Source organism: Symphalangus syndactylus, chromosome 13 (genome assembly GCF_028878055.3).
Source record: "Symphalangus syndactylus isolate Jambi chromosome 13, NHGRI_mSymSyn1-v2.1_pri, whole genome shotgun sequence".
Taxonomy (NCBI): Eukaryota; Metazoa; Chordata; class Mammalia; order Primates; family Hylobatidae; genus Symphalangus; species Symphalangus syndactylus.
In genome coordinates, this window is record NC_072435.2 from 75,399,033 (window position 1) to 75,471,121 (window position 72,089).

At 37.5% G+C, this 72,089-nt stretch overlaps 1 pseudogene; it reads left to right on the forward strand.

The window, feature by feature from the left end:
• Window positions 1-718: 718 nt before the first annotated feature.
• LOC129460828 (large ribosomal subunit protein uL30-like) lies at window positions 719-1,432 on the forward strand (annotated as a pseudogene).
• Window positions 1,433-72,089: the final 70,657 nt, after the last annotated feature.

Here is a 72,089-nt window from a genome sequence, read left to right on the forward strand (position 1 = left end):
TCTAGAATAATTTTAAAGGCACATTAAAGGTAATGACTTCAAAGACAATAAATTCTTGCCTCTGGTTTATATTCAGGCTCTGTAGTTATAGATGAGAGACAAGGTTTTAGTAGTTAAAGGTAGGGAATGGATAGAAGTTCTGGCTACTAAGTTGATATACAACTGTAAAGTAGGACCTACTGGATCCAGATTTGATATATAGCAACAACTGAAAGAGATTCATTATTTTACACTCAGATCTTTATAAGAAAAATATAATGGATTAAAAACAGATGCAACTACACTGAAGAACAGATTATCTACAGTTTATATAGACTAAGAGTGGTATAGTACAGTGATTGTGAACATGGACCCTGAAGTCATAGAGCTTGAGCTAGAAACTGGGTTTTATCACTTACTGATCTTTTCACCTTAAGGAAATTGCTTTACCTCTTTGAATTTCTGTTTCTTTATCTGCAAAAACTGGGAATAATAATAGTAGCCACCCAATAGGGTTATTTTCAGGATTCAAAGTTTGAATGAATGAATTTACCTGAAATATTTTAGTAAGTCCTCAATAAAATTTACTTACAGTAATATTATTATCATCATTATTATGTGATAGTCTATGTATTCACAGGATTAACTTCCAACCCTTCCTACTGGAATATTGGCAAAATCCTTATGGAGGTGTCAATAAGTGAAATGTATTGATTTTGCCTCTTTTCCGGCTAGAACCATGGAGTGTGTCGAAGAGAAAAATAAGGTTCCTGCTGTGCCAGAAACCTTTAAGAAAAAGTGTAGGAATTTTGCAGAGCTGAAGATCAAGCGCCTGAGAAAGAAGTTTGCCCAAAAGATGCTTTGAAAGGCAAGGAGAAAGCTTATCTATGAAAAAGTGAAGCATTATCACAAGGAATACAGGCAGATGTACAGAACTGAAATTTGAATGGCTCAGATGGTAAGAAAAGCTGGCAGCTTCTATGCACCTGCAGAACCCAAATTGGCATTGGTCATCAGGGTCAGAGGTATCAATGGTGTGGGCCCAAAGGTCCAAAAGGTGTTGCAGCTTCTTCACCTTCATCAAATCTTCAATGGAACCTTTGTGAAGATCAACAAAGCTTCAGTTAACATGCTGAGGATTGTAGAGCCATATATTGCGTGGGGGTACCCAAATCCGAAGTCAGTAAATGAACTAATCTACAAGCGTGATTATGGCAAAATCGATAAGAAGTAAGTTTCTTTGACAGATAACACTTTGATTGCTGGATCTCTTGGTAAATATGGCATTATTTGCATGGTGGATCTGATTCATGAGACCTATAATAACTTCCTGTGTCCCTTCAAATTATCCTCTCCACAATGTGGAATGAAGAAAAAGACCACCCATTTTGTAAAAGGTGGAGATGCTGGCAACAGGGAGGACCAGATCAACAGGCTTATTAGAATGAACTAAGGTGTCTTCCATGATTATTTTTCTAATCTGGTCAGTTAATAAGCAGTACATGCTCTCAGATTAAAAAAAAGAAGTGTATGATTTTTTTGTCTTTCCTTTTTAAATGTATTCCACTGATTCTTTGGCATTTGCTGACTCTCCTCTATGTTCTGTGCAAATTCACCTTCCATTCTTGTTTGTGTCTGAGTGGTTACTTTCCATTGTCAGGAGTATCTCCACCTCCTTCCCACCCACAGAGGATTATCAGTATTTCCATCAGAACTTGCTTAGATTCCATCCTTTCAATTGTAATCAGCATCAATTGTACGTTTGCAGCTTTCTTCCCATTTAGGATTGTCAGAATTTGTGCAGTTGCTGAAACTTAGACAGTTGGAGTTTATTCATTCACCAGTATTTATTGAACTCCTCATATGTGCCAGGTAATGTGCCAGGTGCTAAAGTACAGGGTTCCTGCTCTCATGGAGCTTTCAGAGTAGACAGGCTCTGTAAAATGCCTGTTACTGTTGTTCTCTCCCCAGGGATGGCTGAGGTGCATTTCTCCTTGCCCAGCCTCCTTGTTCTGCAAGTTCTCTGACATGTTAATGACATGGGAGAAAGTTTCATACTCTGCTTTAGCATAGAGGTGAGAGCAAAGAGATGCCCATTATCTCCCTTACTGCACAGAACTCATTCACTCCATAATTCTTGTTGTTGTGTTGCAACATTGCCTCTTGGCTCCAGCGGCACTTGTGAAGGATGAAGCCTTCTCGTTTTTGCCATTTGTTGCACATTTGTGTGTGTGTGTGTGTGTGTGTGTGTATGAGAGATGCACTAGGAGACTTGGCTTCTCTAAGAGCATTTATATTGATTTATAAAATGAATTATATTGAAATATATGGACTTGATATTGAAATATATGGACTTTGTATACTAGAGAGTTTATTTGTGAACCAGATAAACTGGGGTTACAACCCTGAGTCTTCAGCTTGTTAGCCATGTGTCTTTAATCAGTATTATTCTATAAAGTTCTCAGACTACTATTTTCTCCTCTATAAAAGAGACAAATACCTCTCACTTTGGATGACTGTTATAAGAAAAGAGAAAATGATTGTAAAGTCCCTGGTGTAGTGCCTCAAATTTAGCACTGAATAAAATGAAAGCTCGTATATTGCCTTATGCAATTGATCCTATTATTTGTGTTCTATGCTGTAACTAGATGTGTTTTATGCTATAAAAGTCTATCAATATTTATTGATTATATGCCATAAAATTTCTGGACATGATTCAGAGATTAAGAGAAAATATCCAGATGGCATTATCTTTTGGGGCAGGGAAATCCACGGAGGAAAAGAAAAAAAATACGAAGAAGATAAGAGAGTAAGAAAGATCATAATCAGGGATTTTTTTTGGTTGTAAGACATAAAGTCCCATCAATCTAGCTTAAACCAAGATGAGTTTATTAAAAAGACTCTCAGCTATTAAAAAGGATTTAGGGTCAGAAAATGTATATGTACTTCATGAAAAAATGGAAAGTTGTCAACAATTAGGGAGTATTTGTTCTCTGTTATGTTCTTGTTCTTGTTTTTGTTTTTACTTGTCACATGGCCTCATGTTTCTAATGGTTTCCGAATGTTTGTTACTTTATTTTCTTCTGTCTGAAGTCTGATTCTTTCTGCTTCCTCATCAGCATGATTACACCCAAATGACCACCCTAGTTCCTGACATGTCAGTATCTTTTTAGCTTTTGTTGACTCTCAGTACTGCGATTCTTAGTTCAAGTTCTCAAGTGAGTGGATCTGATGGGACCAGTAAAAAGGGCACATGTCTACCTGCAATCCAATCAGCTTATAGCCAAGCAGGAAGGAGGTCATGTGATGAACAACTGGGACTGTAGAGTGAAGAGGCAGCTCTCAGACAAGAGGGCATGAGCTGGGCAGGCACCCTAAAATTTGTTGATGACAAACAAGCCAAATACCTAGGATGGCTTTAATTGAGAGTATGGCTGCTGAGGAACAGTTTGGAAAAATACCTTATGGCAAAGATCATGTGTGTGTTTGTGTGTGCATGTGTGCAATGGGTAACGGGGGTGGAGAATCGGGCGAGAGAGAACAGAATGTACTTTATAGAAACAAGGCCTAAACAGGAAGGAAACTAATCTTCCAGATACCAAAAATGGATCTAAGAACAGTAGCTTCTCCTAGGGCTGGAAGATGGAAATCGTTTGGACTATCCAGAAAACTGGATCCTGGAGAAGGACAGGATCTATAAGAAAAGCCTTCTGATTCAAGGTGTGTGTGTGTGTGTGTGTGTGTGTGTGTGTATGTGTGTGTGTGTGTGTGTGTGTGAGAGAGAGAGAGAGACAGGGCTCTTAGTAACAATTTCTTGGTGCAGCTTTAGCTTGCACGTGTACGTAGAGTGGGCTTCCTGTACCTTCAAGAGGCCCAGATCATTCCAGCCCTTCAAACTTTTGTGTAAAGTAAACAATAAAATGAGAGTAAACAATAAAAAAGAGAAAGTTAATAGAAATAAATGACAGAAGAGAGATATTAACTGTTTGGTACATTACACTTAGACTAAATTAAGAGCTGGGAAACTACATCAGATATATTAACCTTTTAAAAACTTCCATCCAGAAATTCCCATCCAGTATGGTCAGTTAGCTGTGTCATTGGGTAGTGTGTTTGTGTTGGCCAGAAATGGAACGGGGAGAAAGAGTTACTACCTGAAAAGAATTGGAACAGAATGTTTGGGTCCAGGGATTCCTTTTTTTTTTTTTCCTGAAAAAAATTGTTTTTACTTTTTTACTCTTGGTTGGGTGGTAACAAAGAGTGCACTCAAGCTCTAACAAGAAATGAGTTGTGTCGAATCTAGCACATGTTTCCAAGCAGAATTTAAAAATATGTAGAGTTGTAAGAAAATGTTAGCGATTATTTTTGGGGAATACGATTGAAGTAACTTGAGGAAGGAGTAGGAAGAGGGATGCTACTTTTTATTTTATACTGCTTTGTAGTACCTGACTAAAAAAAAAAAATTAAAAAGTATATGTTAACTTTATAAGAAAACACAAATATCGTCTAAGTTAAAAATTCACAAAAATACGTAAATACTAATAATACCTAATCTTTCTGGCTTGGTTGGGGAGTTAGGTTTTTGTGTAAATATTTAAAAAAATATCTGAAGCTATTGTAACTATTTTAAGTGAAAATCTCTCTAAGGTACCTACTACTCTCTTGCTTTCTTAGAAAGAAAATGTATTGATGATTCAGGAATATGATGATCAAAGTGTGGAGAAACTCAGAAAAAAGGCTACAAACTTCAGTATCTTGAATTTTATGTAAATATCTAATCTAAAATAGTAAAACAGCATAATGCACAATTAAGACATCAGTTAGTCTTTTAAGAGTACAGTGTGCATGGTTCCAGGATTCTGGAATAAGGATATGGAAACAATGAAAAAATAAAAGTTAAGTAATAATGACCCCATCAAAGCCAAACTGTTCTTAAGTATTTTAATATTGAATTGAGAAAAGGATAATACCGTTTTATTGCTATTATAATCATGGCACTATTTTTTAAAATGACTAGAAACCAAATCAAATCCAATATGTTGCCTAGCAACTATGAGACACAAATACTTTACTTTGTTTCTTAAGCTGACATTAAAACACTACCAAAGATTCCTAAAAATACCTGCCTTAGAGTTCAGTTCTCAGCTAATCTCTTTAGTTCTCAAACATGGTTTTTTCCCCCATTAGAACATCTGACATTAAAATTCCTAATATTCACTTTAGCAAGTATATCAGTAATTCATCAACTTTTTCTTCTTTTTAAATCTTAGACTGTGCCTGCTATTTAAATTACTTGTAATATTAGCACTTTAAAATGAGAAATCAAATGCCTAAAACATAAATAACTTAGCAAGATTTTTCTCTTGGCTTAGAGCATAATTGTAAGAGAGATGGTGTATAGCTGAAAAGTTTTGGTGCTCAGCTGTGTGCTGAAGAAAGTATTTCCAAGTCTTTTACAAGTGAATTCCCACTAACTGGGCCCTCATCCTACAGAAACATGGTTTGTGGGGGAGGAGGAGGGAGTCTGTTTATAGCTCCATCACTCATGCTGTGTCATCAGAGCTGGATTATAAAAAGTTATGTCTTCTAGATCAGAGCCTTGCCTAAATAGGAAGTCTAGAAATCACCTAAACAAAGAGATGGCTATGCAACTCCCTGAAGGGGAGTTAGTTTACACTCCTGCTATGAGAACTATCAGCAAGTCACTGTTTTTTGGAAATGCATTTTAAAAAACATTCAATATTTTAATAATAATGAATTATGTTTAGTCTCATTTATGTGGAGAAAAATGAAGGCAAATCAGGTGCAGAAGATGTAATGTGAAGAGAGATATAAGTACTACTTGTTTAAATTCAGAGAAATAATTATGATGCTTGCAAGTATTTACTGAGCATTTATTATGGGCTAAACACTAGGTAACTGCCTTACATTTAATCCTTATAACACCATATAAACTGGTAGCTAGTGCTGCTCATCTTAAATATGAAGAATTAATGGAGAGAAAGTTTAGGTATCTTGCTCAAGGTACACAAGGAAAGCGGCAGAGCTAGTTTCAAACCTGAGCCTATCCTGGTTCCAAAGTTCTTGTTCTTGACCAGGAAAGTGCAGTTAAGGACCCCTTTATTGTTCAGTATCAGCTAAAACCGGCCTATATTAAAAATTTTTATTCTGTTTTGAAGTTTGTTAAGATTATCAGATAATCAAAAGGTTAACAAACTTACTGGCAACTAGACCATTTGTTTTTGCTTAATTTAATCAAGTTTTAAAAATTCATAATCAACCTGTCTTATAATAGTTTCATCTTATGCATATGGGCTTTATACCAATTCATCTTATTTTCCTCCTGTGCTTTATATAATTTTATTCTCCTAGAGCTTAGTTCAGAGCATAAATATAAATGCTCAACAAAAATGTGTTGGATGAGTGAATGCAGTTTACATGTAGATCTTAGTGTGATTAATTTCAGTAGTTGAGCCTTTCAGTATGTATTGACTTTGTCAAGGTCTGGATGAGGTGTCCACACTAAGAGCACCATGAATCACAGTAATAGTTAATGCATCTATAGTGCTTCATAAGTGTCAGACTCTGTTTTAAGTGCTTCACATACATTAGCTCATCTAATCCTCTCAATAACCTTAATGAGATAGGCGCTAGTATCTCAATTTTATAGATGAGAAACCTGAGGCAGAGACAGGTTAAGGAATTGGCCAAGATCATATAGATTGTAAATTGCACAGCCAGGATTTGAACCTAGGTTCTCGTGGCTCCAGAGATTTACCATCTATAGCTTACAGCTTTGATAGGGTCAAAAAGAGAAGAATTGAATTGTACCAAGTTGTCTGGGAAGCATCAAGTTGTCTTTCCCTTCCCTTTCCCTTCATCTAACCTCATATCCCATTCCCTGCCTCACCCCAATCCCTTCTCTCACTTCCAAAGCGAAATACACCTAGAGTTACTGTCTTAGTTAGTTTGGGCTGCCGGAACAAGTTATTAGGTTGGTGCAAAGGTCATTGTAGTTTTTGTAATAATTAGTTGGTGCAAAAGTAATTTGCAATAACTTTTGCACCAACCTAAATACTATAGACTGAGTGACTTATAAACAACAGAAATGTATTTCTCATCATTCTGGAGCTGGAAGTCAGAGATCAGGGTGCCAGCATGTCTGGGTTCTGGTGAGAACCAGCTTGCTGGTTCCAGACTGTTGTATCCTCAAATAGCAGAAAGAGGGCAAAAGAGCTCCCTGGAGTCCTTTCATAAGGGCACTAATACTGTTCGTGAGGCTTCTAACCTCATGACTTAATTACCCTCAAAGGCCTCACCTCCTAATACCATCACACAGGGAGTTAGGACCTTAACATACGAATTTTGGGGGGATATAAACATTTACTCCATTGTAACAACCAAATTATTTGTTAAATAGACAGGTCACTTTGGACAGTACAAGGCAATGTCAATTGGATGGAACACCAGAACAACAGGCATAAACCCAGATGCCCTGGAAACTGGAATTTAGGATCACCGTATATATGCTTTGGATTTGTTTTGTCCTTTTCTTTAGTGTTTGCAGTTGTATGGAGTAAGCACATTGAAATGGATGAACCAAATTTGATTTTATCAGCCCCTATGCAAGGATATTAAGCTGTGTCTAATATTTACAATTAAAAAAAGCTGTAATGTATAACCTTGTGCTTTCATATTCCACACATGTGTGGTAACCTTTGCTAGGTAAAAAGTATGCATATTTATCGCTTTGGTAGACATTGCTAAATCACACTCCAAAAGGGTTTTACCAGTACCTACTCCGTTCAACGTGAGTGAGAGTGCCCATTCCCAATAGACTTGCCAACAGAGTATGCAATAAAAGTTTTAGATCTTTATCTTCCTGATAGGTGAAAAGTGATATTTCAATGTGAAGTTTATTTGCATTTCTCATTTTAATTTCCTTTTCTATAAACTGTCTATTTGTAGTGTTTTCTACTTTTTTTTTCTATTCAGTGGATGGCTTTACCATTTATTTATTTGAGCCCTTAATATATCCCTTGTGTGATACCTCAAACTCTTGGGCTGAGGTGATCCTCCTACCCCAGCCTGCTGGGTAGCTGGGACTACAGGCATGTGCCACCACACCCAGCTAATTTTTTGTATTTTTTGTAGAGATGGGGCTTCACCATATTGCCCAGGCTGGTCTTGAACTCCTGGGCTCAAGTGATCTGTCTGCCTCAGCCTCCCAAAGCGCTGGGATTACAGGTGTGAGCCACTGTTTCTGGCCATTTTTAGTTTCTTATGGTTATGTTTACTTGTTCTATTATGCTTCTGTATTTTGCGTCACGTGTACAAAGTATCTTAGACTGTTAGATTACACTTTTAAAAAATCCACGATGGTTTCTTCTGTAACTTTTTAATTTTATTTCTTACATTTTTATAATTGATCCATCAAAATTCATTAAGTGTAAAGATGGCACAGATAGAATAAACTTGTTCTTTAGATGACTGCCCAGTTTCCCAACACCGTTTATAAATCTATTTTCTCCTAAAAATTTCTAATGCCATTTTATTGTAGACTAAATACTGTTAGGTATTTACATCTAATTGTCGGCTTCCATAGTGTTCCATTGATTTCTCTGTTTAGTCAAGTGCAGGTACAGATTGTTTCAATTATTATAGCTTTATTATATATTTTAAATACCTAATAAGTCTAGTCTCTCCACTTTATACCTCTTTTCCAGAATTCTTCTGTTTTGTATGTTCATTTTATATAAAAACTTTGGAATAAGCTTGCTCAGTTGAAAAAAAATTCTCTAGTTATTTTAACAATATCAAGTTAATTGTATAAATTATGATGGAGAAAATTGGTATTCTTGTTATAACTGTACCTTCCTATCCAAGAACATGGTATGCCTTTCCACCTTTCTAAGTCTTCTGTGGTTCCCTTTCTCAGTGTTTTAAAAAATGTCTTCCACAGAAAGATAAATACTACATGTTCTCACTTACAAGTGGGAGCTAAATAATGTGTACACATGCAAGTAGAGTGTGGAATGCTAGATGGTGGAGACTCTGGGGTGGGATGAGAGTGGGGTGGATGATGAGAAATGGGTAAAATGCATGTTACTCCAGTGATGGATATGCTAAATGCCCTGACTTCAACACTGTGCAGTATGTCAGTGTAATGAAATTATGCTTTCACTCCATACATTTATATAAATAAAAATAAATCTTTAAAAAATAAATCTTCATATAAATTTTGCAAATTTTGTTACATTTATTCCTTGGAATTTTTGTCAGATTTTTTTCATTATACTTCCTAATGTGTGGATACGTAAAATTTTTTTTTAATTGGCTTACAAATACACACACACATATATCCCAAACCCCAAACCATACATAAAATAAGTAAATTCTCTCTCTCCATAAAACCTAAAACTATTAAGGTTTTATATTCTATCTATCTATCTGTCTGTCTATCTATCTATCTATTATCTATCTATCTATCTATCTATCTATCTATCTATCTATCTATCTATCTATGCTTGTACATAGCATACAGACCACCTGTTATTCTTTGGAGTTTAATATTCTGATAAACAAGAATATATAAGAAGCAAAAATATGAAAATCATTACACATATATTAGTTTTTATATACTTCTTTAAGCTATCCCAGGGCCTTCCTTCCATTTACAGTTAGGCTGTGAATTGTTTCCAATTCATTAGGAAAAATGCTCTTTCAGCCAGCTGGTAAAGTCAAGAGCATGCCAATTTAAATTTATTTTCTTCCCTTTTGTTTCTATCTCCTGTTCCTCAGGAGTATCAACGTATGTCAGTGACATCAGCTGGTACATCCTAACTTCTTTCAGAAAAGAAAGAAAAAAAAACTGAAAAATGCACTGTTCAAACTCCTTTGGCTCCTTGGTCCCAGAGGAAAATTTGGGGAATCATTTCTCTCTGTGATACAATCTTGTTGGATGCAGACCATGTTTGCTCAACTTAAGAAAGGGGACACATCTTCCCTTTTTAAAAACAAATGTGTTTGATCTCACAGGATTCCATAGTCATTATAGTGAAAGAGAAACAGAACCTTGTGTTGAGACCACACGACTCCCTTCTTATCCACAGTTATTCTGCTTACTGACACCGTTTTGCCATTCTCTTTGGTTGTCTCTTCTGGGCTCACGCTGCTGAGCGAAGATTTTTTCTTTTGCCTTTCTTGGTGACTGTACTAACATTGCTACCAGAGGAGAGGTGTTGACACATAACTGACATCCCCAAGGCCCAGCCTGCAGGAGACTGTGACTCTCACACCTATCTTTCTTTCTTTCTTTTTCTTTTTTTGCTGAGACTGGTCTTGTTTGATTTCCACCCCAAATGTGATTTTTAGAACATCTGAGGAAAATCTTTTCAGAAAGTGAAACAAAATGAAAAAAAAAAAAAGAGATTATGTCCTCACCATCCAAAATCTTTGTTATGATTTTGTTCCTGAAGATAATTTTAGAAAATCATTTCTGTATCATGGGAACACACATTTGCCCCTGGTTCTTGACAGCTCAAAGTGTTCAAGATGGGGACTTCTCTAAACAAGTGGCTTAATGTGAAGATGATTTTGAATGTTTGGAAATTCCATGCTCGATGTGTGGAGGAGAAAGTGTCACTATGTTAGGAGGTGAATATTTCCACTTGGACTAAATGCACACCAATGTCTTTCAAAGGAAATATTAACTGTACAATAGTTGGAAATGCAATTAGGATGTGATTTTTCTAGTCAAATAGTGCCATAAGGGAGCTCTGGAAGTCAGACAGACCTGGTTGGAAACTCTGGCTTCACAACACAGAAGGGTCATGAGCTTAGGTTTAATCCTTAATCTAGACCTCATCTTCTTTAATCATTAATGGTATTTGTGTGTGTGTGTGAGTGTGTGTGTGTGTGTGTGTGTGTGTGTAAATGCTAACTTTAACTTGGTTGAATTAGCTAAGATACATAGAAACACCTAACAAAGTAGTTAAAAAATAGTAGACATTATTTTAAGTTTTAAAAATGGCCATGGTAAGAACGTAACATAAACATTAAAAAACCTGAAGGCTGGGTGCGGTGGCTCAATCTTGTAATCCCAGCAGTTTGGGAGGCTGAGGCGCCCACTTTGGGGGCGGATCTTGAGGTCAAGACATCGAGACCATCCTGACCAACATGGTGAAAGCCAGTCTCTACTAAAAATACAAAAATTAGCTGGCCATGGTGGTGCGCGCCTGTAGTCCCAGCTACTCGGGAGCCTGAGGCAGGAGAATCGCTTGAACCCGGGAGGCAGAGGTTGCAGTGGGCCAAGATCATGCCACTGCGCTCCAGCATGGCGACAGAGCGAGACTCAGTCTCAAAAAGAAAAAAAAATCTGGAATATATTAAGTACTATCACAAAGTCAGAACTCAATGGACATTTAATTCAGCTCATGTAGCTGAATTAAATGTCCACTGTTAGTATAATACATCGCCAAGGCTCAGCTTTTAGGAGACTATTGCTCTCACATCTATCTTTCTTTTTTTTCTGGCTGAGGCTGGCTGTATTTGATTCTACAGTGAGCTGCTAGTATTATGAAGACAAAACAGTGTGGGGGCCATCACCTTGGGAGCAATTGGGAACCACAGGGGAAGAATCCCAAACAATGGCAGGCTCCCTAAAACTACTGCTGCCATAGACCAAACATTTTTACATTTATAGTGTGGCAAGGAAAGTTGGCTGGACTTTTTTCAATGGGAATTTACTAAGTGTATGTACAGAAATACCTAGAAAATATATGAATTCAATCTCCATTCCCAAGAAAATTACTGTCTCATTGAGTTACTCAGTGAGGGAACTCAAAATATCAATAAATAAAGCAAAGAAACCCAGCCTTGTACTGAACTGAATTATGTACTGAATTTCAAAATGTGCTTCCAATGTAAAGGGTGCCAAAACCAAATAGAGAGTCCCTGTTCAGATATTGTGGAGCTCTATTGCTTCTATTTGCCTGAGATCACCATCCCCCTTCTCTCTTTGCTTTTTTTTTGGGGGGGGGGTGGGGGAACAGCTTTTCTCAAATTACAATAGTGTGGTTTTAGAAGGTACTATCAATCATTGTTTCCTGACTTGTTCTTTATACACTCCGCAAGCTTGTCCCCATCCAGTGATAGACAAGAGACCTGGGTTATACTAGCAGATTACCTTACTGCACACAGGGATTGGTCATAAAATGAGGGAATGACTCAAGTTAGGCCAAACAGTGTACTTTCCTGGGTATTATTGAGCTAGAATCAGGGAAAATTTTTTTTCTCTTGTTGGTGGTGAAGCTAGTAAGATGTGAGTCTGGGGATGATGATAGACATAGTTTCAGCTTTATGAACAAATCTGTAAGAATGATGTCAATGGACAGAGAGAAGCAGAGATGGCAGAGAGAAACAGAGAGAGAGAGAAGTGAGGCTATGGTTCCAGTTGTTGCTGACATTGAGTTTTGAGTTGGGTTCCTGTCATTCTCAGTCAGAGTTCGCAGTTAAGTGGTTCCATTGTGTACGGCGTTGCCTACTTCATTTTCCTATTTTGCTCATCAGGATTATGGCTGCAAGTCCCATAGAGTCTGAGTCATGCTGCTCATGTAATAATCTCCAAAGGAATCCCTTTACATCAGACCACGAAAGGCTTAGTTGAAAAGAACCAAAATAAGGATACTAATAGAATTTATATAATTGACTATATAATCTCCTTTTTTATATTTAGAAGGATAGTCCTAGTTTCAACACGTACTGGATTTATGACTTGGGGTAAGTGACCTAATCTTTTTACACTTCTTTGCATAGCTGTAAAATGGGTATAATGTATACATATGCCTTACCTGAGAATAGTGTAGTGTAGGATAATGGTTGAGAACATAGTATCTGGGAGAAAGACTTCCTAGAGTCAAGTCCTCCTTCTACCATTTACTTGTTTTTGATTTGTTGTGAACTTGAGCAAGACACTTTGTCTTTAGATTCCTTAGTTTCTTTATCTGTAAAATGGTGATATTGTGGGCTACATGTTTATGTCTTCCCAAGTTTCATATTTTAAAATCCTAACCCCCAGTGGGATGGTATTAGGAGGTGGGGCCTTTGGGTGTTAATTAGGTTTAGATGAGGTCATGAGAATGGCGCCTCAGTAATAGGATTAGTATCCTTATAAGAGAAAGAGACTAAAGCTCAGTCTTTAGGCCACATGAGGATACGTGGAGAACACGGCTGTCTACAAACCGAGAAGGGTGCCCTCATTAGACACTGAGTTGGCTGATGCCTTCACAGTCTCCAAAACTGAGCAACAAATGTTTGATGTTAAAACCAGCCAGCCTGTGGCATTCTGTTATAGCTACCTGAACTAAGATAGGCAATAACAATATTTACCTTATAAAGTTGTTTACACATTTAGTGAGTTAATGTATTTAAAGCTGTTCACATAACAAGTGCAATGTATATATAATGTTAATGATTCTTATAATTACATTATTCAATTGTAACAGAGATTAACTAGAAGCCTTATCACAATGCCTTCTTCACTGTAAGCACTCTGTCTAGCTCTACATTGGCAGTTAGCATATCACTCCGATTAATTTTAATAAGGTAACACTTTTGCTGTGTTATACTTGTACTAAAACACCTTCAGTAGCTGCCTATCACCTGTAGATAATCATATTCCTTAGGCCATCTCTATCCTAATCATTCTAGTTTATTTTCCAGGATTGCCTCACATGACCACATCACTTAGTTAAACAATTTTCTCATCATTCATTATCTGTCAAGAACTGTGAACTGTCTGAGATTTTACCTCATTTATAAGCTAAAAAATTAGCCTTCTGCAGTTTCGGGTTGCTGGCATTAGACACAGAATTCCTGAGTCATTACTCATGGTGCAGCAATCAGTATGAAACTTCATTTTTGCACTGGTTACCTTTGCTTTCCGAGTCCCATGGAGGGGGATACTAACGGGCCCAAGTGGTTGTATGCAGTGAGTTTGTGTGATAGCTGGGAACCTACAAGCTTAGAGTGTCTGACATTCTTTGCTAGTAAACCAAAATACAATAGTGGTAGTTTCATAATGCTTAGTTGCAATGTAGAATCTGAAACCATATTTGTTACTGTGATGGATTAAAATCCATTGGTCTATATTGAATTTTGAATGAAACTTTTACCCATATATGATTTTGTAACCAAATGCACTGGTCATCTAGAAAATATTGGTCCCCCAAGTTATGCAGAACTTCCAAATGTTGACACATTTCAATATATAATACAAAAAAATCATATTTGTTAAGATTTCCAATATTCTAATTTTTCTAATATCCGAATTAGTATGAATATTATCCTTTTCTAACATTCTCTGAAAAAATGGCTACTTCTACTTACAATTCAAATACCTACACAATTGCTTTTCTTTGAGACAAGGACTGTTTCAGTATATCAGAAGAGCTTTATGTGTACTTTCTATTTCATCTCACAGAATATTTAAAAGATATGTACTCGAGTCAATATTTTGAAAAATTGATATATTTTACTACTTCATCAAAGATATTCTTTAGTGAATCTGGCTTCTTAGAATTTAAACTGGGAGTGTATGGTAGTGAAGAATAAAATTCTAGTATAGTTTGCTTCCACTACTCTATTCATGCTAAGTTGTCAGCAGTTTTATCACCTATTGTTTTTTGCACCATTAGTGCAAAGGTCAACACGGTAAAAAAGCCAAATAATATCTTAGTATTGTTATGAAAATAATTTTGATCTTGTAAACTCGTGAAAGGGTCTCAAAAATTCTTAGACATCCTTGGATCATACTTTGAGAACTGCAGGATTAAGGAGACCTGTTAGGAGGCTGTTATAAGAGGATATTGATAAGGAACTGAACATATAATGTAGAGCATGAAAGAAAAGGAATTTGATAAATTGAGTACTGTCTTAGTCTGTTTGGGCTGCTATAACAAAATCCCATAAGCTAGATAGCTTACAAACAGCAGAAATTTATGCCTCACAGTTGTGGAGGCTGAGAGGTCCACGATCAAGACATGAGTCTATTCAGTGTCTGGTGAGGACATGTTTCCTGGTGCATAGAGGGCCCCTTCATGCTACGTCCTCACATGGTAGGAGGGCAAGACAGCTCTTTGGAGTCTCTTCTGTAAAGGCATGAATCCCGTTAATGAGGATTCACTCTCATGACTTAATCACCTTCCAGAAGGCCTCACTATTTTTTTGATTAATTAATCAGTATTAATGAACAAAATATTAATGACATCCCCTTCCCCATCCCTGTGGATCAAGGCAAGAAGGGCCATTCACTGACACAGATACCAGGAGCTGGAAAGCTGCAGCAGTTTTGAGCAGAAGGCCTCACTTTCTAATACCATTTCCTTGGGGTTAAGATTTCAACACAAGAATTTTGGGACGACACGACTATTCAGACTAGAAAGCACATTGTTTCTAAGTTATGTGTGGAAAGTTCAGGTACAGATGTCTAGCAGCCATTATAAAATATGAGATTGAATATAGAGAATTACAACTTAATGATCTGCATTGGGGAGGCATCCACACACAGGTGACAGATTGAAGACATGGGAGTATGCACAGCATACTGGTCTAGGTCATGGTCTGTCTTGGTTTAAACTCTAGTTATGCCACCTTCTTAACCAATTTGTGACTTGGTTTCCTCATCTAGAAAATGGGTAAAATAATAGTATCCACCTCAAAGAGTTGTTACAAGGATTAAATGAGTTAATATCTGTAATGTGGTTATAACAGATCTTGGCACATAGTAATCTATATATCTATCTAGATCTAAATGTAATTGTACTATATAAATGAAATACAAAAATGGGAATAAATGGAGATTTCTCTGGGAGAATACTAAGGGAGAAGAGAAGAGGGCTGACAATTGGAGCAACGAATGTTTAAGAGAAAAGCAAAAGAAAAGAAGCCAGTGGAGGAGACAGAGTGATGAGGGAGGCGGGGAAAAGCTCCAGAGTAGTGTCCTGGCAGCCTAGGAGAAGTTTGCCACATTGCAGACTTCAGGCAGGAATGTAAACTTTGAGATGGCGGGTGCTGCATTTGCTTTGTTCTCTGCTGAATCCTCTGGACTTAGCACAGTGCCTGATATATAGCAGGTATCCAGTAAATATTTGGCAAATGAAAATGCCAAAGAGAAGTTGGAAAGATAAGGGCCTGAATATGTTTATTTATATTTAACAAAAATAGGTCAGTTGGGGACTTAGGCCTCCCTATATAGTGCCATACTAACATCAGAACTTGATGTTAAAATATTCTTAGATGGAGTTTCGCTTTTGTTGCCCAGGCTGGAGTGCAATGGCGTGATTTCAGTTCACAGCAACCTCTGCCTCCCCGGTTCAAGCGATTCTCCTGCCTCAGCCTCCCAAGTAGCCGGGATTACAGGCATGCGCCACCACGCCTGGCTATTTATTTATTTATTTATTTATTATGATGGAGTTTCTCCATGTTGGTCAGGCTGGTCTCGAACTCCCGACCTCAGGTGATCCGCCCACCTCAGCCTCCCAAAGTGCTGAGATTACAGGCATGAGCCACTGCGCCCAGCACTAGAATATTCGTAATTTATGAGTTAACCCTTATAGCTATTGCCTGTTATTACCATGGTTTCATTATAATTTCGTGCAACTGGCCCCAAAGTCTCTTTTTTTAAAATAACCGCTTTCTGCCTATGATCACAGGCATATTTTTAGCCTTTTTCTAAATGCCAAAATTAGTCATTAGATAGAAGAATTGGTCATCAACCAGGCCACTGGATGACTCAAGATTCCGTCATTTGACCTCATATTGAAAATATGAAGACCAAACAGAGTTTGACAAGCAATACTGCAGCAGTGTTTTCTGCTTTCCATTATTACTGTACAGGAAAACAGTCAGATTTAAAATACTGATTTTTCTTTTATTTGAGTATGTGGCAGGCAGTACATTGCACTTTACTACGAGTGAACTTGTTGTAAAAATCTCCACATGAGGAGGTAGACAGAATCCCTCCACTGCGTTTCTGGGCTCCTTAGACTAATGGATTCCATTGAATTGGTCTCAGATTAAATTTCTCTAAATATTACATTATTTTTTCTACTTCCTTGCTCAAAAAGTTTCTATGGAATACATATTCAAGCCTCTTTAATCTGGCCAAACTCCTTTTTTTCTGAATTCCCTCTGTGTAAACTCTGCACTACAGTTGCACTAGTCCACTTTCTTTTCTCAAACACTTGGTTCTCCACTTGTGTATCTTTTGTTAGATTTATTTCTAGATATCATATAGTATTAAAATATTTTCTCTGTTGTATTATCCAATGGATTATGACTGGTGCTTAGGACTATGTCCCCAACTTTTGTATGCAGCTCTTTTACCCACGAATCTGTGGATTATTTTTAGATTCTAAAAGCTGAATATAGAAGCTATTGAATTTTTTGTGTGGACAAACCATATTTTTCACAAATAATGATAGTTAGGTCTCTTCTAATTTATTATACCAAAAAATTTTATTGGCTTGCATTTACTATAACCTACACTAAAATGTTCAATAGAAGTAGCAGTAGTTGGCAACCTTGTCTTTTTCTCGACATGTAAAGGAATGCTTCTCAAATTTCATCATTAAGCTACTCGGTTAATAATGACATATATGTGAGTCAGCATGTTAAATGGTTAAGAGCTACAACTCTGGACCAATCTGGCTGGGTTTAAATTCCAGCTCTGCTACTTAGCTGTGGTGTTACATTGGATAAATTAACTCTGGCTTGGTTTCCTTATGTGTAATATAGGGAATGACAGCATCTAAATCATAGAATTACTGTAAAGATTCGATGAGATAATACTTATAAGGTGCTTAAAGCTATCTGGCACATAGCAGCATGGTATAAGTTTTTCTTACATAAATATATTGAGGTAATCATTTGAAATCTCTCATTTAATATACTACTTTAATTGATATTATTTTATTGAAGTCTTTAAATTCTTGGGGTCAGCCATACAGAATTATGAGTTTAAAAAATACGTGGTTCATTTCTAGTCAATATTGTACTGAAGGTTCTAGTCAGGAAAATTAAGCAAGAAAAAGAAATAAAAGGCACACAGATCAGAAAGGAAGAGGTAAAACTATATGCACAGATGACATGATATTGTATACAGAAATAATGAAAAATCCACAAAAACTATCAGAGCTAATAAGCACATTCAGCAAGGTTGCAGAGTACAAGATTCGTATGCAAAAATCAATTGTATTTCTATACTCCAGCAATAAACATTCAAAAAGGAAGTTAGCAAAATAATTCCATTGATAGTAACATCAAGAAGAATAATATACTTAGGAATAAAGGGAACAAAAGAAGTGCAAGACTTATAAACTAAAAATGATAAAGCATTTTTAAAGAAACTAAGGAATAGCTAAGTAAATGGAAAGGTATCTCTTGCTTGTGGCTTGGAAGACTTCATGTAAAGATAAACATACTCCCCAAATTGATCTGTAGCAACAAAATCACTATCAAAATTCTATCTGCTTTTTTTTTTAAAGAAATCAACAAACTGATTCTAAAATTTGTATGTAAATGCAAGGGTCTCAGAGTAGCCAAATTGGTCTTAAAAAAGAACAAAGTTGGAGGACTCACACTTTCCTTCTTTTTAAAAATTTACCTCAAGAAGGTAGACACACACTTTCTGATTTCAAAAATTACTACAAAGCTACAGTAATCAAGGCATTGTGGCACTGGTACAAGGACAGACATATGATCAATAGAATAGAATATAGAGTCCAGAAATAAACCCTTACATTTAAGATCAGTTTATTTTTGACAGAAGTGCCAAGATAACTTGATTAAGAATAGTCTTTTCAACAAATGCTGCTGTGACAACTGGATATCCACATGTAAAAGAATGACACTGGAATTGAGTCACAACATATACAAATATTAACTCTAAAATGGGTCAACAACCTAAATACAAGAGCTAAAACCTTCAAACTCTAGGAAAAAAACCATAGGAGTAAGTCTTTGTGAACTTGGATGAGGCAATTTCTTAGATATGACACCAAAAGCATACAAGCACCAAAAGAAAAAGAATTGGATTGTATCAAATTAAAAACTTTTGAGCTTCAGAGGACATTATCAAGAAACTGATAAGACAAACCACAGAGTGGGAGAAAATATTTGTAAATCATATATTTGATAATCCAGAATAATGAAGAACCCTTGTAAATCAACAATAAAAATAAATAATCCAATTTAAAAATGGGCAAGGGATTTGAATAGACATTTCTCTAAAGAAGATATACTAAGGGCCAATAAGCACATGAAAAGATGCTCAAAATCATTCCCTAGTGAGAGAAATGCAAATCAAGACCACAATGAGATATCACTTCACATTCATTAGGATGGCTCTAGTAAAAAAGATAGGCAGTAACAAATGTTAATGAGAATGTAGAGAAATTTGAACCCTTATTCATTTCTAGTAGGAAGATAAAATGGTGTAGCCCTCTTGTAAATGAGTTTGGCAGTTTTTTTAAAAAATTGCATACAGGGTTTCCATATGATCCAACAATTTCACTCCTAGATATCTATCCAAGAAAATTAAAATTATTTTCTACACAAAAACTTGTACATTAATGTTCATAGCAGCATTATTCATAATAGCCCCAAAGTGAAAACAACCCAAATGTTCATTGATTGATAAATGAATAAACAAAATGTAGTGTATCCCTACAATGGAATATCATTCAGCAACAAAAAGAAATGAAGGACCGATGCTTGCTACAATGTGGGTGAACCTTGTAAATGTGATTCTAAATGAAAGAAGCCAGTCACAAAAGGTCACGTATGATTTCACGTCTATTAAATGTCCAGAATAGGCAAATCCATGAAGACAGAAAGTAGATCAATGGTTTCTAGGGGCTGGGAGTAGGGACTGGGAGGGATATGGGATTTCCATAGGTCTAATGGATATGGGATTTCCTATTGGGGTGACAAAAACGTTCTGGAAGTTGCAATGGTTGTATAATTTTGTTACTATACTAAAAACCACTGAAAGGTATGCTTAAGGGTGAATTTTAAGATGTGTGAATTACATCTCCCCCAAAATGTTAAAACATTGGTGAATTTAGCTTTCTACTATATCCTATTTTATTTAGAATATTTACATAAGTGTTTATGAGTGAGATTGTTCTTTACTTTTCTATTCTCAAATATTTAGTTTTAGGATCTGGACCCAAGGAATCTGACTTCTCTCTTACTGTTATTTCTCAACTGTCCAGGTCTAATTCCACCTGGGCACTAATTCCTATGTCCTCTTGCCGATGTAAGTCATAACTTCAATGAATTCTGCCTCTCTTTCCTCTGTCATCATTTTCCCCCTCTCTATTTGGTAATCCCAATGAGCTTTCAAAAATAGTACAATACCTCTTATTGTGAAGGAACCCTCCCTCAAGCCCACATTCTCCTCCAGCTACCGCCACATTTCTCTATGATAGCAAAACTTATTGAAAAATTTACAGTCAGCAGCTCACTTTTTTTTCTCTCCATTCTCTCTTGGATCCACTTTAATTAGGCTTTTTTCCTCATCTACCTGTTAAAGCTACCAGTTACTTCCATGCAATTAAATTCTAATGATCAATTCTCTGTTATCATCTAACTGGAACCATCAGAAGCATTTACCACAACTGTAACTCTCTTCTTGAAATATTTTCTTCAATTTACTTCTGGGATGCCACTTTCTTGGTTCTCCTGTTCCCTGGTTCTTCTTCTCAGTCTTTTTTGTTGGTTTCTTCTTATATTAGTTTTCTTTTGTTGTGTAAGGAATTATTAAAAAATTTAGTGGGCTTTAAACATTATCTTACAATTTCTGTGAGTCAGGAGTCAGCGCATAGTCTAACCGGGCCTTTCGATCAAGATCATACAGGACTGTAATAAAGGATATGGCTGGACTGCATTCTTACGTGGAGGCTCAACTGGAGGTGATTCTGCTTCTGAATTCACTCAGGCCATGGGCAAAATACTTTTCTTGTGGATGAATGACTGAGGGCCTGGCTCTTTGGAGGCTGTTGGCTGAAGACAACTCTTGATCCTAGGGATCACACATAATTCCTTGCTACATTGGCTTTTCCAGCATGGCTGCATACTTCAAGACCACAAGGAGAGTCTCTTACATCAAGGTCAACCTAGTCCCCTCCCCATCCCCCCTTTTAAGACCTTTTGCCTGATTAAGTCAAACCCACCAGGAAAATCTCCTTTTGATTAACTCAAAACAATTGATTTGGATCTTGATTTCATCTTGAAATCCCTTTAACATTCCATACCCTGTTGTCTAGAAGCAAGTCTTAGGTCCTGCCACACTCAAGGGGCAGGACCATACAAGCCATCAACACCAAGGAGTAGAAATTCTAGGGGTCATCTTACAATTCTTCCTACCACACTCTGACCTTTACAACTGGAATTCCCTTGGGAGGCCGAGGCAGGTGGATCACCTGAGGTCAGGAGTTCAAGACCAGCCTGGCCAACATGTCGAGACCCTGTCTCTACTAAAAATACAAAAATTAGCTGGGCTTGGTGGCAGGCACCTGTAATCCCATCTACTTGGGAGGCTGAGGCAAGAGAATCACTTGAACCCGGGAGGCAGAAGTTGTGGTGAGCTGAGATTGTGCCATTGCACTCCAGCCTGGGCAACAAGAGCGAAACTCCATCTCAAAACAAAACAAAACTGGAATGCCCTAGGGCTCAGTTCTTGGGTCTCTTTTCCTCTTTATCTATTGTGCTTGGATCTCTTTTATTTGCCTCCCCATATTTTCTTTCTCCCCTCCTCTTCTTTGGTTTGTGCTGTAAGAAGTGATTCAAGCACACCATATCAACAGCTTCTTTGCCCTTGACTTTCTGTTGGAGTTTAGGAGGAGAGTGGGATAGAGTATTGCTTCCTCTAGCCTCCTTACTGCTGGGTTGCCTCCCTTGACTAAAGGTTACAGCTCTTGTCAAGGGGAGCATCTCTATTCAGCTACCTTCTCTGGGTTTCTGGTAATTCCTCCTTCCCCTGGACCCATTATGCTGCCTGGTGTGGGGGTAATACATCATCCTTTATTCTTTATCTGAAATTCTGCCACACTATTTAAATAGACCCTTTGTTAAAGTCTTCTCAAATTGTGTGATTGGAGTGTGCTACTTGGACTTACTTGTAAATATACATGTTCTTCCTTTCTGATCTCATTTAGTCTCATGGATTTAAATTCCATTAATCTACTGATGACCTCTACATTTTTTCCCATAGCCTAGACCTCTCCCTTGGGATTCCTACTTGAAATTTCCACTTGGATATATTCTATATACCACAAATTTCACAAGTCCACATCTTCAACTCTGATTTTTATCCAACTTCCAACCTCAAACCTTACTCTTCTTCATACTTTCCAATCTCAGAAAATGGCAATATCAGTCTTTCAGCTACAGAGGCCAAAGAGTCTGGAGTTGTAGCCAAGCATGGTAGCACTTGCCTGTAATCCCGGCTACTTGGGAGGCTGAGGTGAAGAATTGCTAGAGCCTAGGAGTTTGAAGCTGTAGTGTGCAATGATTCGGCCTCAGTAGCCACTACACTTCAGCATGGGCAACCTATCAAGATGCCATCTCTCTTTTTTAATGATTATTGATAGGCTGATTTTTAATCGACACACAATATTTGTAAATATTTGTAGGGTACATGTAATATTTTGTTACATACATAGGATGTGTAATGATGAAGTCAAAGTATTTAGGATATCCATCACCTCATGTGTTACTCATTTCTATGTGTTAGGAACATTTTAAGTCCTCTCTTGTAGTTATATCGAAATATATAATACATTGCTTTTAACTGTAACTACTCTACTCTACCATAGAACATTAGATTTTATTGATTCTATCTAATTGTATGTTTATACCCATTAATCAGTCTCTTATCCTCCGCAACCCTTACAAGCCCTTCCCTACCTCTGGTAACTATCACTCTTCTCTGCCTCCATAAGATCAATTGTTTTAACTCCCACAGATGAGTGAGAACATGTAATAGTTGTCTTTCTGTGCTTGGCTTATTTTACTCAATATAATGATCTTCAGTTCCATCCATGTTGCAGCAAATGGCAGGATTTCATTTTTGTTAATGGCTGAGTAGTATTTCATTGTGTGTATGTGTGTTTGTGTGTTTATCACAATTTCTGCATCCATTCTGTTTCTGGACACTTAGGTTGATTACATATTTTGCTATTGTGAATAGTGCTACAATAAACATGAAGTTACAGGTATTCTTTTGAGATATTGATTTCTTTTCCTTTGGATAAATACTTAGTAGAGGGGATTGCTGGATCATATCGTGGTTCTGTTTTTGGGTGTTTTTTTTTTTTTGATAAATTTCCGTATTGTTTTCTATAGAGACTGTACTACTTTACATTCCCACCAAAAGTGTGTAACAGATCCCTTTTCTCTGCATCTTAATCAGCAATGTTATTTCTTGTCTTTTTGATAATAGCCATTCTAACTGGGGTAAGATAATATCTCATTGTGGCTTTGATTTGCATTTCCCTGATGACTAGTGATATTGAGCATTTTTTCATGTATATGTTGGTCATTTGTATGTCTTTTGAGAAATGTCTATTCATGTTCTTTGCTCATTTTTCAAGGGGATTATTTGTTTTTGTTTCTGTTTTATGCTTTTGAGTTGAGTCCCTTGTTTAATCTAGATACTAGCATCTTGTGAGATGAGTAGTTTGGGAATATTTTCTGCCATTCAATAGGTGGCCTCTTTACTCTGTTAATTGTTCACTTTTGCCCTGCAGGAGCGTTTTAGTTTAATACAGTCTCATTTGCCTGTTACTGGTTTTGTTGCCTGTGCTTTTGAGGTTACTACCCATAAAATCTTTGCCTAGATCAAAGTCCTGGAGTGTTTACCCTATGTCTTCTTCTAGTAGTTTTATAGTTTTTATAGTTCTCTTTAAAAAAATCTGGGATCATTTCTGACTCCCCTCTTTCTTTCACACTACTTCTGATCCAACAACAATCATCACGTCTCTATCTTCAACATAGCTTCAGACCGTAACAACGTTTCCCCACCTCCACTGCTTCCCTCCTGGTCCAAGCCCTCATCATCTCTGCTCTGGATTGCTTAAATAGGCTTTTAATTTGTCTCCTTGCCTCTTTCCGTGCTCCTTGTCCTTCACTCCAGTCCTCTCTCACCAAGGCTATCGTAGTGATCTTTTTAATACATAAGTTATATTATGTTTCTCTTCACCTCTAACCCCCACAGTGGTCTCTCATCTCACTGGGAATAAAAAGTCACAAACATGGAAATGGCCTTGAAGGTTCTATGTGATCTGGCCTTCTGCTCCAACTCTAACTTTTGCTCCTACCACTCTTCTTACTTACTCCTCTTGTCACACTCATCTCCTTGCTATTCCTTGAGCCTACCCTGCATGTCTCTACCTTAAAGCCTTTGAACTTCTTGTGCCATCTGCCTGGGACACTTGTCTCCCATGTCATTATAACTGGCTCCCTTAAATATCACATTCTCACTAGGTCTTCTCTAGCTCTCTTTGTAAAACAGCATCCTTCCTTCCCTCTTTGATGTTTTTCTTCTTCCTTTACCTTAGCTTATTTTCTCTTCCTAGCACTTCCACACTCAGACATTATATATTCACTTGTTTATTTGTGATCTGTTTCCCACACCGGCCCCTCTCCCTCAACTAAAGTGTAAACTCAATAGGATAGGGACTTCGTTTTGTGTACTCATTTTTCTCCAGCACCCAGAACACTGCCTAGCATTTACTAGCTGCTCAAGAAATAGTTGTTGAATACATGATTGAATAGATGAATGAAAAGTTATGATTAAGGTATTATCCTACAAGTTTGGTAAGCAATATCTAGAAAATCTGTAGAGTTGTTCTAGGGCTCCTGATCTATATTTGGAAATCGTGGTCCTGGTTTCAAGGCAGTGTCTTTTTTCTCCCACTTTCTCAGGTCCAATGAGTCCCAGTAAGCCACAGTTCCTAACAGCAAGTGAATTGTTTTTTAAACTGCCTACGTGTTTTTGGAAGTCCCAACCCAGCTGCAGCTTCAGGCAGAGTGCCCAGTTCTGGCCAGTCATCTCTCTGAGCCTTGCTCACTGCGTTGGCTTTCTGTTCTTTTTCTGGTCCATGGAGATGTTTATCTTGATTTTGTACCCAGCTAATGTCATAATGCTTTTATCTTTTTATATATTTCAAATCATGGCTGAATGTTTAGGACAGAGGGGTGTGGTAATTTATGAACTCACTAAACCATCTTGATTAGAAGTCCCCACACATTTCCAAACAATGTTTGAAATGTGGCCAAATTTAAAATCCAGGAGACAGTACATAAAAATTCAGATTTACTGTTTATCTTGAAAATTTGTATATCTGGCAACACTAAGCCAGCATTTCTGTATGTGACAACTGACTGGAGGTGAGTACTTGCTAAGACGCTTCAATGGGTCATGCACTCTACAAGTTGCCAAGTCCTCCCCACGGAACATTTTGTTAAATTTGACAGAAATGACTTCACTCCTTTGCTTTATCTGCCTAACCCTTGTAGGTATTTTAATTTGTGATCCCTATTTTGAGAACAGCCTCAGCTAAAGCAACAGGTAATTTATTAAGAGGTTAGAAAATAAAAACACCAAAACCGAAAACAAAGCCCTTCTTTTGAATAATATATGGGGGGTGGAGGAGAGAGAGAGAGAGAAAGAGCATATTTTATACTTTTTCTCTCTTTAGTGCATGTTTTTTATTCTAGCTCCATAGTCACATAGTTTCCAAACCTGCCAAACTGCATCTTTTCCCTTTTAGGTGAGATATACCATTAAGGACTTTTTTCCCCCATGAAAATGGTATCTAAAACTTAATATCAGGGAATGCCCCGGAATCCAGTGATGCCATTACACAACTGAGAATATAATGTGTCTACTCTTCTGTCAAGGTAAGATTTCTCTAATTTATCAAGAAAGAACTAACTCATTTGATACTGACAAGCTTTTCTTCTGAAATTGAACTGAGTAGTTAAGATAATCAGATTTTTTTACTCATGCAAGAATCTGTGTAATCATCTCCTTTTACCCGTCTATCACAGATACTCTTCCCAGAACAACCTGTGGTCAGTTTGAGGAATTCTTACATTTCTTGAAGTCTAAATGTCTGATTTATACTGAATAGTGACTTCCATTAAAAAATGTACAGGCTTCCCAGCTACTCCGGAGGCTGAGGCCGGAGAATGGCGTGAACCTGGGAGGCGGGGCTTGCAGTGAGCCGAGATCGCGCCACTGCACTCCAGCCTGGGCTACAGCGCGAGACTCCGTCTCAAAATTTAAAAAAAAAAAAAATATATATATATATATATATATATATATACGTATATATATATATATATACGTATATATATATATATATATATATGCAGGCTTTGCAAGAGTACGCATGGAATGGGCATTTGCCTAGTGTGTGTGACTTGTGGAGCATCAGGAAAACCTATTGCTATGTTTGCCTTGCTAGTGGGTCATGGTGCCAGAAGCAACCATGTTTCTTATTTATTCAGGTTAATGCAATGAAACTATCATTGAATAGCAAGTAAATCCTCATATGTTTGTGCCATTTGTCACTTCATTATAGATTTTAGATTTGAAAGGGCCATTTATACAATGCTGCTTCCTGAATACTTCGCCAGAAAACTTATTACACTATGACTTACTACTTATATATACTTATTACTTAACTGTGCCTAGGTAAGGGGGCTTATTGGTGGTCCAGAAAGTTTCATTTTTGAAGGTGTTGTTATAGCCTGTTATTCTATTCAATTGTTATTTCTCTCCCATAAAAAGTTAGGACTCTTTCTTCAAAACAAACATTTACTATTATTTAGTTACTATATTTCCAAGAAAAATTCATTATATGGGGCAAGATTGAAAGAATATCAAACATCAGGCACGACTAAAGTTTAAGAGTAAAATTAGATATTAATTATCTTGGTTTAATATAACCTTACTTTTTCTCTTAAATTTGAGTTGGATCAATTCACCTTGAGTTGCAAATATTGTTTTCATTTATTGTTTTGTTGTTGCTTAAATATTAACACCAATGATTTGTTTCACTCGGAATTTGGTCTCTTTTCAAAAGAGAAAATCTTTAGCTGCTTACTTGGGAAATGGAAGTCAAGTTACAATTTCTTGAGAAGGTTTGGTTCATAGTAAGTGACAGAAAAATGGATTTTTGTGGGCCCATGTATATCATCTTACCCAGAGGTGAGATAATTCCTTCTGAGCCATCTAGATTTGAGTTTTTCTTAAGTCAGAGCAGGGTCTTTCTTTCTAGAAGTTCCAACAGTTTTCACTTCTCCTCCTTACTGTTCACATATGCCTAAAACTCAAAATGCTCATTTTGTTTTAATCACCTTACAGATTGCCCTACCCTCCCTGTTGGGGCTCCTGAGATGTGTTGGAAGTTTATCTTAAAATCCTAATTTCAGTTGAATTATTCTTAAAAATGAGTCTACCCTTTTTTGAGTCCCTAGTAACAGGGTAAATTATTGCTATCACTATTACTGAACTACAATCTAGCTGACCAGGACCAGCAAGGCCTTACCTTTAGTTAGATTTGTTTAGGGAAGCAAGACAGAGGGTCACTCAGGTAACTTTGTTTGTGGACATAGTTCGTAAAGAAGTGACGGCGGGAGCAGCATCAGAGGGAGGCTTCCTTGTAGCTGTGGAAAATGTACTTCATGGAACCCCATACATCGTTTGTTCTGAGTTCAGTTGCTAACACTCTAGTAATGTAATAGCAGCTTTGGTTTTCTCTCTCTCTCTCTCTCAAATTAAAAACTACTTTTGATCATATTGAAGTTCTAATGCCTATCAACATTACCTTGGAAACTGTTAAAAATGCAGAATCTCAGGCCCACCTGCAGACCTGAATCATATTCTGCATATTGACATGATCCCCAAATCTTGAAAAGTATTGCTTTCATATGCTGGCCTCTTTATTTTCCCCAAGTCCATCAGCTCTCATCTTTTTATCTCTGTTGATCTTTTCGTTATTATTATTTAGTTTAGATCCCACAGTCCATTATTTGCATAACACTCTCGTCAGTATTCTCAACTCTCTAGTCCTGTTGCCTTAAATTTTTTTTTTATCTTTGTCTGACAAATGTCCAAACCTGGATGAATGCATCTATATTCCTTCTCTATGCCTGCACTCGAACAGCCTGGCACTGCCACAGAAAGTCTCCCAACAGTGGAGCAGATACAGGCAGATTGGTGCCGATACATGGGGCCTGTTCAGCCTGCCAGTTCTTCCATGTGTTTCTGGTAAATTCTCTTCCTCTGTCTACAACAATTGTTTTAAACATTCTACATTCTATTCAAACCTCAAATATTCTTAACTCCTCCTCATTTTCAGCAGATGACTTCACCTCCTACTTCCCGAAGAAAATAGAAGGCATCAGATGGGAACTCCTTCAGCTTCCTGCTAGCAAATCCATACAGTTCCATCTGGACTCATGTTCTTCTCTTTTCCTCCTATTTTAGTCTAGGGAGTATCCTTCTCATTTAAGCCCAATCCCTCCACCTGTGCTTTGGAAACTGTCTGCTCATGCTTTCTCACTTCATTATCAACCTTACACTATCAGTTTCTTATACCACCCTGCCCCCATTTCTATTTATTCGACATACCCTTCTCAATTGGATTATTTCCAATTATATTTAAATCTTCTCATGCCTCTTCCATCTTAAAAACAATCTTCCTTGTCTCTCAATTTCTTTCTATGTTTCTATCTTTCAACTCCTTTCTATCTTTCCCATTTCTTTCAGTCTAAGTTTTCTAAAGAGGTCTCATTATTTGGTGAGTCCATTTTCTCACCTCAAACTCCCTCCTCAATCCTCTTTAATTTGGCAGTTGTTCCTGGCACTGCACCAAAACAACTTTGGCTAAGGTCACCAATGACCTCCATGATTTAAGTCCAATGGACATTTTCCAGTATTTTTTTTTTCTAATTTCCCAGCACTCTTTGTTTTGTTGAGATGTGTTTATTTTGGCTCCAAAACACCATGCTATCCAGGTTTTCCTTCTTACTTTCTAGCATTTCCTTCTCTTTTACTTTGCAGATGGCTGGTCTGTAAGCTTCTTCCTCTTTCCATTTTATGCTGTGTTATAGGTTAGCTTCTCTAGGTAAAATGTTGTTGAGATAGAGTTTAGGGTGCAAGATCGTTGTTATGAATCAATACCTGCCAAAGGAAAGCATAGAGATGAGAAAGGAGTTGAAATTTGATGTAAGCCTAGCAAAACTTTGGCCATTGGTGGGACATTCAGGATCATGGGTTCACCCCACATTTGACTGAAGTGGCCAGGCCTTCATATTCCTGCCATGCTCATTCATTAGATGTGGTGTCCCCAGAAAAGAAATGAGGTCCTGTGTGGAGTTTTCCCAGCTAAGGTATATCCTGAAAGAGCTAAGAGCTGGAAGCTGGAGGCTGTCTGCTGATTTCATTCTCTGTCAATCTGGGCATCAAATCCTTTGGTGGAGGTAGATCTGAGTGGTGCACCTCTGGATTTATTACATATTCTCTCTTCTAGATAGTATTTTTGATATCCATGGCTCAATTTTCATCAATTGACTAATGATTCCCAAATTTATACCTCCAGACCAGACCTCTGAGTTCCTGACCCCTTACACTCAACTGCCTATTGAAAATTTTTACTTGGGTTTCTCAAAAAGATCTCAAGTTTATCATGTCTAAACCTCATCAATCAACAAATCTTGTCAAATTTATATCCTAAATATCTGTGAATCCATTCACTTCTCTCCTTCACTACTGCTACGATTCTAGCCCATACTACCATTTTCTCTAGCTGGACTCCTATAAGTCATTCTATTTGATTTTCCCATATCCACTCCTCCTTTCATCCATTTATTATATTGAAGCCAGCAATATTTTCAAATGCAACTTTAAGTATATTAATTATTCTCTATGCCCCACTCCCATCACTTTAGGGACTGCCCATTGCTGTTTTAAATAGAAGCCAAAATTAAGAAGACAGCCTTCAAATGGCTCCTATGGTTTGGCTTCTACCTATGTCTCTGGCCTACCTTTACTCTACTCTACTTTTTTCCTCAATTCCTACATCCAGTGACGTTGATTTTTTTTTTCTTAGTTTTCCTAATGGACTCACAGAGAGTCTCATAGCACTGTTTTCTCTACTAGAAATATTCTTCTTTCATTCTTCAGCTGATTAGCTATTACTTCTCCTCCAGTTCTCAGCTCAAGCCTCATTTTTTCAGATAAGCTTTCCTTAAGTCTCTCATGTAGGGTGAGGCTCTTATAGCCTTCTGTTCTGTTTCTTCATAGCACATAGGTTAGAATGTAAATGTATTCCCATTTATGTGATTATTTGACTAATGTTTGACTTCCCTACTAGTAATCTCCAAGAGTATAGGACACCACTGTCACTTTGCAATGTTCCCAGAACTTGGCACATTGCCTTACCCAGAGTAGGCCCTTAATACACTACATGTTTGTTGAATGAATGAAAATCTCCTAGCCAAAGTAACGGATAAAGTTGTTAGCCACCAGCCAATATGCTTTTCTTGGTGCTAAACTTTTGTTCTAGGCTGCTTAAGAGGCTCTTGGTTCAGCCTATTGGTTGCTTCTGGGAAGAGGTTGGTTGAAGTCTGGGTAGTCTGATTCCATGCACTAACCTCAGTCAATCTTGTTCTAGGAGCTACATCTGGTTGCTTTCTCAGAAGGTGCCTATTGCCATAATAGACCTTGGAGAACAAGAGGCTATTCTCCACTTTAGCCCTCTCATTTATTTACATTAGAGATTAAATAACATTCAATTTGAATCTTTGGTAGATCTAAGAAAAATAAAACCTACTCACACTGTGCTTCTCTGATTATTATGTTTAATGCCATTATAAGCACAATCCTTAGTAAGCAAGCCCTACGAAATGTGCTGTTAACGCTAATTGAGTAGAGTTGTAGGAAAGTTACCTTAGGAATGTTCACTGCAGCTAACTGATGTAGCACAAAATCTAAATACTTTGCTCATATAAGCTCATGAATACTAATGCCTTTGCTTTGATTGGAAAATTCTCAGAGTGATTTGCCAACACACAGAAAGTTCACCAATACTAGCTAGGTCTGAGGCTGCAGCTGGGGGCAGCTGTTTAATGCAGCACAATTAAGCCTTTCAACATGCAAATGCAAAGGAACACCTTATTCAATTGGAGCTTCAGGGGAAATTTAGAAAGGCATATGCAATTATGCAAATTGGACAGTTGCCAAAGAAAGAGTTGGCCAACATCTTTAATTTAGCAAAGAGGGTCATTATCAATTTTTATATATAAATCTCCATCTGTCCTTGGAGAGATAATGAGTCCCCTAGGATACAAAGTGAAGAGATGTTTTTCATGGAGAATCAGTAATACAGAAACAATAATATTGATGCCAAGATATATGTAGCATCTGCTGTCAGACAGCTATACCGCATATAATTAAGCAGTGCTAAGCAGTGGCCAAGGTCTAGAATTTTCATTATGCATGAATTTTTATTTTTGTGTTGTGAATAGCTCTCTGGTAAAAGTGGATAGAAGATAAACATCACTTAGCATGTTGTCTGCCAAAAAATGGCTTGGAAAAAAATCCAGTCAAACATCTACAAACAACCAATGTTTAGAAAATAAATGTTAATAAGTATATAGTTATAATTTTTGTTATTGTCAAAGTGAAAACCTGAATTCAGCTTTCACTGAAAAAATTATTGTAGTTTCTCTTATACTTTTGTTTCTTGGGAAGCAAAGGGAGCAACTAAAAAGAGTTTCTTTTTTATGTCAAGAATAAATCGATTTGTTCAATATATAATCATTTTATTGGGCACCCACAATGTGCAAAACAATGCATTGGGTGTTAGGGCTACAACAGTGAGCAAAACTTAGACACAGTCCCTGCCTTGGCATTTATAATGCAGTGAGTATGACAGGCTATAATCAAGTAATTACACAAACAACTGTAACGCCACAGCAGTGGCAAGGCATATCAAGGAGAAGTACTTAGTACAGTGCTATGAAGACAAAAATTAATCTAATGGTTAGGTTGATGTGGTCAGACAGGTCAGGGAGAGCTTCTCTAGAAATTGGAACTTTGAGCAGCATGGGGAATAAAAAACTTGCCTGGCAAAGATGAGAGCCTATGTGCTATCTCTCTGTGGAGGGAGGTTGTCTGGCATGTAGGGAGAAGTGAAGCAAGGCTAGCAAGGCTGCAGTGGAGAGAGCTCATGGCAGGGTATAACATGAAAGGGGGTACCAGGGACTAAACCAGGCCGGGCTCTGTGTATCATGTTAAGGTGTTTGGTCTTTCCCTTCAGAGCAATGGAAAATACTAAAGAGTTCTAAGCAGAAGGTTCCAAGGTCCAATGTGTATTAATTCCTGGTTAATGTCAATTCCATTTATATTGTCAATATATATTTGCTAAAACATGTGTGGAATAATAACCTGTATGCAGGATAGCTGCATATTTTACTTTATGTCACATCTTACATTTGAGGTATTTTGAAAAGGAAGTTTGATGCCCTCTTCACCACCATTTTGAGAATGATTAATAAATTAATTAAATTGAATTTATTGAAATCTTAAAACAGCTTTGCTTTTTAAGTATTGAAACAATCTTGATCACTAAAAGATTTAAGAAAGGTGAGGACTAATAACTATTTTCAGTTTAGATGAACAGAGGATGTGAAGCCAGAAATAAAATGATGGGGATGTGTAGATAAGAAAGTGAAAAATATAAGATTAAGTTTTGGTATTAAAAAATATAAAAAGTATAAAGTCAGGTCTGAGTATTAAACGACAATGTTTAATCTGAATGAATGCAAAGGAGCTACTTGGAAAGCAAAATGAATGGGGACAAATGATATGTTTTTGAGCTTTTCTTTTTTTTCTATTTTGCCAGCTTTGCATCTTTTCCTTTTGGACAGAATCCTTTCTGCACTGTTAGTCCTTCCATGTGATTTGAGTGAGACTGACCCTGCCTACCAACCCAGGGGTGGCCAACAAGAGTACTCTATTTCCTGGACACAATGATTGACTTAGTGAGGAGTCTGTGATCCCAGAAGGTACCATAGGAGTCATTCTTGTAATAATTTTTGAAGCTAGTGAGAAAGATGTGTTCTGTTTTTTGGGGGTGGAGGGGTGGGGTGAGGAATAGCTATTGTAACAATAGATTAAGATTCAAGTGTTCTCCTTTGCCACTGATAAGGAAGAACTTGCCTGAAAAGGAAGCCAATAGAGAGGAAAGCCGAGTCAAGAAATGGAGAAGAAGACACATTGCCAATGACAAAAGTTAACCTTCTGGAATCAGCTACATATTGAAATTTCCTATTATGTAGCCCAATCAATTTTCTTATGTGTTTAAGCTAGATTGAGTTGGGTTTCCATCATGTGAAGTTACGAATCCTTTCTTTGCACCAAAGGTGCAAAAAACTTATACCAGATCAGTCTAACCATCTGTCTTCTCTCTACACCTGGGATCTTAAAAATACTTATAAAAAGTGTTATAAGAACAGCTCAGAGATGCAAAGTTCTGCTGGAGATCACATAAGCTTGTGGGTTGGTGCTATGACAGTCATGGTTCACAGCACCGTTGGGACCTTGACACTACTTGGCAATATTTATTTATTTACATACCTATTTTTAATTGACAGAGAAAAATTGTGCATATTTATTGTATACAACATGTTGTTTTAAAATAAGTACCCTAATGCTAATGGTTAATTAAGCTAATTAACATATGCATTACCTCACATACTTTTTTTTGTGGTGGGAACACTTAAAATGTACTCCCAGCAATTTTAAAGAATATAATACATTGTTATTAACTATAGTCACTATGTTATACAATAGATTTATTGAAAGTATTCTTCCTATCTGAAATTTTATTCTTTGACCAGCATCTCCCCAGCCACCCCACCTTTCCAAGCCACTGGCAACCACCATTCCACTTTCTACTTCTCTACTTCTGTGAGTTCAACTTTCTTAGATTCCACATAAAAGGGAGATCATGTGGCATTTGTCCCTCTTGTGCCTGGCCTGTTTCACTTAACATAATGTCCTTCAGGTTCATCCATGCTGTTGCAAATGCCAGGATTTCCTTCTTTTTTAAAGCTGAATTGTATTGTGTATACATACCACATTTTCTGTCCATTCATCCATTGATGGACACCCTAGATTGATTCCATACCCTGGCCATTGTGAACAATGCTGCAATGAACATGAGAGTGCAGACATTGGCAATATTTTTTGTTTTCTGGTTAGGGTGTCTCCCATTCCCTCAGTATTTATCTATTTTATGAAAATCTCATTATGCCCTCTATCCTGCCAATTCTGTCTTCACTCTTAGTAGATGAGGCTGCCTTTTTCTTCACTGAGAAAACTGAAACCATCTGGTAAGAATGCGCTGCAACATCCTTTCTACCTGCCTACTGATGGCTCAGCATCTGCACTCATCCTTTCTTCTTTTCCTCTGGGCACACAAGAAGACATGTGCTTCTCTCTTCTCAAGATAACTCTATGTTGCGTTTTGGTTTTCTTTTTCGTCACCTCCTTGTGGACCTTGCTTTGTCAATCTGCTTTTCTTCTGCATTATCAGTCTCTTGAAAGACATCTCAATTTCCTCACCTCTCATTCACACCTTAACTTGCTACAACTTGACTTCTGCCCCTAACTCAAATTGATCTGCTCAGCAAAGCTCACCAATGGCTTCTATATTGCCAGATCTTTTTTTCTGGTCTTCATTGACCCCTCTTCAGCACTTGACATTGTTAAGGGCTTTTGCTTTGAAATGGTCTTCTTCCTTATATGATTTGCCATGAGGCTTCTCTCTGATGACCTTTCTACTCTAGCTTTCAGGTTGTTTTATTTTACAGCTCACCGATGAAGACTCATTCTGCCTCATGATGTGCACTAATAATAATAACTCACATTTATTGAATGCTGATGTTGTGCCAGGCTCATTGGCTTATGTAATTATAATAACTCTTTGAGGTAGGTGCTATAATTATCCTTGTTTACAAATTGGAAAGTTGAGGCTAAGAAAGGTTATTTAATTTGCTCAGGGCTATGCAGCTAGTAAGACATGCAGTCAGGCTGGAATCCAGAGTCTGCTTTATATGACTTTAAGTAATGAAAGTATAATATACAACAGAAAAGTGGACAAATGCTAGAAAAGAACCTGATGAACCTTTACAAGGCAAACATGCTTGTGTAGCCAGTATGCAGATGGAACAGCAGAATGTTCTCAGCTCTCCAGAAACCCCCTCATATCATTGCGGCACTTCACAAAAAGCAATCAGTATTCAGATTCTAACACTACAGGTTAGCTTTGCCTGTTTTCAACTTTATATAAATAGGATCATAGAGTCATAAAGCATATATGTAAGATTAATTTATTTAGTGGTGAAAAGAAAAGCTCATTTATTGTTATTATATTTTAGGACATCATTGTGTAGATACACCACTATTTATCTGTCCTGTTCTTGAATTGATGTTTGGGTTGTTTCCTTTATTTTTTCTACTGCAAATAGTGCTATGAATATTCTTGTACACATTTTCTGATGGACATTGTATGAGTGGAGTTGCTGGGTCATGGGTCATGCCTATATCGGTTTTAGAAGATGCTGCCAAATGATTTTCATAATTGATTTTGTCCTAAGGATTGAATATTTCAGATATTATATACCCAGAATAAATCCATTATCTCCCCAGTAGAATAAAAAGGTTTCTCTTTTTTATTGATTATATCTCCTACCTGTGCTCTTCATCCAAAATTTATTTTTATATGTATGGAGGGTACTTTTATTCATTTCATACTCAACATGTATTATTACATTGATCAAAATCTTTACTGCATTCCCTCCAAAAATAGAATCTTGACTGGAGTGAAATTCAGGTATGCTTTATTCTCTTCTTTCTTTATCCAGATGCCACAGGCACATCTGTTAGAAGTTCTTCCATTGTAATGTTGCTCTTCATGTGGCTGCCTTTCATTTATCTATGCTGAAACATTGTTCATGAACATTGACATGGTAGTCAAAGATGTCATAGTCATACCCTTTTGTTAAAAATTTTTTCCTGGGGTGGGAGGGAGACACACAACTTTGCTTCAATATTGCCACAGCAAGCAATTACTGTTGCACAGTGCTGTAATTGTTATTCCTAGTTGGACCAGCTGACTCAAACCCTAGAAAACCATGTGTGATAGAATATATACTGCCAACCCAGTAGTTTTCTGTAAAGGAAGCCCATTGTGAAGACTAATTTTCCACTGTACACTTTTGAATAAAGTCTCTCTTCATTCTTTGAGAGATTCCTCTATCCCACAGATATGCATAAGTTAAAGTCTTGCATTACCCAGCTGAAATGTTATGTGAACATATGCAAGCAAAAAGTCTCCAAATAATGTCCTCATGTGTTTGGCTGACTTATATTTACTTCTTGATTGCATCACTCATATGCTCTAGCTATCTCTTCTACCATTTTATCAGCTGGGGATAACACTTACCCTGTCATCCATTCCCACTGTTAATGTTTATCAATGAAGAGAACAAAATAATCTATATTTTGTTCTTCTCCCATGAAATACCCTGTTTTTTAAATATATGTAATATTAAGCAGTTTATTAGTACATACTCTGGAAATACATAGCTCATGATCTTCAAAGCATTAGGGAAAAAATCTTTTGTTGAGAATGAATGCTTTAATTTAATATAGGGGCATTGTGGTGTAATACAGTGGTGGCTGACATTCAGAGTTCCAGAAATTATTTTTCTACAGAAGTAATGTGGAAAATATGACTAGAAGTGAAATCATTTTCCACCTTTTAAAACTGAGCATAATTATCCACATTTACTGTTATCCATAAACTGGTAAGAAATAAAAAATCTCCTAAATTGATTTTAAGTGTGACTGATTAATATTCTTTAAATGTTACAATACTGGATCAAGACAGACAGAACTGGCAAAAAAAAGCAAGAGTTATTTTTTAACGATGCTTGTTTTACTCTAGTTTGAATTACTTGTGCCTGATGTTCAATCCCAGGAAGTCTGCTATTTTCCTTTTGCATGTTGTAATGGGTGTCTAATAATACCTACGTTATGAAGGTTGATTAAATAGCAAATAAAAGGAATTTCCTGCTACCGTATTTTTCATGTCTGTTCTAACTCTGAATGCTCTGCCATTTTTCTTCCCTCTTTTTCTTTCAATAAGTTATTTGAAAATCTTTAATATTTCCCTTCACTATTGTGTTCAAGCAAACCTGACTGTTTAGAGAGCCTTTTTAGCTTCATTCAGAGAGCAATATTTTTTCTTTTTATATTTTCATTTTCCCGAGAGGGCAAAATCTGTTGTAGCTGGTACAGTTAACACCTCACTTAGACATTCATGGAGTGAGACCAGGGTTTAGAGATGCTAGCCCAATCTCTTGGTTGCTGTGTCATTATGATAAAATTACTAAAATGTATCAGTTTCTTAGGCTAGGCGCGGTGGCTCATGCCTGTAATCCCAGCACTTTGGGAGGCCAAGGTGGGCGGATCACGAGGTCAGGAGATCGAGACCATCCTGGCTAACACGGTGAAACCCCGTCTCTACTAAAAATACAAAAAATTAGCCGGGCGTGATGGCGGGTGCCTGTAGTCCCAGCTACTCGGGAGGCTGAGGCAGGAGAATGGCGTGAACCCGGGAGGTGGAGCTTGCAGTGAGCTGAGATGGGGCCACTGCACTCCAGCCTGGGCGACAGAGCAAGACTCTGCCTCAAAAAAAAAAAAAAAAAGTGTCAGTTTCTTAATTGATAAAACAATACCTATAATAATGGCTCACATTTACCAAGCCTGGAACTATTCTAAGCACTTTATTTACATCAACTAATTTAATATTTACAAGAATCCCTGTGCTAGGTGTGATTCTGCTCCCTGATTTACAGACAAACAGAAGATACTATTATTATCTCAATTTTGTGGATAAAGAATGGAGATCCAGGGAGGTGAGATTACTTGCCCAAGCAACACAGCTAGTAAATGGCAGAGGTAGGAGATCAACTGGAGCACACTAAACTATCTCTTAAGCAGGTTAGGTTATGAGAATTAAATAGATAATTCTGTGAAACACACATCACAACAGTAAATTTAACTAATAAGTGCTCAATAATTGGTGATTATTATTATTTTCATTGAGCCAGCAAGGAAGGAATAAGGCATGTCAGTGAGCATAGGAGGTAAGATGTCTATCATATTCATTGCAGATATCCTCCCATACCTAGAGCAGTGCTTTAAATGGATGAATGCATGCATGCATAAAGAGTCATCTTAAGGCAGCATTAAACTGGACAAAATTGATAGAAACTCTATATAAGGGTACAAAGTGTTTTAAGAGTATCATGAATGTCCTGATTCAGTTAATGATCCTTAATGTTTCTAGAGTGGCAATAAAGTTGAGAAAGGGTTGCAGGATTAGGAGAAATAAAATAGGCTATGAGAGAAGTCCTTAAAAACGTTACTATAATAATAATTTTGTCAGTTTGTTTTATTAATTGTAATTATGTCTACTAGAAAAAAGGGATTATAAAAGAATGAAAAGAAAGGACAGGAAAAGAAACCCACAATAAGATGTTAAGTAGTTGTAAATTTCTCATAGTCAAAAGAATGAACATTGGGTTCCTGGATTTAAAAAATGATGATTATTCTGTCTTCAGAAATTTTATAAATCTGCAGCTATTTCCAATTACTTGTTGAATGAATATCAGAAATAATGCTAACGTAAAATTTTTGTCAATTCTTCTATGAGAAGATTCACTCCTTTGAAGTGTATATATTCACACAAAGGTTCTAAGAACAATAGTGCTTTATAAAATAGTAATTTTAGTTTAATAGCTGTTTTGTTTTCCTTGGCTGATAATAATAAAATACCTCATTTAATTAAAGAATGCATTTTATTTTTAATAGTTCAGGATAACAAGTCAGCTTTTATAGGTACATGTAATTCAGCAGAAAAAAATTATTGAACTATTGAAAAAGAGACAATTTATTTGTGCTTTTCTTACCTCATGTGTGTTAGTCATCTGTAAGTTGCTCATACAGAAGAAAAAAAGGTAAGACCTCAGCATTAAAATAAGCATAGTCTCAATATTAAATCTCTTAAAAGTCCTGGGGTGGTTAAAACTTTTAATTCTTGAATGTTAGACTGTATTAAGTTTGGCTAATGCTATTTTTTTTTTTTTTGATGAGAGAATTAGATTATCAATTTCTGTAAAACTATTTTCTGAACTGCACCTCAAATTTTTATTTTTCCTTTTTTTAAAAAAAATTATTATTATTATACTTTAAGTTTTATGGTACATGTGCACAATGTGCAGATTTGTTACATATGTATACATGTGCCATGTTGGTGTGCTGCACCCATTAACTCGTCGTTTAGCATTAGGTATATCTCCTAATGCTGTCCCTCCCCCCTCCCCCCACCCCGCAACAGTCCCCAGAGTGTGATGTTCCCCTTCCTGTGTCCATGTGTTCTCATTGTTCAATTACCACCCATGAGTGAGAACATGCGGTGTTTGGTTTTTTGTCCTTGCGAGAGTTTGCTGAGAATCATGGTTTCCAGTTTCATCCATGTCTCTACAAAGGACATGAACTCATCATTTTTTATTGCACCCCAAATTTTATGCCTTTTTTTGGTATAAAGAAAGTTTAATTCTAAACAAAAATAAATTAAGGAAAATATGTAACAGTATGGTCACGATCACTTGCTTTTAAAAGAGAATGTCATCACAAGTCAAATTTGCTTAAACAATTACAATTGCTATAGACTGATTCTACTTGACAAATTTCTGCTTTCAGTATGCCAGTAAAGAAAAAGACAGGAATTTTTCCTGTTTGCTTTATTTATTAGTTTCAGCCTTGACAAAAAAATTACAAATTTGTATGCACATGGAAAAATGCATGCATAACAGTCAAATTGGTTTATGTGCTGTGAATACCTTGTATGTGTATTTTAAAATTATATACAACTAAACTATCAGGAGGAAGAAGAATAGAGTTGATACAACTTAAGTTTTTATTATTTTCTTTGAGACAAATTAACCACTAGTACTTTATCCTCAAACTTAAGTAAAAAATTAGAATTCAAGGGTTTTCAGTGAAACGGTTGTTAACATTCACATGTTTTTGATTTGCCAGGCACTGTTCTAAGCACTTTCCATATTTTAACTAATTTAATCCTCATCACAAACCTATGGGGTAGTTATTAATTATTCCTATTTTTAAGATGAGGAAATTGATGCACAGAGAGGTTAAGTAGCTTTTCCAGGGTGACACAGCTAGTAAGCAATTAATTACTAATTAATTACAATTAATTACTAAAACATTTGGGGAACCTTTTTGTGCCAGGCCTATCTTAAGCAGCAAGGATGCAGAAGTGAATAGAATAGAAGGGAATAAAACATATTGAGGATTTACGATTTTAGATAGGGTGGCCTGCAAACTTTCACTGGGAGTGTGACTGGGGTAAATAAGGAATTAGTGAAAAAGATCTTCCTTTGCTATGTGAAATGAAGGAATATTTCTAGGTATGGAGACCTTAGGAAAAAAAAAAACTATTTGGTGATAAAGCAGCTTGGGTTGATGATTAAATATAAAATATTAACAGCAACCACAGTGCTGGTCCTAGATATTTTTTGCTTGTTCCTCTGGATCCCCCGTCTGCAGTTCTTCATGCTCCCTGTGTCCCAGGAGCTTGAGAAGTATGTCCTACTTCAATGAGCCATGTTGGCCTTTGGCTGCTGGTTTGGTTTGGCCAATGTGAGTCCCAGAAAGAGCTGAAGGGAAGGAGGAGAGAGAGGGCAGGTATTCATCCCCTTGCCACCTCCCTGAGGGGGTCGCCATTGGCTGGCTGCTTCATTCTACCAAAGGCTGTGACTTCAGTCAGGTGGCTCCCTCCACAGGACTCTATCCTTGTTTCTCATGACTGTTCCCTTTCATCCGCTTCAGGCTTAGAATGGTAAAGATGTCCTCTTAGTACTAGGGGTGCAATTTCCCTAGACCCCACCCACTCCTTTGGAAGGAATCCCTTAAGAGACAAATGCCAAATTTGAGTGTGATTTCCGTTTCCTAATGTGATCCTGACTGACACAGTTGACATATTAGCTACTTGGCTCTGTGAGTCTTCAGTGTAATGATTTTGAATTTGCTTGTCATCATAAAGTCCTCCAAACCAATGAAACTGTATAAAAGTGTGTATTTGTTAGGTATCTCTTTTGGGGGGGCAAAAACCGGAAAGCTGGCTAGGTAAATTCTAAAAGAGCTGTAACATATTAGGCATCTAATACACTCAGTGCTTGCACTTTCCATCCATTTTATCCCACTTTTAATTAAACTGTTTATATGATTGACTCTGAAATCCCCTTAAAATTAACCTTGTCTTCAGAATAGTTTGGGTGACATCTGAGGACACTACGGATGGACATTGTTGGAGCAAGGAAGTACTCAAATAAGTGGTCATTTCAAAAAGAAGCAGTACTTTTACTTTCAGGGAACAATTTTAGGAAATGTTAGGAAGCTGGAGACAAATTCCTGAAAAGTGAGACTAATGGAATTTTTAAAGGAACAATCAAACATTCTTTTAGCTTAAAAACCACGAAGGATAAGATTTTTGAGAAAGTCATTTTCAGTATTTGTATAACTTCAGGGGAATTACAGATCATCAATGGCATATAAATGATAGAGGCAGTATACTTTAGAGGTTAAGCATATGGGCCCTGGAGACAGAATACCTGGGTTTGAATGCCTACTCTGCCACTTACTTGTTGGTTGACCTACCTTGGGCAGGTTTCTTATTCTTAGAATAGTTCAGTTTCTTTGTCTGCACAATGGGATAACTTCCCTCCAAGGATGGTGTTGTGATAAATTAATACACGAAAAGCAATTAGAACAATGCTTGACATATAATAAGCAGTAGGAAAAATAGGTTTAAAAAGACATTTTAAAATCCAATCCAAATGAAATAATGAAAAATTATGTAGCTACAGAAATTAGAATGTTTTATAATAGCATTTCAAAAAATGTTGTAAAGATTGCACAGTGTTGACTTTTTTATTACAGTATTATTAAATTATGTATAAATATTAAGTTAGGTTTAAACTTCCAGCGCTTACGGTTGCTATATGACCATAAATCTAACATAAATGTACAAAACTACAAACCAATAGAATATGAACTTGAGACATATATTTAATGTAATAGAGATGTGGCTGAAAAGAAATTGTTGCTTGTTATGAATACTATTATAGCATAGAATCCTTTGGGTTTGATGTACCTATAAAATCTTATAATGGCTCAATTTTACCACCTTTTTAAAAGCTTAGATAATAAGGAAATCTTTGTATAACCTGCCATGATACCATTTTTGTCTTTACTTGGCCCAGATTAATCATTTCGGTATTCAGTACATTTTTGTTCCTTTCTCATTAGGCAATGACAAAGCAGTACTTCTTGCTGACAGTGTACTCATAAATATAAGCACAAACCCAGGCAGAAAAACCGAGCGGTAGTATTCAGTTATAAGATCATTCAAATGATCCTCAATCTCTTTTTTAATTAACTTATTTTTATGTAAGTAAACACGTGACACTAAAAAAGAATCCACAGAGAACTCTCAGACCCTGAAAAGCTTCCAAGGATCAGTTTCAGAAACAATGATTTACAGTACAGAATTTTCCCCACAGAGACTGTAGATATTCGTTAAACTAACTTCAGTAAAATTTTAGTGAAAACATATCTGATAGTCATGAAGATATTATGAGGCAGGTAAAGAATGAATCCTTTAAAGAACAAAAAAATGTATTAAATGGATTTCTGGGAAACAATGCTATATGGAGCATTATTTACACCTTATAAATAATGTAATTTTCTAAATCATAATTTTTTTTATTTTTTATTTTTATTTTTATAGGGATGGGTTCTCACTAAGTTGGTCTGACTGGTTTTGAATTCCTGGCTTCAAGCAATCCTCTTGCCTCAGCCTCCCAAATGGCTGGGATTACAGCTGTGAGCCACCACACCTGGCCCATAGGAATTCCTTTTAACCAATGAAATAATACTGTAATAATTTAAAAATGAGAGGAGCATGGGCACAGTGGCTCACACCTGTAATCCCAGCACTTAGGGAGGCCAACGTGGGGCGGGGGGGGGCAGATGACTTGACCCCAGGAGTTCGAGGCCAGCCTGGAAAACATGGCAAAACCTTGTCTCTACAAAAAATACAAAAATTAGCCAGGTGTGGTGGGGTATGCCTTAGTCCCAGCTATTTTGGAGGCTGACACAGGAGGATCACCTGAGCCTGGGAAGTGGAGGTTGCAGTGAGCTCAGATTGCACCATGGCATTCTAGCCTGGGTGACAGAGAAAGACGGTCTCAAAAAAAAAAAAAAAAAAAAAACCCCACAAAAAACAAAACAAAAACCAATAAATAACAATACAAATGAGATGACAGATATATCACAGCAGCACAAACACTATAATGCTTAAGAGTTTAAAAACGTATTAAGGTTCTGACTCATCTCATTCAATTTTGATCTACATTGTTGCATTTCTACAGTAAACCGAGAGTAAACTCAAATTTACTCAGTAAAATGAATCTTTAGCACTATATTTCAAATATTCAGCAAGATATTAATCTCTTGATTTTCCATTAAGATCATTGTAGACATTATTCACCTAAGTGGGAAAACTGGAAAAATGAAAATTTGATCAGAAAATTAGGCTTTTAATTTTGATTTTAAAGTTTATTGCTATATGGACACTACCATTAAGAGAAATATTTCTACTAACATCTGATAAAAAAAGTTCCACATACAGGACGGGTGCAGTGGCTCATGCCTGTAATCCCAGAACTTTGGGAGGCTGAGGTGAGAGGATCAGTTGAGCCCGGGAGGTCAAGCCTGCAGTGAACTGTGGTTGAGCCACTGCATTCCAGCCTGGGTGATAGAATGAGACCCTGTCTCAAAAAAAAAAATAAAAATAAAAATAAAAAGTTCCACATACAACAAACCAAATGAGTAGTAACTTCAATATCAATGATCAATGTCACTATCAATAGCATCATGACAGTAGCTAACATTTATTCGCATTTCTGCCAAATGACAGACACATGCTAGTTGCTCTATCTGGGTTTTCTAATCGAATCCTCGCAATAAACTTGTGATTAGGTACTATGACACCCATTTTACAGTTAAATAAGTAGGGTGGCCTGCCTGAAGTTACATGACCAGTGAATGGCACAGCTGAAATTTGAACCTGGGCAACCTGACTACTGAGCCTGTTTATGTGACCCTAGAATGAGAAGTTTCCTAAAATAGTTCACTGATTGGACGACTATGTACAAGTAAAATATTTTTTTTTTCTGTCCCATTAATAACCCCCTTCTCAATATGGACTTCTCACACAGTTACTAGCTTAAACCATAAATAACGCCTCCATATATTAGTATTTAGATTGAACTATTGAGAATGTCATTGCTAATAAAATATAAAAAAGTCATTAATATCCCCTATTTAATAAATTTACAGTTATTGAGAGTACTAATTTTTTTCATTTCTCACCATTAAATATAACTTTTATTGGTGTGTCTTACATGCTTTTTATCAAGTTGAGGAAGTTCCCCCTATTCCTAGTTTGCTGAGAGTTTTTCTTTTTTCTTTTTTTTTTTTTTTAAACCTTTAAGTTCTGGAATACATGCGCAGAACGTGCAGGTTTGTTACATAGGTATATATGTGCCATGGTGGTTTGCTGCACCCATCAATCCATCATCTATATTAGGTATTTCTCCTAATGCTATCCCTCCCCTAGCTCCTCAACCCCCGATAAGCCCTAGTGTGTGATGATTCCCACCTTGTGTCCATGTGTTCTCATTGTTCAACTCCCACTTATGAATGAGAACATGTGGTGTTTGGTTTTCTGCTCCTGTGTTAGTTTGCTGAGAATGATGCTTTCTAGCTTCAACCATGTCCCTGCAAACGACATGAACTCATCCTTTTTATGGCTGCATAGTATTCCATGGTGTATATGTGCCACATTTTCTTTATCCAGTCTATCATTGTTGGGCATTTGGGTTGGTTCCAAGTCTTTGCTATTGTGAATAGTGCCCCAGTAAAGATACGTGTGCATGTGTCTTTATAGTAGAATGATTTATAATCCTTTGGGTATAGAGCCAGTAATGGGATTGCTGGGTCAAATGCTATTTCTGGTTCTAGATCGTTGAGGAATTGCCACACTGTCTTCCACCATTTACACTCCCACCAACAGTGTAAAAGCATTTCTATTTCTCCACATCCTCTCCAGCATCTGTTGTTTCCTGACTTTTTAATGATCACCATTGTAACTGGTGTGAGATGGTATCTCATTGTGTTTCAATTTGCATTTCTCTAATGACAAGTTATGATGAGCTGTTTTCCATATGTTTGTTAGCTGCATAAATGTTTTAGAGAAGTATCTGTTCATATCCTTTGGCCACTTTTTGATGGGGTTGTTTGTTTTTTTTCTTGTAAATTTGTTTAAGTTCCTTGTAGATTCTGGATATTAGACCTTTGTCAGATGGATGGATACATTGCAAAAATTTTCTCCCATTCTGTAGGTTGCCTGTTCACTCTGAGGATAGTTTTTTTCTGTTATGCAGAAGCTCTTTAGTTGAATTAGATCCCATTTGTCAATTTTGGCTTTTGTTTTAGTCATGAAGTCTTTGCCCATGCCTATGTCCTGAATGATATTGCCTAGGTTTTCTTCTAGGATTTTTATGGGTTTAGGTCTTATGTTTGTCTTTAATCCATCTTGCTTTAATTTTTGTATAAGGTGTAAGGAAGGGGTCCAGTTTCAGTTTTCTACATACGGCTAGCCAGTTTTTCCAACACTATTTATTAAATAGGGAATCCTTTCCCCATTGCTTGTTTTTGTCAGGTTTATCAAAGATCAGATGGCTGTAGATGTGTAGTGTTACTTCTGAGGCCTCTGTTCTGTTCCATTGGTCTATATATCTGTTTTAGTACCAGTAGTATGCTGTTTTGGTTACTGTAGCCTTGTAGTATAGTTTGAAGTCAGGTAGCATGATGCCTCCAGCTTTGTTCTTTTGGCTTAGGATTGTCTTAGCTATACGGGCTCATTTTTGGTTCCATATGAAACTTGAAGTAGTTGCTTCTAATTCTGTGAAGAAAGTCAGTGGTAGCTTGATGGGGATAGCATTGAATCTATAAATTACTTTGGGCAGTATGGCCATTTTCAGTATATTGATTCTTTCTATCCATGAGCATGGAATGTTTTTCCATTTGTTTGTGTCCTCTCTTATTTCCTTGAGCAGTGGCTTGTAGTTCTCCTTGAAGAGGTCCTACACATCCCTTATAAGTTGTATTCCTAGGTATTTTATTCTCTGTGTAGCAATTGTGAATGGGAGTTCACTCATGATTTGGCTCTCTGTTTGTCTGTTATTGGGGTATAGGAAAGCTTGTGATTTTTGCATATTGGTTTTGTATCCTGAGACTTTGCTGAAGTTGCTTATCAGCTTAAGGAGATTTGGGGCTGAGGCAATGGGCTTTTCTAAATATACAATCATGACATCTGCAAACAGAGACAATTTGACTTCCTCTCTTCCTATTTGAATATCCTTTATTTCTTTCTCTTCCCTGATTGCCGTAGTCAGAACTTCCAATACTATTTTGAATAGTAGTGGGGAGAGAGGGCATCCTTGTCTTGTGCTGGTTTTCAAAGGGAATGCTTCTAGTTTTGCCCATTCACTATGATATTGGCTGTGGGTTTGTCATAAATACCTCTTATTATTTTGAAATATGTTCCATCAATACCTAGTTTATTGAGAGTTTTTAGCATGAAGGGTGTTGAATTTTGTCGAAGGCCTTTTCTGCATCTATTGAGATAATCATGTGGTTTTTGTCATTGTTTCTGTTTATATGATGGATTACATTTATTGATTTGCAAATATTGAACCAGCCTTGTATCCCAGGGGTGAAGCTGACTTGATCGTGGTGGACAAGCTTTTTGTTGTGCTGCTGCATTAGGTTTGCCAGTATTTTACTGAGGATTTTTGCATTGATGTTCATCAGGGATATTGGCCTGAAATTTTCTTTTTTTGTTTTGTCTCTGCCAGGCTTTGGTATCAGGATGATGCTGTCCTCATAAAATGAGTTAGGAAGGATTCCCCCTTTTTCTATTGATTGGAATAGTTTCAGAAGGAATGGTACCAGCTCCTCTTTGGACCTCTGGTAGAATTCTGCTGTGAATCTGTCTGGTCCTGGACTTTTTTTGGTTGGTAGGCTATTAATTACTGCCTCAATTTCAGAACTTGTTATTGGTCTATTCAGGGATTTGACTTCCATGCTTAGTCTTGGGAGGGTGTATATGTCCAAAAATTTATCCATTTCTTCTAGATTTTCTAGTTTATTTGCGTAGAAGTGTTTATAGTATTCTCTGATGGTAGTTTGTATTTCTGTGGGATCAGTGGTGATATCCCCTTTTTCATTTTTTATTGTGTCTATTTGATTTTCTCTCTTTTCTTCTTTGTTAGTCTGGTTAGCAGTCTATCTACTTTGTTAATGTTTTCAAAAAATCAGCTCCAGGATTCATTGATTTTTTGAAGGGTTTTTCATGTCTTTATCTCCTTCAGTTCTCTGATCTTAGTTATTTCTTGTCTTCTGCTAGTTTTTGAATTTGTTTGCTCTTGCTTCTTTAGTTCTTTTAATTGTGATGTTAGGGTGTCAATTTTAGATCTTTCCTGCTTTCTCCCGTGGGCATTTAGTGCTATAAATTTCCCTCTAAACACTGCTTTAGCTGTGTTCCAGAAATTCTGGTACATTGTATCTTTGTTCTCATTGGGTTCAAAGAACTTATTTATTTCTGCCTTAATTTCATTATTTACCCAGTAGTCATTCAGGAGCAGGTTATTCAGTTTCCATGTAGTTGTGCAGTTTTTGATTGAGTTTCTTAATCCTGAATTCTAATTTGATTGCACTGTGGTCTGAAAGACTGTTTGTTATGATTTCCGTTCTTTTGCATTTGCTGAGGAGTGTTTTACTTCCAATTATGTGGTCAATTTTAGAATAAGTGTGATGTGGTGCTGAGAAGAATGTATATTCTGTTGATTTGGGGTTGAGAATTCTGTAGATGTCTATTAGGTCTGCTTTGTCCAGAGCTGAGTTCAAGTCCTGAATATCCTTGTTAATTTTTTGTCTCACTGATCTAATATTGACAGTGTGGGAGTACTATTATTGTGTGGGAGTCTAAGTCTCTTTGTAGGTCTCTAAGAACTTGCTTTATGAATCTGGATGCTCCTGTATTGGGTGCATATATATTTAGGATAGTTAGCTCTTCTTGTTGCATTGATTCCTTTACCATTATGTAATGCCCTTCTTTGTCTTTTTTTGATCTTTGTTGGTTGAAAGTCTGTTTTATCAGAGAATAGAATTGCAAGTCCTCCTTTCTTTTGCTTTCTATTTACTTGGTAAATCTGCCTCTATCCCTTTGTTTTGAGCCTATATGTGTCTTTGCACGTGAGATGGGTCTCCTGAATACAGCACACTGATGGGTCCTGACTCTTTATCCAATTTGTCAATGTGTCTTTTAATTGGGGCATTTGACCCATTTACAATTAAGATTAATATTGTTATATGTGAATTTGCTCTTTATGACGCTAGTTGGTTATTTTGCCCATTAGTTGATGCAATTTCTTCATAGTGTCAATGGTCTTCACACTTTGGTACATTTTTGCCGTGGCTGGTACCAGTTTTTCCTTTCCATATTTAGTGCTTCCTTCAGGAGCTCTTGTAAGGCAGGCCTGGTGGTGACAGAATCTCTCAGCATTTGCTTGTCTGTAAAGGATTTTATTTCTCCCTCGTTTATGAAGCTTAGTTTGGCTGGATATGAAATTCTGGGTTGAAAATTCTTTTCTTTAAGAATGTTGAATATTGGCCCCCACTTCTTCTTCTTCTGGCTTGTAGGGTTTCTGCGAGAGATCCACTGTTAGTCTGATGGGGTTCCCTTTGTGGGTAACCCGACGTTTCTCTGTGGCTGTCCTTAACATTTTTTCCTTCATTTCAACCTTGGTGGATCTGATGATTATGTGTCTTGGGGTGGTTCTTCTCAAGGAGTGTCTTTGTGGTGTTCTCTGTATTTCCTGAATTTGAATGTTGGCCTGTTTTGCTAGGTTAGGGAAGTTCTCCTGGATAATATTCTGAAGAGTGTTTTCCACCTTGTTTCAATTCTCCCCGTTACTTTCAGGTACACCAATCAAAGGTAGGTTTGGTCTTTTCACGTAGTCCCACATTTGTTGGGGCTTTGTTTGTTCCATTTCATTCTTTTTTCTCTAATCTTTTCTTCACACTTTATTTCATTAAGTTGATTTTCAGTGTCTGACATCCTTTCTTCCACTTTATTGATTCAGATGTTGATACTTGTGTATGCTTCATGAAATTCTTGTGCTGTGTTTTTCAGCTTCATCAGGTCATTTATGTTCTTCTCTAAACTGGTTATTCTAGTTAGCAATTCCTCTAACCTTTTTTCAAGGTTCTTAGCTTCCTTGCATTGGATTAGAACATGCTACTTTAGCTGGGAGGAGTTTGTTATTACTCACCTTCTGAAGCCTACTTCTGTCAATTCATCAAACTCATTCTCTGTCCAGTTTTGTTCTCTTGCTGGTGAGGAGTTGTGATCCTTTGGAGAAGAAGAGGCATTCTGGTTTTTGGAATTTTCAGCCTTTTTGTGCTGGTTTTTCCTCATCTTCATTAATTTATCTACCTTTGGTCTTCGATGTTGGTGACCTTTGGATGGGGTTTCTGTGTGGATGTCCTTTTTGTTGATGTTGATGCTATTCCTTTCTGTTGTGATTTTTCCTTCTAACAGTCAGGCCCCTCTTCTGTAGGTCTGCTGGGGTTTGCTGGAGGTCCACTCCGGATCCTGTTTGCCTGGGTATCACTAGCAGAGTCTTCAGAACAGCCAAGATTGTTGCCTGTTCTTTCCTCTGGAAGATTTGTCCCAGAGGTGAACCTGCCAGATGCCAGCCAGAGCTCACCTGTATGAGGTGTGTATTGACCCCCGCTGGGAGGTGTCTCCCCGTCAGGAGGCACAGGGGTCAGCGACCCACTTGTGGAGGCAGCCTGTCCTGTAGCAGAACTGGAGCACTGTGCTGGGAGTTTTGCTGCTCTCTTCAGAGCCACCAGGCAGGAACGTTTAAATCTGCAGAAGCTGTGCCCATAGCCGCCTGTTCCTTCAGGTGCTCTGTCCCAGGGAGATGGGAGTTTTATCTATAAGCCCCTGATTGGGGCTGCTGCCTTTCTTTCCGAGATGCCCTCCCAGAGAGGAAGAATCTAGAGAGGCAGTCTGGCTACAGAGGCTTTGCGGAGCAGCAGTGGGCTCCGCCCAGTTCGAACTTCCTGGTGGCTTTGTTTACATGGCAAGGGGAAAACCTGCCTAGGCAAGCCTCGGTAATGGCGGACGCCCCTCCCCCCACCAAGCTCGAGTATCTCAGGTCGACTTCAGACTGCTGTGCTGGCAGCAAAAATTTCAAACCAGTGGATCTTAGTTTGCTGGGCTCTGTGGGGGTGGGATCCACTGAGCTAGACCACTTGGCTCCCTGGCTTCATCCCCTTTCCAGGGGAGTGAACAGTTCTGTCCTGCTGGCGGTCCAGGTGCTGCTGGGTATGGAAAAAAAAACTCCTGCAGCTAGCTTGGTGTCTGCACAAATGGCCACTCAGTTTTGTGCTTGAAACCCAGGGCCCTGGTGGTATAGGCAGCTGAGTGAATCTCCTGATCTGCAGATTGTGAAGACTATGGGAAAAGCATAGTATCTGGGCCGGAGTGCACCATTCCTCAAGTACAGTCCCTCATGGCTTCCTTTGGCTAGGGGAGGGAGTTCCCTGACCCCTTGCTCTTCCCACCTGCTCCCCACCCTGCTTCGGTTCGCCCTCCATAGGCTGCACCGACTGTCTAACCAGTCCCATGAGATGAACTGGGTACCTCAGTTGGAAATGCAGAAATCACCCACCTTCTGCATTGATCTTGCGGGGAGCTGCAGACTGGAGCTGTTCCTATTTGGCCATCTTGCCTAATCCCTGAACTCCAAGAGTACTAATCTTTTTTTTTTTTTTTTTTTGAGATGGAGTCTTGCTCTGTCATCAGGCTGGAGTGCTGTGGCGTGACCTCAGCTCACTGCAACCTCTGCCTCCCAGATTCAAGCAATTCCCCTGCCTCAGCCTCCCAAGCAGCTGGGATTACAGGCGCCCACCACCATGCCCAGCTAATTTTTTTTGTATTTAGTATAGGCAGAGTTTCACCATGTTGGCCAGCATGGCCTCAATCTCCTGACCTCGTGATCTCCCAAGGGAGATCAGCCTCGGCCTCCCAAAGTGCTGGGATTACAGGCGTGAGCCATAGTGCCTGGCTAGTACTAATCTTAATGAAAGGGAACTACTCCATGCATTTGGCAAATCAAAGTTACACAGATAACTAAAATGAATCAGTTATTCTTTAATAGATCAATTTTTTGTTAAAATTTTACATAAAAAATTAACTTTGGACCTCAACCTACCAACTGTGTGATGAATTCGTCCTTTGTCTGAGATTGTTTCTTCTTTAAAACATTAACCAGAAGCAATGCAGTTTTGGATGCTGAAAGCAAACGTGGAATGCATATATTTCATGTAGTCTCGCAAAGAAGAATTGTTAACAAGACCAACCATACAACTAAATAAGGTGGCATTGAAAACATTGAATATAATATATCAACAAAGTAATTTTGAATTGTCTTAAATTCCAGGATGGAAATAAGCAAGTGGAACATCATGTCTGTTCTCTCCTGGTGAATATGTATTTTTAAACAAAACAAAAAGAAAAAAATGAACAGTAACACTGTATGTTCTTACTCAGCTTTGTAATTTTTATTTTTTTAGCCTATGGAAGATGTGTAAACTCTTAAAGTTCACGAGATAGAAAGGAGGGCAAGACATTTGTGTCATACTAATAACATTTTTTTCTGTTTATAAAAATAAACTGTGATCCTCATAAAAAAATTTCAACAATACAGGAACATATTTAAAGGGAAAAATATCCTGTAATTCTATTTTAGTTTGTAAAATCTTAGATTTTCCCTCTGCAGATAGTAATATGGAATGTATGCCACATCCATATTTACAGGTAAATATCTTAAGTAAATACACTCTTCTATATATACGTATACATTTTTTAGCAACAAAAATGAGGTCATTGTTGCTCTTTGCAACCTTTTTTTTCATTGTAACAGTATATCTTGGACATCTTTCAGTGACATTACATGATTTCCCCCAGGGGCAGCACACTATTCCATTGTACCATAATCTGTGTAACTAATTCTTTACTGGTGATATTGGGGTTGTTTCCAGTTTTCTGCCATCATGACAACTGCAGTAAATATACTTGTATATATTAAGTTTGATAGAACTTGGTGACTGTATCAGTCAACATAGGCTAAGTTATGCTTTATTAGCAAGCAGACCTAAAGTCTCAGACGCTTGAGACAACATAAGTGCATTTCTTGTTTATGCAAAGCACTCTGCAGGTTTAGGTGACACTTCAGAGAAGTCGCCCTCCATGTGTTGGCTCAGTATTAGGGGGTGCTCTGATCTTGTGACAGGAGAAGAATGAACTAGAAAGTCAGGCACTGGCAATTGAATCCTTTCTTTTGGAAAATCACTTTTGCAACCATATAATTAACCTAAGGAACTAATATGGTCATGACTCACTCTCATAGAATTGTGAAATGCGGTTGTTCTATGTGCATGTAGTAGAGAAGATTTGAATGCTAGCAAATAGTCGAAAGGACTACCATAGTGATTGATTCACTGATTGTGGACAGTGAGATGGGAGTCCAAGATATCAAAGAGTTTTTGAACTTAAGTAAGTGAGCATAGGAATGCCATTAATCAGATCCCAGGGTTCATCTGGAAATGGTCAGTTAACTAAGATAGAACACAGACTGTGGGAAGAGATGGGGATCAGAAATTATACCTGCTCCTGGACTGGAAGAATTGCCTCAGCAACTACCTGCTGTGGTCAGAGATTTTTAGTCTGGAGAACAAAATGTAATTTTGAAGGGGAAGCTGCAGTTTCAGTCATAAGGTAGGCAAATAGCTTGCAGCAACAAAAAGGTGAATATAAAATCCTGTTATCTCAACAGGTAGTTGGACATCAGGAATGGAAATAAAAAGTTGACGACACTTAGAATTTCAGTCTTACAATTGGCCTTGGAGAGTGAAATGGTTCAAGGTGCCAGGATGGGATTCAGGATCAGAAATGCAATACCTCTGGGGGATACAACAAGACTGGTCCATTGGTTCTCAAAATTTATGTGTATCTAGCGCACTTTCTAATGCTAGAAAAGATTTAAAGATGAATATTACCTTTAAAAAGGAGGTATCTTTGGAAAATTGAAAATGTTATATGCTGATACATTGCTCATATCCGTAGGTATACTTTCACACTAAGGATCTGTTTGAATAGAGTCATTTACTGTCCTAAATGTAATCTCCTATGTTAAAATGCCATAGAGATCCCAAAACTATGTACATCTATTATGCATCAAAAAAATTAGAAAAATAAAATGCTAAAGAGGCACTTGTCTTTTTACTACTCTTCAGCTGTTACCCTGTCTCTCATACTCTTCATAGGCAATGTTACCTCTTGACTCTTTTACAAAGAAGATTTTTAAACCATTTATTGATTTAGAAAGTAGGGCTTTTAATTAATTTTAATTAAACATCTTTGTTGAGATAATTCACATGGCATAAGATTCACATTTTAAGGTATGATATTCAATATTTTTCATATTCACAGAGCTGTGCAGCCATCACCACAATCTATTTTAGAACATTTTCATCACCCCAGAAAGAAGCCCTGTATCAATTAGCTGTCATTCCCCTTACCCACTAGGCCCTGGAAACCACTAATAAACTTTCTGTCTCTATGAATTTGCCTATTCTGGACATGTTATGGAAATGAAATAATATGTAGTCTTTTGTGTCTGATTTCTTGGAATTATGTTTTCAAGTTCATTCATATTGTTGTATGAATCAGTACTCATTTCTTTTTATGGCTGAAAAATATTCCATTGTATGGACATACTACATTTTATTTCCTCATCAGTTGGTGAATATTTGAGTTGCTTTCAGCTATTAATAATAATCTTTCTATGAAAATTCGTGTACAAGTTTTTGTGTGGACATGTGTGTTCATTTCTCTTGGGTATATTCCTAGGAGTAGAATTGCTGAGTCATATGACAACTAAAATTTTGAAGAACTACCAAATTGCTGAGTCACATGAAAACTAACATTTTGAAGAACTACCAAACCGTTTTTCAAAGAGGTTGCAATGTTTTACAATCCCACCAGCAATGCATAAGGGTTCCAATTTCTCTGCATTTTTGTCAACACAAATTATTGTTTGTCTTTTGGTATTAGCCATCCTAGCGGATATGAAGTGGCATTTCTTTGTGGCCCATCTACTTCTTAACCTACTTTAATCTGGCTTCCATTCTGTAACTCCACCAAAATCAGCAATCATTATAATCATCAATGTGGTACATGTCTCTAATCTAAAGAATGTATTCAGGCCGGGCATGGTGGCTCACGCCTGTAATCCCAGCACTTTGGGAGGCCGAGGCGGGCGGATCACGAGGTCAGGAGATCGACACCATCCTGGCTAACACGGTGAAACCCCGTCTCTACTAAAAATACAAAAAATTAGCCGGGCGAGGTGGCGGGCGCTTGTAGTCCCAGCTACGCGGGAGGCTGAGGCAGGAGAATGGCGTGAACCCCGGGGCGCGGAGCCTGCAGTGAGCCGAGATCGCGCCACTGCACTCCAGCCTGGGTGAAAGACCGAGACTCCGTCTCAAAAAAAAAAAAAAAAAAAGAATATATTCAGTTATTACCTTACTAGATCTTTTAGCAAATTTGATACGGTTGATTCTCCTTTCTAGAATATTTTATTTTCATAGTTTCAGGGCCTGAACAAATTCCTGGTTTTCTTTTTTTCCTCTGGTTATTTCTGTCTCTCTGCAGTTCGTTTTGTTCTATAGGTTAACAAGTTGTGGAGTTCCTTAAGTCTTGCACCCAGCTTTCTCCTCTCAGTCTACATTTTGTTTTAATGCCCATGTCATATACTACTGTCAGTAAGCAGATGGCGCTCAAATTTTCATTTCCAGCTCAGATCAGTCCTCTGTGCTCTAAACATGTTTATTTAATGGACAATTTGTTACTTCTCAAACACAACTTAAAATTAATCTGTCTAAGAATAAACACATAATCTCCTTTCCCCTATCAGTCTTTTTCTATCATTTCATATTTGGAATGACACCCTCCTTCATCAGCTGGGCAAGCCAGAAATCTCGGCATCATTCTTGGCTCACTTCTCTTCCCTTACTTCCTACAGGCAGTCCTCATCAAGTCTTGCAAATCTTACCTGCTAAATATCTCTTAAAACTGTTTATTTTTTTCTCTATATTAATGTTACTACCCTAGCTTAAGCTGGCATCACCTACATCCTGGATTTATGTTAGGATTTCTTAATTGCTCTATCTTCAGCTACTCTGGCTGTCTCCAATTTATTACTCATACTGTAGCCCTAGTGAGAAAGATCCACTCCTATCCCTTGTTTAAAACTATTCAACAGTTTTCAAAAAGAGAAAATTATAGACTAATATCCCTGACAAACATGCAAAAATCCTCAATGACATACTAGCACAGCAAAAAGATAACACACCATAATCAGGTGAAATTTATCCCAGGGATATAAGAATGGTTCGATACATGCAAATCAATAAACTTGATATATTACAAATAGAATTTTTAAAAAACCATATGATCATCTCAATAGATACAAAAAAGGCCCTCAATAAAATTCAGCATTCCTTCATGATAAAAATTCTCAACAAAGTAGGCATGTAAGGAACATATCTCAAAATAATAAAGGCCATATGTGACAAACTCACAGCCAACATCATACTTAATGGGGAAAAGTTGAAAGCATTCCAAGAACTGGGACAAGACAAGAGTGCCTACACCAGTCCTATTCAACGTAGAACTAGAATTCTTAGCCAGAGCAATCAGACAAGAGAAAGAAATAAAAGTCATCTAAATTGAATAAAGGGATGTCAAATTATCTCTGTTCACTGATATATCTAGAAAACCTGAAAGACTCCACCAAAAAACTTAGATTTGATAAATGAATTCAATAAAGTTTCAGGATACAAAATTAATATATAGAAATGAGTACTGCTTCTATATGTCAATAACAATCTAGCCAAGGACAAATCAAGAAGGAAATCCCATTGCAATAGCTACAATAAATAAATAAAAACATGTAGGAATATATTTAACCAGGAGGGTAAAAGATCTCTACAAGGAATCCTACAAAACACTGATGAAATAAATTGTAAATGATGCAAACCAATGGAAAAACATCCCATGCTTATGGATTGGAAGAATTAATATTGTTAACATGACCATGCTTCCAAAAGCAATCTACAGATTCAATGCAGTTTTTATCAAAATACCAATGTCATTTTTCACAGAATTAGAAAAAACTTCTGAAATTCACATGGTATAAAAAAGGAGCCTGCAAAGCCTAAGCAATCCTAAGCAAAAAGAACAAAGCTGGAGGCATCACATTTCCTGTCTTCAAATTATACTACAAGGCTATAATAACCAGAACAGCATGGTACTGGTATACAAATAGAAATATAGATCAGTGGAACGGAATAGAGAACCCAGAAATAAAGATACATATCTCAGGCCAATTCATCTTTGCAAAGTCAACAAGAATATACACTGGGGAAAGGACTCCCTTTTCAATAAATAGTGCTAGGAAAATTCATTTGCCATATGAAGGAGAATGAAACTGGTCCCCTATCTCTCACCATATATAAAAATCAACTCAAGATGGATAAAAGACCTAAACATAAAACCTGAAACTATAAAAATACTAGAGGAAAACCAAGGAAAAACTCTTCTGGACTTTGGCTTAGGCAAAGAATTTATGACCAAGTTCTCAGTAGTAAACATGATAAAAACAAAAATAGACAAATGGGACTTAAACTAAAAAGCTTCTGCACAGCAAAAGAAACAACAGAGTAAGTAGACAACTATAGAATGAGAAAAAATATTTGCAAACTATATATCTGACAAAGAGCTAATATGCAGAATCTACAAGTATCAATTCAACAAGGAAAAAAGTGGGCAAAGGACATTAACAGTTTTCAGGAGGCATACACACAGCCAACAATCATATGAAAGAATACTCAACATCACTAATCAGAGAAATGGAAATGAAAACCACAATGAGATAATCTTATACTAGTCAGGATTTTATTTTTTATTATTAAAATATCTAAAACCAGCCAGATTTGGAGAAAGGTAATGCTTATATACTGTTGGTGGGGATGTAAATTAGTATAACCTTTATGGAAAACAGTATGGAGATTTCTCAAAGAACTAAAAATAGCAATCCTGCTACTGGTTATATACCAAAAGGGAAATAATTCATTGTATAAAAAAGATATCTGCACTCATAATGCTTATTACAGCACTATTCACAATAGCAAAGATGAGGAATCAACCCAAGTATCTATCAGTGGATGACTGGATAAAGAAAATGTTATATATATATATACAATGAAATACTAAGCCATTTTAAAACAAGAATAGTCGTATCTTTTGCAACAATTTTGATGGAACTGGAGGCTATTATTTTAAGTGAAACAACTCAGAGACAGACAGATACCACATATTCTCACTTATAAGTGCGAGCTAGAGGATGGATCCACATGAACATACAGAATATAATAGACATTAGAGACTACAAAGGGTAGGAGGGTGGGAAGGGGGTGACAGTTGAAGGATTACTTATTGGGTACAATGTTCACTCTTCAGGTGATAGTTACACTAAAAGCCCAGACTTCTCCTGGGCTTGGTGGCTCACGCCTATAATCCCAGCACTTTGGGAGGCCGAGGTGGGCGGATCACGAGCTCAGGAGATTGAGACCATCCTGGCTAACACGGTGAAACCCCGTCTCTATAACAAAATACAAATAATTAGCCGGGCGTGGTGGCACGTGCCTGTAGTCCCAGCTACTTGGGAAGCTGAGGCAGGAGAGTGGCTTGAACCTGGGAGGCGGAGGTTGCAGTGAGCCGAGATTACGCCCCTGCACTCCAGCCCGGGCAACAAAGTGAGACTCCATCTCAAAAAAAAAAAAAAAAAAAAAAAGCTCAGACTTCACCATGATGCAATATATGGATGTAAGAAATCTGCACTTGTACTCCCTGAATATGTAAAAATTAAAGAAAAATGAAAACAGTCTCCCTCCCTCCCCAAATAAAACCATTTGACAGTTTCCTATTGCTCTTAGAACTGAGTCAAAATTTTTGATTGTGATCTACAAGGCCAATAGTAGTATGGTTACAATCTACATTTCCATCATAAACTTCCTCCAGCAAGTCTGTGACGCCAAAGTTAGGGCTCTGGTTGGGAAGGAAGGAGACTCTGAGACACACGATTGAGACATTTGAGTTGATGTGCTTGAAATTCTTGAAACCCCAGATCATCTTGAACCCTGTGGTCCTGCAGAAGTGGCTCACGTTTCCTTGTTAGAAGCTGTTCTCCTCCCCCCTGACTTTTGTCCCCTGCCCAACTAGACAATGATGAAGTCTCTGCCCATGTAACATGTGAAGCTCTCCTCCCCTCCCCCAGTCAATCCTTACCTCCCTCCTGACCTCCAAACTGATAACTAGAATCGACTTAAAACATATTGCAGCTGGGAAAGTACTGGGCCTGCTAAGGGAGGAAAAGAGCTACGTACCAAGAGACAAACACTAGTCACATGATCATCAGTAGCGCATAAATGCTAGAAAAGCAGGGAAAGAACATTTAAGATTTTATTACATGGGATCACCCTTCTGTGATACTGGATTTTATACCTTGGCAAGAACCCAGGGAGATTATGCCAAACACTGTTTTCTTAGAAAAAGCGATGGTCAACACCAAGCGAAGTAGAAACCTCAGAACTATCATGGTGGAACATGAAGTGGAGATCGAAAGGCTTAGATAAGTAAGCGTATCATAGGGAATGACACTAAATAGGGCTGGAAAACACACCAGCTGACATTTTTCTGCAGAAACATCTTTGTGTTTACCAATGGGATGAGAAATGTGCTAGTGAGAGGGGCACCCACGCCATTGAGAAGCGCATTGGTGGTTCTCTTCTTTACTCCAGGAGATGCTGTTCTATCTCACTGATAGCAGTTGGCATGAGAAAATACCATACTAGTAGAGGCCAGGTGGTATTACTTAACTGCTAGATGCAAGATAGGATTAATTATCATAATGAGCAACAAGTTTTTGGAATGGCAACCATGGGATCCAGGCTCGTGAAGAACTATGGAGATGATTAATAGGATAGGGCATCCTTATGGGAAAGACAGGTAGACATCCAAGAAGGGTATTTCCCGATCTATACAATCAAGGATAAGTGGTCTAAGGACAGAGAACAGCTGCCCCAATAAAAAGTCGATTTCTGAACCTGACCCAATTTGCATATCTGCAACCCCTTGACTGAAGGAGAGTCAGGGTCCTTTACAAGAATGGATTCTATACCCTATAGCAAGTGTATTCAGTAAAGTTTCTTCCAATTTGTCCCTGAAAAGGCCTATGGCCACGTAGTTGGGTAATAACTCTACACTGGTAAAAGGAGAACACTCAAAACATTTTGAGGGTTTCTGAATTTTTAAATATGGGTCTGAGTTGACATTGATACTTAAGGACCTAAAGAATTATCCTGGGCTCCCTGTTGGAGTGGAGTATATAGGGAGCAGGTAATAAATGGAATTGTGGCCCAAATTCAGCTCACAATGAATCAGCTATATCCATAAACCCACTTGCTAGTCATTTCTCTGATACTTAAATGTATAACTGGATTGCACATACTTGAAAATTGGCAGAAGGCACACCTTGATCCTTGACCTGTGTGGTAAGCTCTATTGTCATGAGGAAGGCCACTTGGAAGCCTATGAAATCACACCTCCACCCTAGCCAAATAATAAATATAAAATAATATTGAAGAATCAAGGGGAAAGGATGGCAGAGATCAAGTCCATTCTTAAAGACTCAAAAGATGCAGAGATCATGGCCTCCATCATGTCTTCATTTAAATCATGAGTCTGAGCCCTACAAAAATCAGATGGATCCTGGAAGATGATTCTGAATTCCCACAAACCCAACCGAGAAATAGCTCCAGTTTCTGTCACTTTGCTAGAAGTGGTATCTCAGTGGGAGCATATTAACACAAATCCAGGTGCAGAGTATCTAGCCATAGATCTAGTGAACATGATCTATTCCGTCCCATGGGCAAGTCTTATAAACTCTCTATACGTCAGTTTACTCATCTGTAAGTTGGGGAGAATATCTACTTCAGGGAGTCATTTTGAATACTAAATTAATGCATATAAAGTACTTAAAACAGTGCTGAGCACTGTAGTTAGCACTATATAAGTATTAGCTGTTTTTTTTTGTTAGGGAAAATGGTCATATTAATCCCTCTATAAAAGTAACGTATATTATCTACACATTACATTATTTATTCTTGTAGGAAAGAGGAACGAGGAACAACAAACAGGTAAATAAATACATTAAATTGTTTTCTTGCTTACTGTCTATTCTTTGTGGGTTTGGTGACTCATGCCTGTAATCCCAACACTTTGGGAGGCCGACAAAGGAGGATTGCTTGAGGCCAGGAGTTCAAGACCAGTCTGGGCAACATCACCAGAACACGTCTCTACAATTTTTTTTTTTTTTTAAATTAGCTGGGTGTGACGGCACATGACTGTAGTCCTAGCTACTTGGAAGGCTGAGGCAGGAGGATCGCTTGTGCCCAGAAATTCGAGGCTGCAGTGAGCTGTGATTACACCACTGCACTCCAGCCTGAGTGAACAGAATAAGACCCTGTCTCTTAAAAAAGAAAAAAAGAAAAAGAAAAAAGAGAATATAAGCTCTTTGAAGGTGGGGACTATATCCCAGCATTTAGAATTGCAGCCAGCATGTAGCAGGCTCTTATAGAATATATGTGATTAGATATTGTCATGCCAAAATCCTATTGACTCCAGTGGAGATGGCACCAGGTTCAACAGACAGAAGAAGAGACCCAGAGCCAGCAAATGAGTCATGGGATTTTATTGGAGACTTTCATACGGTGGAGAGAGTCCAGTGGTGGCAGGCTGGGCAGAAGAACTGCAACTGCTTACAGATCATACAGCATCTTCACTTAGCACCCTTTCCCTAACAACCTTCACCTGGCAACCTTAATTCAACCCAAAACTCCAGCCTTGAATTGCTGTATGGCTGGTGTTTTACAGGGTGGGCTGGGGCTCAGATGTTCCTCATAGACAAAGAAGGAATCCCTGGGTTGGCCACTCACAGATCCCTTAGCTTAGAACACATTCAGGTGCATCTGCCATACATGGTCATTCTCAGGGTATGCTTAAGATATTGCTATTAGACGCGTTTACCCTACAGCTATACATATATGTGGGAGGCAGGGATATATATGTTTGTTTCCTGTTGATTGATCTTCTTTACTCTCTTATTGGTACCCTAGGAATACCTTTAGTTTGCAGTGGAAGCAGAAACAAATGATCAAAGAAATCTCTAGCCTAAGTGTGGGACAGAAAGATTTTGCTGCCTTTTTAAAGATCATAATTTCACGTTCAAAAATTAGACTTGAGGTGGGGGGAAGGGAGTAGAGGCATGCAGAAGAAGCTGGAGAGAGGGAGGTGTGAAGGGAGTGGAATTATAAAGATAGGAAGGGGAAGAAGGAGTTCTCATGGTAGGTGAGGATGAGGAACAGATGGGGAAGGGACACAGAGTGCCGATTTCCTCAAGCCTGGATCACCTGTGGACATCCTATCATCCAACAGTCCTGAGAGAGGTGGGGGATTCAGGTGCATGTGGTTGTAGGTGCAAAGGGGGAACCTAGCTCCCTGTTGAAGGTGAAAGTGGACAGAATACAGACAATGGCAGACACACAGCCCCTGTTCCTCAACATGATCACCTACCATGTCCCAGGATTGTAGGAATATTAGCTTGATAATCATTACAGGAACTCTGTTTTACAGACAAAAAAAAAAAAACAACACAAGGATTAGATCAATTATGTAATTTACAGAAGGCCATAAAGCAGCTAGAATCATGGCTTGGATGAAAACTCAGCTGTTTCTACTCCAAAATTAGATGGTTAACCACCACGATATGCTACTTCATTGGGTTATTGGTCCTGGTTTTCTGGGTAGTGCTTTCTTTCTCTAGCTGGACAGGAGCTGTTCCTGTGGAAATACGTCAGTTGCTGGCAGTCCAAATCTCAGGGTTCAAAGGGTGAGCTTCTCTTTGATTTGAGTTAATCTTGATCTCCAAGTGCCCTAATCTAGTGGAGGAGGAGTAAGTGTCTCTTGGGGTCAGAACTTATGTTTATTGATTGTTTACTGTTTGTTGTGCTGGATTCTTTATATATTTCATCTTATTTCTCACAACAAGTCTATGAGCTGGATAGTATTATATCATTTTGAAGAGAGGGATGGAAAAATGAGACTTCAGAAGGTGAGCTAGTTGCCTAGCATCCCATAGCAGTAAATGATGGAGTTGAGTACAGTTTGGGCCTCTCTAACCTCAGAATTGTGAAAGTGGCAATAACCGTGCCAGCAGTTCTGATGCTGGGAAGTTATTTCAGTTGGAAGCACGTCTCTGCCAATGGTAGAGGGACCCAAACCGTGTTTAATCACAGGTCCACCAACCATAGTCTGTAGAATAAACAACTCTCTTATATTCACTTACTCTGATATTTCAAACATATATGGCTGCTTTTATGATAAATGAGATGTGAATTTACGTAATACATTTAATAAATTTAGAGTTGCTTTTTGTCATTATATGGTAACAGATTCAGAAAGTATATCCATGGGTTTAAAGCAGTGTTGTGAAATGGTTAAGGGCCAGATTCTGGAGACAGAGTATTCTGTATTTGAATCCTGGCTTGGCTACTTACTGTCTAGCTGTGTGACCTTGAGCAGACTTCAATTTTTCAGGGTTCAGGGTCTTCACCTGTAAAAGGAAGATAATATTGATTTTATAAGCTGTTATAAAGATTAAATAAATTGATCTCTGAAAGTTACTAAGATAGCACTTGGCCCAGAGTAAGCACTTTAAGTTTTAATTATTATTATAACTGGTCTTTTACAGGAAATTAAAAAAATTTTTTATTTTAAAAGGGCCTTTACCTGAAATGGGTAAGAACCTCTGCATTCAAGTCCAATTTTATCCCTCAGGAGCTATGACTTTAGAAAGCTATTTAAATTTTCTGTGTATCAGTTTTTTAATCGTGTGGTTTTAATGATTAAAATGAGATTCTGTATATGAAGCACTAAACATGGTTTAAAAATTGTTAAGTGGTCAATACATAATAGGGATGAAAAATACGATTATCAGTTTCATCATTAACCATGATAGAAAATTTACTTGGACAATGTTACTTTTCAAAAATACCTAATGAAATGTGTGACAAGAATGAAAACAAAACCACCTCAATTTTTCGGCAAGTTTTATGGTCCTGCCTCTGTGCTAAACAATATTATGCATTAAAAATGATGAGGTCCCTGAAGAAAAGGGGCTTTCCATTTAATTTGGGAGATGAGTCACCCACAAATGGCATGTTTGTAAAGCTGTCAGTACCCTGACATAGTGGGAACTCCATCATCAAGAGCTGGTATTATTATTATTTTATTATTTATAAAAAAAAAGCACATAGCAGGCTGGGCATGGGGGCTCATGCCTGTAATCCCAGCACTTTGGGAGGCCGAGGCAGGAGGATCATTTGAGGTCAGGAGTTTGAGACAGACTGGCCAACATGGCAAAACACCGTCTATACTAAAAATACAAACATTATCTGGGCATAGTGGTGGGTGCCTATAATCCCTGCTACTCAGGAGGCTGGGGCAGGAGAATCACTTCAACTTGGAGTTGGAGGTTGCAGTGAGCCATGAAGGTGCCTCTGCACTCCAGCCTGGGTGACACAGCGAGACTCTGTTTAACCAAAAAAACAAACAAACAAACAAAAAAAACACACATAACAAAGACCTACGCAGTATAATACCAACAGTTAGAATATAAAGCGGTGTATAATAAGGAGCTAATTAGGAGGTAGAGACAAGTTCTAAATGAGAGCAAGCTGAGTTTAAGCCACAGTTGATTCTTGTTATTTTCAGTAGTTCTGTTCTACAAAGTTGTCAGAATCAATGAATTAGGGAATACTGAAGCTAATTGCTTCAGCAATTAAGCATTGCTCCTAGGGGAAATGCAGGGTAGGTTCCTGTGATCTTCTGATTACAACATTTTTGTCAATTGATCAATTAATAACCTTGTTCTATGTGTGTTTCTGTTTAAAAACACCATATTTAATATACACTGTAGATTCTTTAACATTGCACTCGCAGCCAGCAGCACCACAACTCATGTCTGGAGTTTATCGAACACATACTTTCCCTGTAAGGCACATTACAGCCTCCTTGTGCTCAGGATCATTAGATAGCACTTCTGCACTGTGCTTTGGGCTTCCTTTAAACAACAATATCACCAAGAAAAGGACAAACGTGAAAAACATGCCATTACATAGATCACAAAAAGGGTACTTGTTTATAATATGAGAGCTAAAACAAGAAGGCAATGTTGCCTTGTTTGACTTCAGCTGGGAATGTGCCATTGTGCACATTTCTGTGAATAACCTCAGAAGCATAGTGAATATTGATTTCGGGGTTACAAATGAACCGTTAGCTGCTAGGTGAATTCGCACATACTGAATCTGTGAATGATGAGGATCAACTGCAAAGTGTAAACCTGGAGGGATTCATAGAAGAGATGTGTTTTGAGTGAGACCTTGAAGGATGAGTAAATGAAGATGGAAATGATGAGTGGGGAGAGATGTCAGCCCCTAATGGGTTCTAGTCTCATCACACTCATACCTTCCTGATCACAGACCCTTTCTTCCTCTAGTATACTATCTTTGAAGCTGAATCTTTGGGCTTTACAATTTACTGCTTATTAAAGAAGGAGCTTAATAAACATAGGGAAGCATCTAATTTATAGACTAATGATCATTAGGCCTCTCTTCATATCTAAGGCAAACTTCTTTTGTCTGTGAATAAAAAAAGTCTGAAAATTTTATGTTGGAGAGAGATATCAATTAAAAAACCAGAGTTCAACCTGCAACTAAATCTACAAATCAGGACAGATAATTGATATTATTTTGTTGTCAAACACCTACATTAGGGAGACTAGAGTTAGAAGACTGGGGGACAAACAAGGAGAGCCTTTTAACGTTCCTTACCTGCAATATTAGCTTATGATGTTTTTGATTATTAAGTGGAAAAAAACGATTTCCCCTTAATCCATAATTTAAACATTACTTCTCAAAAGTGATAAAAATAGCATGTAGGTATTAGTCAAAGATTTGTTTTTTCAAGATTTGGCTGAAAACCAAACTAAAACTTCCATGTGCTCCAATAAACCCAGTGTTTTTCATAGGTTGCTATTTCTAATCCCTGTTGCCATGGTTATGGACTTTACATCAGCAAAAAGGGGATGAGGTACTGAGTGATTTATACCCACTGTTTGATATTTTAAGTGCTTCACGACTGCTCTTTTCCTTTTCTGTAGAAAGTATATAAGGATATTTTTCTGGTAGGGCTTTCAGACCTTCAGATAAAGGAGCTCTCGAAATACAACCCATAAGGAATAAAGCCATAGCCAGTGCTTCCCTGGTAAGTTTTGGGGGATGGAAGTGGCAACAGTCATAAGAAAGCAAATCGAGAAGTAATGGCAGTTGGCTGTTCTACTGAAAATGGTTTAATGGAAATGAGAGGTTGATGAAGCATTTACAATATAACCTGCAATGCAAGGTTGGCATAGAAAACATTTAAAAATTATAATTAAAATTAAACAGCTCAAGAATGACCTGTATTTTCTCCCTGTAGCATAATGCTTCCTTTAATAAATCTAAGAACCCCTGGATGTTCACTCAGTTGGAAAAATCAATGGTTTAGTTCCAATCACTTTGCAGAGAGGAAACTGGTGATTTGGATGGTTCCACTCCTGGGCCCATGTTCTGTGGCTATTATTGCTGTTGCTTCACATTAATGGAAATAATTCATTAATTGAAAGTCAGCTCTAAAAGGATCAATTACACACATGGCTCCTGCCCATTTTCTGTTACTCTTGGGCTAAGTTCTCCTGCTTCCTCATGGTCTGGAAGGCAGAAATCCCTTCCATCCATAATTGGCAGGTTTTATAGGTTGAAACCTATGGTTTCAGATGATGGAAGTTTGCTCAAGAACTCAGGATTTTTAGTTGCCCAACTAGTAGCAAGTATTGTTACTTTAAAGTGTAGTTTATTCCAATTCTACTCTTTTAGTTATTTTAAAATATACAGTAAATTATTGTTAACTATGGTTGCCCTATTAAGCCACCGAACACTAGACCTTACTTCTCCTAACAACAAAAAAAAAAATGTTAAATGCTTGAAGTGATGGATACCCCAATTACTTTGATTTGATCATTATACATTATATCCTTTTATCTAAATATCATATGTACCCCATAAATATGTATAACTATTATGTATCCATAATAATCAAAAATTAAAAATTTTAAAAATGTAGTTTATACAAAGCTTATTAATAGTGGAGGCTCATGTAAACCTATATAATTGATTTCAACTTTATAAAACACATTGTTTTTCAAATCGCTAGAAAGTATTACATGAATTCACTCTGTTAATCTGTGTTTAGGTGTTACGAGAAACTGGCCACAAGGTCAGTACTTTATAGAAGTTAACCTCTTTTTCTTTCAAGCTGGTATTGGGGGTGGGAGACATTATTACAACTCCAGAATGTTTATGCAAAGGAAGAATGATTCAGACTGGCTGTAGTCATTGTGCTAAGCTTTATTCATCTTAATGAATAAATCCTTTCCTACTTTTGTTTTTCCAGTTCCTCAACGTTCACTTTTTTTTTTTCCCATGTGTTTCCCATTTCAAATGGAGAAAATGCTAGTACATTTTAACAAAATTCTTTGCAGTTGTCAAGGCTTAGTATATTAAGGATTTTATTCTTTTTTTTTTTTTTTTTTTTTTGAGACGGAGTCTCGCTCTGTCACCCAGGCTGGAGTGCAGTGGCGCGATCTAAGGATTTTATTCTATTTTTAAAAGCCTGTATTCTTATAGCACTGGGTTCATGGTACTGATCAAGCATTTAAATAAGAACTTGAAAATTTTGTAATTCCAGCATGCTGGTGAATAAACATGCAATGAAAGGTAAAATGAAAAGCCTCAATTTAAAAAAGTGAGCTTCTGTTGCTGTGATTAAAATGTTTGCTTTAAAAGCACTTAAGATGTTCCTGCAGAATCTCTTGCTTTTTCTCTTTAACAAATCCTGCTTGCTCCTCCTACGTGAAAGGTTGATGTTACCGCAAGAGTTCAAATAAAATGGTGTGGTACAAGTTAGTACAGGCCTCATGGCTGTAAGTTCTTTTTGTGGTGGTAAGTGGGTGGAATATGTATCCAGTTTTTTAGCACAAAGAATTTTAAATGCTCTTAATATTTGAGTGTAAGAATTAAGGTAGTCACACACACTTCCTCATTCTCCTGAACATCCTCCTTTCTGGCTTTATGGCTCTTGGATAGGTGCCAAAAATGGAAGGCTGAGTGGAGACTGTTTTATCTCTTTTCAGCCTATGTTCTATCACAACTGCATTATAATTCAATTAATGAAAAATAAGACAAATAATTATATGATAGCCTTGTTGTAACATATTAATCATGTAGAGCGATAGCATAATAGGGAACAGTTTTTAAATATAGTGCCTAGTCCAGTATCTACATTATATCATATAATCATCACAGTAAGTGTAAAAGCAGTTTTTTTAAAAAATCCTCATTTAATAGATGAAGAAACTGAGTCTCACACTGCTAAAGCAACTTTTCCAAGGGCACAGAACTAATTGCAAGAGAAACTTGAGATTGGGATCTGTTTACTTGAGCCCACACCATACCTGTAAAGGGGAGAAATTGCTGTAGGTGAAGTGTTGTGGTATTGATGTCCTCACTGTAATTAAACAGAAAATACCTTGGGAAGAGCTCCAATATTAATCTGTTCCATTTCACATTTTTTATTCTGGAGAAAGAGTGTTTGGTCTCCAAGGATCAATTGAATCAAGAAATGTTCTTAATTATGAAATGTAACCTTATGTTCCCTTATGCAACAATTTTTCCAATCCAGGCTTCTATTAATTCCAGACCTATGAATCCACTAGTTGATAAATCCACTCAAACTCAATACAAGTAGTTTGCAGAATGCAGTGGTTGAGAGACTGTGCACTTACTAACTGTGTGACTGAGCAACTTACTTAACTCCCTGGGACTCTGTTTCCTAAGTAAACTGTGGAATGTATAGAATCTATCTCACAGACTTGCGACGATCTATCAATCAGCTTATTTATCTATCTATCTTACCTACCATCGATATATCCATTGCACCTAGAACAGTGCCAAGAACAGAGCCATTGCTGTATATTATCATCAATTAAATGTCCTTGTGGCTTTTCTCTCAATGGTAGACCTTTTCATGTGTTCCTTGTATGAACTGCACCAGCATGTAATTGCCTAGTAGTCGAAGCCAGGGGACTGGGCATCAGCTTTTATTCCTTTTCCTCCTTCACCCCTATGTCCGGTTGATTACCAAGTCCCGTTGATTTTAGCTTTAAGTATTTCTTGAACCGGCTACTTCTCTGTATCTCCACTGTCACCCCACTAGTTGTAGATACAATCTCTTTATCTTGATTACTTAAACAGCCTTTCTGATGGTCTCTTCCCTTCAATTTTCCCCCACTCCCAATTGTATCCATTCCCCTCACTGTAGTCAGGGTGGTTGAAAAAATATGTCTGACTGTGTTCCTCCTTAGCTTTTAAGGTTTCCTGTTATTTCTTAAGGTATATTCTAAAACTTTAATAAAGTCCTACTGATGGATGGACTAGTTTGCCAGAGTTGTCTCTTACCAACTCTTTACGCTCAGAGCTCTAGTCATAAGGATCTTCTTTTGTTTTCTTGCAGGCTTCACATTCCTTTTGACTGTGGCATCTTCTCACTTGCTGTGCCTATGCCAGAATGTTGTCCCTTCTCTTCCCATAGTTAATTCTTATGAATTCTTCAACAGTCAGCTCAAATATCACTTTCTTGACCCTGTGGCTAAATTGGATCTGTTATATATTCAAATCATTCTACTTTTCTTTCATAGCACTCATTTAAAATGTAATTGAATAATTAGTTATCTTGTGTGTTAGAATGCAGGCTCCATAAAAGCTGTCCTGTCACTGCTGTATACGTACCACCTAGCAGAGTGCCTTGCACATAGTTGGCATTCAATATTTATTGCATGACTTTCTCCATTTAGGAACATAGTAATAGCTGAATAATATGGAAATACTGCTAGTATTATTCTAAAAATGCCTATACCTTTGCAAACATTCACACAACTATTTGAAAAAGAAAAATGGGCCTGTAATGATGTAACTGTTTTCAAGATAATATTATATTCTAGGCACCTGATAACTGATAACTTTTGCCTTGTTTCTGAAGATTCATCAGTACTATTTAAAATATGATTGATCTTTTGTGGCCAGGGGTCAAAATATAATTTATTTCATACAGAAAATAACTTGATCTTTTCCCTGTTGACTGAATCCCAACACCTACAGAAGTTGGGCTGCAAAGATCAGAATTCCCAATATTCATTTCTATTTTAACCTGAAGATGATTAATGAAGCATGAAGGTGTTAAGCCATGTGCTAGATGCTGTAAGGGATTCAGTGATGTATGAGGCAGGGAACCTACTCTGAAAGCAGCTTACAAGCTAGTACAGGAGATAGGAGTACTTTGGGATTTGAATACCCAAAATGCAGTAGACTTGTGATGGGGCCAGGATCCAGTGAGAAACATCCCAATCTCACATCTCTCCCATATCCAGATTGTTGGGAAGAGTGAATACTTAGAAAAGGCACAAACCTTAAGCTTTTCCATTTCTCAACCCTTATTGCTCATTAGAATCACTAGGGGAGCTTTAAAAAATGGATACTTAGGCCCTGCCTCAGACCAGTTAAATTGCCAAGAGAGGCGTGTTCTCTCCTGTGTATGGTAGCAAGCACTTACCTAACTTGGGGAAGGACCCAACTCACTTAGCTACCTAGTGCCAAGGATACACTTAATAATTGAGTGGATACAGTGCCTTAGTTGTTCATTGTCTTCCTTATTTTCTCAAGAAGGCATACGTTGGAGGGGTGAGAGCATGTCAAGGGGGTGAAAGCAGTGTTGTAGGGGTGGGAGAGAGCTGCCTAGTTGGGCACATTTTAAGTGCAAGCCATTATTGTAGGTATCTATAGATTGTCACACAAAAGATTTAGTAAGGATCGTATATCATCAATCTTTTAAAGAAATCTGGTAAATTCATAATTTTTATTATGAACCAAAACATACTCGAAAATAAAAACTGGCCTGGCACGATGGCTCTTGCCTGTAATCACAGCAGTTTGGAAGGCTGAGGTGGGCAGATCACCTGAATTCAGGAGTTCGAGAGCTGCCTGACCAACATGAAGAAACCTTGTCTCTACTAAAAATTCAACAGATTAGCCAGACGTGGTGGTGCATGCCTGTAATCCCAGCTACTTGGGAGGCTGAGGCATGAGAATCGCTTGAACCAGGGAGGTGGGGGTTGCGGTGAACCGAGATTGCACCATTGCACTCCTGCCTGGGCAACAAGAGCAAAACTCCATCGCAAAACAAACAAACAAACAAACTGAAATTAAGAAAGTATGCTGAGAAAAAAAATCATGACTAAATTAGCAATTTCCTATCTTTGGGTAAAATATATTTAAAACTATTCTAAGAACATAAGCAAGTGTGAGTTTAAAACGTGGAGAAAAAGTCACATCAAAATAAATTCAATTATCACTCAATTATAAAATGGTACAGGTAGAAGAGAACCTATGGTTCATTCTTTATTTTAAAATTAAGGCCCAAAGAAGTTAGATTGTCTGCCTAAGGTCACACAGCTAGCTATTTTGAGAAAGTTTCTCATATACTAGCTACATTTCTGTAATAAAAGGAAATAGTAATATTAATTTAGAAGATGTTATTTCAGGATAACCCACAGATTTTTGTCATTGTACCATATATTATTATTGTTCTTGAGCAGTGTCTAAATTGTTCTAATTAAGACCCTTTTCACCTGAAGAGTGAAAATTATTGATGCTTTTGGCCCAGTCTATATAAATGTTTAAATATATATCAAGAATTAGAAGTATCATGAACCCTGATGTTAATACAATAACATTTTTCCTCTCTGTTTCCCAACTCTTGCCTTTCCCCATCATACTCCCCTTTGCCCATTCAGACTTTTTGATTTTGGATAAGAAGTGGTAAATTGGTATCCCTGGCATGACTAAATTTAAATAACTATATCTGAAGATTGTTTTATGGAAAAGTTTATAAAGCACTGGAACTTTGCTGTCAATACCTGACAGTGTACCCACTGGAAATCATCAAAGGCTTCATTCCAAAAGATACTGGGAAAAACCATCAACCATTTGCAGATAAAAACATTTCCATAAAAACACGAGCAAACTATTTTTGGATCTGTTCAGATTTAATTGTGAGACCAAATGTTATATGACATCACTAAAAACAAAAAGGAATAATTCCAAGATCTACAAGGATGAGTGGGCACAAATCACAACTGCTGCAGTATATCGACTAAAACATTTGTTGACTACAAAGCCATTGTGCCCCATTCAGATATTATACTCAGATATTACCATTCGGTATTTGTGTGTGGACACATTTATGCATGAAATGATGAAGATTCTTCAGCTCTTAGCA